Source organism: Pezoporus flaviventris, unplaced genomic scaffold, assembly GCF_033815535.1.
Source record: "Pezoporus flaviventris isolate CSIRO_AGI_PZ_B2104156 unplaced genomic scaffold, CSIRO_AGI_Pfla_v1 ptg000262l, whole genome shotgun sequence".
NCBI lineage: Eukaryota > Metazoa > Chordata > Aves > Psittaciformes > Psittacidae > Pezoporus > Pezoporus flaviventris.
This window is the reverse complement of record NW_026892809.1, coordinates 31-70,162: the sequence shown is the minus strand read 5'-3', so window position 1 is coordinate 70,162 and position 70,132 is coordinate 31. Positions and strand designations below refer to the sequence as shown.

The window sequence follows — 70,132 nt, the reverse complement described above, 5'->3', positions numbered from 1 at the left end:
ACACGCACACACCCCACTCACACAAATACATATACACACACTCCACATGCAAATGCACTACACACCCAAACACCCCCACACACCATACACTTGTACACACACCCCCGCTCAAATACACACAAAAATGCCAGACACAACCCCCTACACACACCCCCACCAACACCCCCCTACACACCATACGCACACAAACTCCACACACCCACGCCCCTGCCACACACACCTCGCCTACGCACCTTTCCCTCACACCCCTCCACACACAAGCACGCGCACACACACCCCTACAACCACCCTCAAATGCACAACCCCGACTAACATGCACCCACCCACAGAGATGCCCCCACACACTGCCCCACTCTCACAACACCCACAAACACCCCCCCGAAACAGATGCCTCCCCACTCACACAGCCCTCACAGAACCCCTACAAACACGCCCCCCTACCCCACATACAAACATGCACCCACACCCCACACGCACGCCCCCTGAACACACAGCCTCCACTGACACATGCTCCATACGCATGCACTCACGCATGCACCCGCATACAAACACACACCCCCACACACACACTTCCCACGCACACCCTGTAAACAGACACATCCCCTTACTCACACCCCTACACCCCTGCCACGCACACCCCCCAGGCAGAAACATGCACACTCAACTCAGACCACCCCCCAGACACAGCCCCATGCACACCCCCTTTTACCACAATACACACACGCCCCCCACTCACACAACCCCCACAAACACACACACTCACACGCACCCCCCACAAGCGTACACCCCACCCCATCTCTCCACACACGCACACCCCCCATGCACACACAAGCAGATGCACCCACCACAAACGCACACACACACCCCAATCACACAATCTCCAAAACCAGCCCCCTAACTCACACACCCCGAGAAACACCCCCACACACCAATCGCACACAAACTGCACACCCACACCCCTGCCACACATCTCACCCACGCACACCATTTTCTCACACCCCTCCACACACAAACGCACACACACCCCCTACAAACAACCCCCAAATGCGCAATCCCCACTCACAAACACGCGCACTGCCCCACTCTCACAACACCCACAAACACCCCCCAACTCACGACCCCACCTCCTACACAAACACCCCGCCAAGAAACACCCCACACACACACATGCACACACACCCCCTCCGAAACAGAGGCGCCCCCCCCACTCACACAGCCCTCAGACACACAACCCCTAGAAACACCCCCCAACCCCACATACACACAAACATGCACACGCGCCCCCACACACCCCACCCCCCAAACACGCACACCCCCTTAACACACAGCCCCCACTCACACATGCCCCATACACGCATGCACCCCCACACAAACACCCCCCACACACACACTTCCATGCACACAAGCGCACGCACCTCCCACCCACGCACACCCGACAGAAACATGCACAACCCAGACACCCCCCTTGCACAGCCCCACACACAACCCCCCTAGAGACATCCCCCACTCACACAAATGGACACATTCCCCCCCCACTCAACACACAACCACACCCCCCTCCCCACACAAGACTCCCCCTTCACGAAGATGCCCCGAGTCACACACACCCCCAAACACACACTAACATAGGCACATCCACTCCACACGAACGCCACCTGCCACTCACCACAAACACCCCCCCCGCACAGCTGCACATACACACAAACATGCTCACACATCCCCCACATGCACCCTCCCCAGACACCCCGTTCATCCCCACACACACGCACCCCCACTCACAATTCCCACAAACCCCCCCGCACTCACACCCTTACACGCACACCACCCCCTGCACATGCAAACACATCCCCAGACCATACATGCACACCGCCCACTCACGCAAATACACGCACACACCCTCCACGCACACACTGCCCCACACACATCCCTCTGCACACAAACACTCCCCCAAACATAGTCCCGCCCCCCCCACATACCATACAAACTCCACATGCAGACCCCTGCTACACACACCCCACCCATGCATACTCCCACATGCACATCCTCACATGCCATACACGCGAACAGCCACTCACATACACAAATATGCATTCAGACCCCACACACAAACACACCCCCTACTCACACGAACATGCACACACCCCCCCATCACATACACAATCCGCACAACCCCCCAGTCACACTCCACACAAACTGCACACGCACACAGCCCTGTCACACACCCCCCCATAAACAATTCCCACCCGCCCACCCCCCCACTCACTAACACCCCGCACCCACGCAGCCCCTCTTACACACTCCTCCCACCTGCCCCACCAACACACCCACACCCACCCGAAACACAGACGCCCCCACACACACTCTCCATACACAAGAACACGTACACACAACTCCCACTCACACATGCCCCATACATGCATGCACACACGCACTTCCACACACCCCTCACATGCATCCCGACACACACTCTTCCATGCCCACACACACCTCCCCCACAGACAACCCCCCCCAACACCCCCCCCACACCTAGACACACCCCATAGACACAAACATGCACAGCCCACTCCCCCCCTCCGCTCAACCCCCCCGGCACAGCCTCACACACAGCCCCCACTCACACCTCTCCACGCATGCACACCCCCGGACACAACCCCCTGAGGCATTCCCCGAACACACACACCACCCCACACACGCATTCACTCAAACACCACACACCCCCAAACGCGCACACACACACCCCACTCCCAACATGTCTCCCCAAACACACCCCCCCCATAGACAGAAACGTGAACACACCGCTCAGACACAACCTTCTGCACAACACCCCCAGACACAGCCCCACACACACACACCCCCCTCCACACACGAACACGCACACCACCCCCCAGACACACACCCCCACCCCTCACCCCTCTACACACATCCCCCAGTCAGACACACCCCGACACACACCCCATACTCACCCACAAGCAGACGCACCCCCTACAAACTAACACACCCCCCATAGACACAAACATGCACACCAGCCAGACACAACCTCCTCCACACCCCCCCCCCCAGACACAGCCCCAAGCACACAGCCTTCTACACCACACATGCAAAGAAACCCCCACACACACATCCCCTCAGACACACCACCTGACACACACCCCACACTCACCCCCCAAACACACAAACGCCCTTACATACACCCCCCTGTCACACACACCTCCCCACTCAGTCACCCCCCACACACACGCGTGCACACCACCACTCACATGTCCCATACAAACACCCACACAAACATCCCCACACACACACTTGCACCCCGACACACACATACCCTGCTCACACACCCCACTCACACGCCCCTCACTCACACACACAAACATGCACGCACACACATCCCCACTCAGCCCCCCCTATACACACACATGCACACCCCCACCCCCACTCAAATAAACTCACACACACCCCGACACCCCCCCTCCCATTCACCCTACTCTCTCCCTACCCACACCCCGTGGACACGTCACCAGCACAGCCCCCACCCGCTTTTTATGCAATTCATTAATTTTGCTGAAAGAATAAATTTTCTCAGTGAAAAAAACATTTCCTGCTCCTGTGTGTGTGTACGTTGGGAAAAAACGAAAACTTTTAAAGTTGGAAAACGCTTTTTAGGTAAGGGGCATCATCATTTTGCTGCATTCATTACTGAGGGTCAGTGACTACTGAGTGTTTTGTTCTCTTCAGTGATTATTTTAATTGAATTGTTTATGCAATCAGTGATTTGGGGGCAGGAGTTTGGGCTGCGTGGGCAGGGCCGGGCAGAGGGGGCTGGGGGAGGGGCTTGGGCTGGGGGCGTGACCAAGAAACAAAAGAATGTAGGTGAAAACAAAAGATTTTGGCTAATTAGCATAATCAGTAGCTCATTCATTGGCTTAATTAGGTGAACTGATAATGAGCTTTACTAATCAAGTTATTCATTTAATTTGTTTGCTTAACCAATTAAATAACAGAATTATTTTGAGCTAACAAGATTTTTCTCAAGAAAAAAAAAGATTTTCCTGGTCCTGCGGGCACACCAGCAAAAAACGGAAAAAAAAAAAAAAGAAATTAAAACTATTTTTTTACAATTATAATTATTTTGCTTAATATATTAATTAGGTTCATTGACATTGTACTATTTTGTTTCCTTAGTTGATTATTTTAAATAGATTTTTATTCTAATTAACCTTTTGGGGGGAGGGGGGTGAGCCGAAAAAACAAACAAAAAAAGCTAATTAGCATAATAAATAGGTCATTTAATGGATGGATGAGGTAAATTAATGAGCTTAATCATTTTATCAGTTTGCTTAACTGAGTAACAGAATTTTTGAGCTAATTAGTTTTTTTCAGGAAAAAAAAAATTATCCTGGTCTTGCAGGCATGGCAGGAAAAACCTAAAAAGTATTTTTTTTTTTAATAAAAAAATTTTAGGCAATTAGCATTATTTTGCTTAATTAATTAGGGTCATTGACTGCTCATCTGAAGTCATTATTTTGTTTACTTAGACCATTATTTTAAATATTTTTTTAATCTTTTTTTTTTTTTCTGGAGGAGGCCTTTATTAACCCCACACCTCCCACAGCTCCCCCACAGCACAGACAACACTTCCAGGCCTTTATTAACCCCACACCTCCCACAGCTCCCCCACAGCACAGACAACACCCCGAGGCCTTTATTAACCCCACACCTCCCACACCACAGACAACACCTCCAGGACTTGCATTCTCCCCCCCCCCGGCCCCATATCCAGCCCAGACCAATCATATCACTAAAAACAGAATAAAAAGGCAAGCAACCTGAATACAACTTGTATAAAAGTCAGCAAAAAGTGACTAAAAACTAAATACAAAGTGAATTAAACTGAAGAAATTCAAAGAAAAGTGAGTAAAAGTGATTACACCTTATGAAAAGGGGGGAAAAAAAGAACAAAAGAGAATAAAAAACTTTATGGGTCGTGAGTTGTGGGTCTATAGGACATCACGGGGAAGTGGAGGCTGCCCATGGGGTGCTACAGGCAGCCATGGGGCAGTGGGGGGGGTCACTCTGGGGTCTCTTTGTGTCACTGGGGGTTGTTTCAGGCATCCCTGGGTCACAAGGTCCATATGGGTCTCTGTGAAGGGTCCATGGATTGCTGTTGGGTGTCTATTGGTTGCCATACATGCCCATGGGATGCCTATAGGGTGTATGGGGCTCTATGCAGTGTCCATGGGTTTCTCTGTGGCGCTATGGGGCATCTAAAAAAAAAAAAACACCCAAAACCCAACACCGAGTTACTAAAAAGGACTACAAAGTAAATAAATCTGGAGAACAAAAATGAACACACAGCAAATAAAGCTGACTAAAACTGCATAAAGTCAGTAAAAAGCAAAGTGAATAAAGTGATTATAAAAAGTAAAGTAAACACAAAGGAATAGAAGTGAATAAGCCTGAATGAATGTCAAATAGAAGTGAATGAAATTTCATAAAAATGAATGCACATGAAAACCCTGGGGTACATATGGGGGGCACGTGGGGAGCGGGGGCCCTGTGGGGTGCCATGGGGGTTGATGATGATGTCATCCCAGTCCTAGTGACATCACGACACCGTAAGTCACAACGGCAGTCATGGGGCCATATGCGGGTGGCTATGGGCTCTGTAAGGGTTGCTCTGGGTGTCTACAGGTCACTATGTGGTGCCTGGGGGTCACTGTAGGGCACTGTGACATGTCCACGGTGTGCTAAGAGTTGCTGTGGCGTGTCTATGGGTCGCTCTGGGACCCTATGGGATGTCTGCAGGGAGTCTCTGAGGTCGCTATAGGGGATCTACTGGGGTCTACGGGATGTCCACGGGTTGCTCCGGGTTAACTGGAAAAAAAAGTTACTGAAAGTGACTAAATCAGAAGAAAACTGAATCAAAACTGAAAGAAAACTGAAGAAAAAAGTCAATAAAATGTCAATAAAGCGATTAAAAAGTAAAAAAAAAAAGAATAAAACTGAATAAACCTGAATGAAATGCAAATCAAATGAAATAAAAATGAAAGTGCATCAAAGAGTCAACTGGTGTTGGGGTACTTATGGGCTGTGGGGGCCCTAGGGGGTACTTCGGGGTCCCTACGTGGCTCGCTGTGTTGGGTGGGCCGCCTGTCCCCTGGGGAGTATGGGCTGCTGGGCATGGAGGGCCAGGAATACTGGGAATGTCGCTGGGATCAGCACCGGCAGCCGCTGCCTCAGGTGCTGCTGCAGCCTCTGGACCTCACTGGCACTGTGGGGCGGCTGCTGCTGGGCTGCACCCCAGGGTGCTACCGGCCATCACCCACTGAGAGATTTCCTGCGCCTCCGGGATGAATCCGGGATGATGGCAATGACGACAGGAACGCTGGAGGTTCGCTGCTGAGCACCACACACCTTGGGGCTGCCACTGCAGCGCAGGGAGCTGGTGCCCGCCTTCGATGCGCAGAGGTTTCGGCAGGGTGAAGGTTAATCTATCTTCATCCTGACCCACGGGCTCTTCCTCATCATCCTCCTCATCATCTCCACCCCCACAGAGGTGCAGCAGCAGAGGGATGGAGTCTGGGACGTGGCGACGGAGAACATGTCCTCACCCACCGTGTGCTGCACCACCCCATTCCTCATCTTGTCCCCCTATGCGCCGTCTGCTTTTCCCCACCGTCGACATTTTGTTTCACCCACCACCACCATTCCCCTCCCTTCTTCTATCCCGTATCCCACTACCCACCCCTTTCTCATCATCTATCCCATTTAACTGCCATTATCCCCCCCCCTTCACACCATCTCTCCCCCCTAACAGCCATTCTCCCCCCTTCTCCATCATCTCTCCCATTTAAACCACTTTCCTCCCTCATCACCCCCATCTTCCCGCCCACCAAAGCCGGAACAAACCTTCGCCCAGCAACTCCTGGACGTTCCCCCCGCCGACCTAAACCCCGCTAATCTTCATAACCGCGCATATACAGAAAATAAAACCGCGTTTCAGCCCTCGCTGCCTTCTCCTCCTTCCTTCCCGGCTCCCGCCATCGCTCCCTCACACGAAAGGACACCGCTGATTGGCCGCCGGTCTCTAGGCGGGAAAGCGGCCCCTCAGCAGCGGGCTGTAGCTAACGGAGAGGCGGACAGGAATTGGCCGACGCTGACCCTCCGACCCCTTCGGAAGGCTTCGGCTCCGTCCCCTTCGGAAGGCTTCGGCGGCTCCGCTCGGCTCCGCCCCCTTCGGGAAGCTTCGGCTCCGCTCGGCTCCGTCCCCTTCGGGAGGCTTCGTCTCCGCTCGCCTCCCTTCGGGCAGAAGCGGGTATTCCCTCACTTTTGCCTTAGGATGTGCTGGGAAAAAGGGAATTCCGTCACTTTTACCTCACGAAGCAATGGAAAAGAGGGAATTCCATCACTTTTACCGCATAAAGCATTTGGGGGGTGTGTAACGTTTGAACGGCCCACCGTGCCTCCGACGTCGCCATTTTTCGTCCCAAGATGGCGCTGGCGAGCGTGGTGCGGGCAGATGCTCTGCTCCGTCCCGTTCCCTTCTTCCGGGGCTCGCAGCGCCTCGGGACCCGGCCGGGCACCTCCCGCTCTGGCATCGCCGCCCCCCTCCTCCGGGAGCTGCTGCACAGACGCGGCATCTGCCTCCTGCCTCCACCACCCTGGCCTTCGAGGTACGGAGATGGGGGGGGGAGACGGACACTGGGGGGTGCTGCTGATGCGCGGATTGACTCCACAACTCGTTAAAAGTTGTAAAGTAGGTATGCTTTTTATTCAGCGCTGAGACGCACGGGGATAATTCCTCAAAGTCATGCGTACCTCAGTGTTGTTTCCCTCTACATTTATTCTCTAAAGTTATATATATTCATAAGGTTGCACAATACGCCTATACATATTCATGTCCTATCCCCGCTTCCTATTATAATGAGCCAGAAGGTCCTCTGCGCCTGTGCAGTGCCCCCTCTGGTCATGGGCAGGGGTCTCAAGATGAAGTAAATGAGTCTTCCTCCTCTGGGTAGGGGTCTTCAAGATGAAGTAAATGAGTCTTCCTCTTCTTGCACTTTTCATCTTTTTTAGTCTTTACGTGTGGCCTTAGAGTTTGGTCAGTGTCCCAGCCGTAAATCCTCTACTACTCCCCTTTATCAATAGAGTTTGATCAGTGTCCCAGCCGTAAATCCTCTGCTTCTCCCCTTTATCAGTAGATTCAGGCATCTGCTTATTAACAGGACCGGAGGTCTCTGTTCTGCTTAGCAGGCATTTACAACAGATAGTCCTTTTGTTTAAACAAATTCCTCTAACCCCCTTGTACAACCCCCCTGTACAACCCCCTTGTACAACCCCCCTGTACTACCCCCCTGTACAACCCCCCTGTACAATGGTCAACCCTCTGTATCACTGCGACCCATGGAGAGCCCATAGAAACAGGTTGCCAGGCCCTCCCACAGCTATTTGATGTTTTTTTTCTGTGTGCAGGATCTTTCTCCTCACACCCCAAAGCTTTTCCAGCAGTCAAACACATCGGTTTCCCTCTCTTCCCCCAACAAAGGGGAAGTTTGTGGCCGGTTGCAGTGATAGCACATGGAGAGGTGCTCCCCTGAAACAGGATGAAATGGCTGCATCCTCCCAGGAGGCTGTCTCCGAAAGGAGATGTCGTGGTTTAAACCCAGTCAGGTAATTCGTTCACTCACTTCCCCCCCTTTCGTGCCCTCCCCCTGCTCCCGGAGGGACGGAGAGGAGAATCAAAAAGAATGCAACTCCCACGGGTTGAGATAAGAACAGTTTAGTAACTAAGGTATAACACAGATCACTACTGCTACCATCAATGATAATAATGATAAAGGAAATAACAAGGGAAGAGAATACAACACCTCAGCACCAGCTGACCGATCACTCGCCCCCCAAGCCCGACCAAGCTCCGACCGATACCTCCTCCAACCCTGCAGTCCCCCAGCCCTTCTGGTTAACTCCCAGTTACCTCCTGGGCATGACGTGCTGTGGTATGGAATACCTCTTTGGTCAGTTTGGGCCAGGTGTCCTGTCTCTGCTTCCTCCTGGCTTCCCCTCCTCCCTGGCAGAGCATGAGGCTCACAAAGTCCTTGGCCAAACCAAAACATCCTTGTTATCAGCTCTGTTCCCGAGCTGAAAGTCAAAACACTGCACTGCACCAGCTACCAAGAAGGAGAAAAAATGACTGCTACTGCTGAACCCAGGACAGGAGAATTGCCCCGTGAGCTGGAGAGCTGCCCCTGCAGTGAGTGCCCACCCCCAGAGAGGGAGGGGGAGCTGGGGACTTAGCACCTTCCTGCCTATCACCGGGGATGGAAAAATGTCCTGATCTGAAATGGTTTGGGTTGGGAGGGGCCTTAAAGCTCATCCAGGTCCAACCCCCTGCCTCAGGCAGGGACACCTTTCAGTAGAGCAGCTTGCTCCAAGCCCCTGTGTCCAACCTGGCCTTGAGCACTGCCAGGGATGGGGCAGCCACAGCTTCTCTGGGCACCCTGTGCCAGCGCCTCAGCACCCTCACAGGGAAGAATTTCTTCTAATCTCAGTCTCTCCTCGGCTGGCTTAAAGCCATTCCCCTTGTTCTATCCCTACAGGCCCTTGTCCAAAGCCCCTCTCCAGGTTTCCTGGAGCCCCTTTAGGCACTGGAGCTGCTCTAAGGTCTCCCCTTCAGGAGCCTTCTCTTCTCCAGGCTGACCCAGCCCATCTCTCTCTCTGTCTGGCTCCAGAGCAGAGCTGCTCCAGCCCTCACACCACCACCATGTCTGTGAGAATTGTTCTTCTGAGCCCTCTGCAGCTGAATGGGAATTCCACTGAAAAAAAGACATTTCTTGTTTAAATAAGTCCCTGCTTCCTGTCCTGCTGCCACGGAAGTGACCAGAGTGCGAACATGAGTACTAGTTATTTCAGTGGAGCTGAAGGCATTTCAAAAGTACCAGAACTGACACTCATGCTTAGTTTGCCTCACTCCTGTTTCTTTCCTCCCTCCCTTTCATTTAACCCCAGTTTGTGTTTCCTTCCTCCTCCATCCCCCTTGTTTGGCTTCGAGTTGAGCTCAGGTCCGGTTTCACTCTAGTGCTTTGGCATGTTCTGTGCAGCCCTGAAGTGGAGCAGAGCTGGGGCCTTTTGAGGTTCCAGAGCAATCTCAACAGCAGGGGAAAATGCTCGGGCCTCTGTTTTGAGCCAGACTCAGATCCTGCAGCTAGGAGTTACGTGAGCTGTTACAACCAGGTGATAATGGAAAAGGGATGCCTAAACCCAGCTCTTATCCTTTCCCCTTATAGTGGTGCTCAGGAGAAGGCAGCCAGCATCCTTGCAGCTCAGAATGCTTTTGGAGATACGCCTCAAAAGGACACCTGTCCTCTTCTTCATTCCTGAGCTGTCTCCGCATCATTTCTCATGAGTGATCAGAGCGATCATTAGTACATCTCTTACTAGTTTCAGCTGCCACTGAATGATGCCCTTGGTGGTAGCATTTAGTGGTCTGCAGCAAGAACCAGAGTCAGGGGTCTGCATGTTGCCTTTCAAGGATTGAGAAAGCTGGTTTGTGTCTCAGCAGCGTTACAGCTTCTGCCACAGTTCCAGGCTCAGCGATGCCGTGGCAGGAAATGGGATCAGCAGCCATGTGAAATAAAGAGGAGAGCTGTGTCCAGTCTAGGGAGTGATTTGATCGCCCTGGCGCTAAGGTCAGTGTTGCTGTTTGCCCTCCTGTTTTGGAGGAGTTAATGCAGAAGTATATTCCAGGTGCAATTGTTCATGGACAGAAAAGACCTGGGAGGTTTGAGGTGTCTTGTTTTTTCCCTGCAAGGGGAGCATGGCTCCATGGGTGCAGGTTCCTGAGGCTCGAAAGCATCCTGAGCAAGCAAACCCTAGGACAGTGCTTGCAGCATCTGTGTGCATCTGCAGGTCTTGGCTAGCTTTGAAAACAATGCTGCTGCAGGAATCATGCCAGGAGACCTCTTCAGAGGTGAGGGAATGTGCTGCAGCTAATACCTGGGGCAGCTTTGTGATTTGGACACAAGGAGGAAGTTAAGAGCCCAGAAGATACAATAATCAACCACAACAGACAACAGGGAGAACTGGCAAAGGCTGGGACAAGCCTTAAGTGTACAAAACATGCCTAATGGGGCCAGTATGAAAATGAGCCTTTGAAAATACACCAGCTCCAGCCCTCTCTGTTTCTCCACCACAGCTGGGGAGAGGGAGTTTGTCTTGGGCAATCTTATTTCCCCTTCCCGCTTTCCAGGTTGTCTTAAAGTAGCTTCAGAAGTGATTCTGCATTGTCTGTCTGTGCGTTACAAACCAGCCTTTGAGATTAATTCCTTGTTATTAGAGTATACTCAGCATAGAGCTTGGTTTCAATGCTTCTCTTGCATTTCCAGGGACTGATTTTGCTTTTCTTAGGCTGCTTGTTGGTGGAAGCTCACTGGAAATAGGACAAGGTGCCCCACGTCAACAGGCAGAAACCAGGAACGTGACAGGGGTTGCAGAACAAGTAAGTCGTTTGCTTTCTGAGTTAACAGTAGGAGAGCAGGTTGATACGGCTCAACCTTCATCTCTCTACAAAGGAATGAACATTTTCGTGGTCATCTGTTTGGGACAGGCATTCATTGTAACCAATGAGATGCAGAAGCCCAGAAGGGGATCCTACAGGAAAGAGCATTTTTGAAGGCTCTCTGTGCTGTTTGTGAAAGCAGAAGATGCCTTCCTTGCTGACCACCTCTTGCCTGGACATGTAAGTGTTGCCTGTCGTGAGCATTGACAGCACACCATAAAGGAGAACGGGCTAAGAGGGACCCTAAGCCTTTTGCTTTCCAAGGGTAGTTAATAGCAGTGTGTTTGCTGACAGCTACGAGGGTGACAACACTCACGCACCGCCTTAAGCAATGGATGATTTTTAAGTTCAGGCCCAATTTGTGTCTGGTTTCTTTCGCTCTCTTTGAAAAGAGACTTTAAAAGGCAGAATGAGGACCAAGCAGTGTGTGCTGTGATTAAGTTGGTGACGTGTGCTCTGCTTGCAGTGAAAGACCATTAATGTCAGAGCGTTGGATAACCCGTCGAAGAAAACTGGGACAGAAATGATCAACCGAGTGACCTGAATGGTTTCATCCGTTTCTCTGCTGAGCTTCCATCATACTGGGTCCTGTGCCAAGGTATTGACACAAAGCAGTCAGATCTAATGTTCGGGTGAGGAGTGTTTTCTGTGATGGGAGTGGTTGTTTCCTATGTTGTTTGGCTGGTGTCTTCAGCCAGTGTCTTCAGCGTGTGACCTGCAGACACTAGAAGGTGACAGGACACTTTTAGGGGAACTGTTTGTAAGCTGTCACCAAGAAACTTAGTTGTCTGTAGGTTTAAATGAGCACAATATGGATTTGCATTCCCTGGAAGAATGTTTTAGGTGTTGACAAGTCAGAAGAGGCTCAGAGTCAAGGCCCATGAAGCCAAAGGAGATACAGCTATCACATGCATTTCAACAACTCTCTAATGTTTCCCATCTGACTCTGGGGGGCACTTCCTTCTAGTGCCCAAGATTTCCATTTGTGGATTAACTGTTTTGAGCTGCTCTGTTGTCACTTCCCTGTGGGGTTGGAGGATATGTGGTGCATAGTCAGCAAGCACAGGTATTAGAGGGGAGATTTGTAGTCGGAAAGCCAGCTGTGTACATCGATGCGTGGTCCAGGATCCATCTGCAGGAATATCGGATCTGCCCAGATTTATGTCTGATAGGCAGAACGAAAAATTCTGTTCTGGGGTCTACAGTGCTTTGCCGGGCTCTGTTTTTCCATGCAGTAATGGCTTTATTTATACCCACAATGGTTTTAGTCTCACAAATGCCAGGGTGTTGCCACAAGCTGGTACAAATGTTAATGGGCAGGAATGGGGCAATAATCTCAGGCCACTGTCTTTACTCCATGCACAGCAATAGCTGTGTCCTGGTAATAGCTGCAGGCTTTGAAATGATACAGGCTGGCAGGAAGCTCCCAGTGTATAGTTTGGTGTGAGCAGCACAGATGTATTAGGTTTGGCATTGTAGTACATGTTTTTTTTTCTTGGTTTTAAGTGACCCTCTGTATAGCAGCACCAGAAGTGGATTTGTGTACTGCTGTGTGGGTGCTCAGTTTCCTGTGTTTAATTGCATGTTATGTACCAGTAAGTGCATGGTGGAAACAGTGGCCTTAGCATCTGTTTTCCATCCCACATGGCTCTTCCTCTCGAAACTGTGATACAATGATCTAAGACCATAGTCAAAGCTGGAGTCAAGTCACTGAGGACAGAAGGACAAAATTCAAGTTAATATCAGACCCTTTGGAGAGGGTTGCCCCTTTTTAGCAGGTATGCCTGCACCTACGATCATTGCAAGTACTGTAGAAGGTTCCATTTCCTCTGCCTCAAAACTTCAGCAGCGCTGGTGGCTCTTAACACCTACACTGTGCAACACCTTGTTTATGTTGTGACTTGATCTGGTGGCTGGGATGGGGGGCTAGATGATCTTTGTAGGCCCTTTCCAACCCAGGCTATTCTCTGACTGTGTGGTCTCTCCAGAGAGAAAGAGCGACAGTTAGCCCAGTAACACTGAAGATGTCTTATCCTGATGTTGCAGAGATGTTTTTTTTGCGGGGGTTGCTGTTTTTCATCCCTCTTGCCTCCCTCCTTCCACCCCACTCTTTCCTTTAGCAAGTGTGTGTCTGCAAGGGATGGAGTTGATCTGTTTTTTCACTGCTGGTTTTGGAGGGTAGAAGGGCTTCATGGAACTCCTTGGTCACAAAGTAGTGGCAGACACTATCCAGGCAGCAGTTAGATGTGGCAACACACCTTGTCATGGGGGAGATGTTCTTCATAACATGGAGCATGAAACAGGTAGCTCCAATGCTATCCGTTACGAACCTGGCAAGTAACCCAAAGAAGACTGGCAGAAAACAGACTAGAAATACAATCAGGTTTGCATAAAGAATGTGAACAGCTTTCTGGGTTGGTTTCTCCTCTGGTGAATTGGTGTTCAGGCATCTCTTAAGGCTCCTGATCGCTTCTGTGGAGCAAAAAGTCAAGGTTGCTAATGGAAGAATAAAAATGAAGAACATGGAAAGCAGGCTCAGAGCAGCAGGCACGGTGGTATCCTTCTGGAAGCACAGGGTGGACTGGCTCTGCCGAATCTGTGCAGTGGCACCGATTATCCCAGAAACCCACAGAAGCCCACAGAGAAGGGCTGCCTTTGATGGAGACCCGAAGGCCCTGGCTTTCAAGGGGTGTTTTATGGCAATGTATCGGTCAGTGGAGATAAATGTAATTATGTAGGTACTCACTGACATGTTGATGAAATACGTTGTCTCTGTAAACTGGCAGAGTACATCCCGGGCTGACTTATTCCAGAGCAAATAAGCCCTGAAAGGCAAGGTGCAGATGGCAAAGCAGTCTGCAAAGACTAAGTTGATTACATACACCCTCGTTTCTGTCCACTCCTTTATCTTGCAAAATAACACCCAGAGGGCAAGGACATTAAATAGAGCTCCAATAAAGAAAAGGACCTTATACAGAGCAAGTTCAAAGAGACAGACACGGTGATAAAGTTCTGGACTTCTGATACTGCAGTTGCTGGACACATTCATTGTCCTGTTGTGCAGAAGTTGTGTGATGTTCTGAGACCTGAAATAGGAAAAGACACAGTAAGACTTTCCTCCTACCTCTTGATAGATGCATATCCCGTAGAAAATAAGGTATTTAAGTACCTATTTACTTTGCCCATCACAAATGTGCATTTGAGTCTACAAAGCTGGCCGCCTCAGCCTCTAACTGGATGCATCCTCTGTCAAGCTTTGTGTACATTTACTCAGTTTAGGAGTAAATATCTCCAAGTACACTTCCAATAGGACACGGCAGGCAGTCTGTATTAAATAGTGGCATCTCGAATGGAGGGGTGGAATAGCAGTGAGAAGAGCCCCCATAGACAGTGAGGGCATCCTGTGACAATGGGATTCCTTAGGCCAGACTGTGCAAATGAGGTAAGGTTACCCTTAGCTTGGTTATGAGCTAGGCAGGGATTGCAGCAACCAAACCTAAAGCCCAGCACAACCCATGAGCAAAAGCTCTTCTAGCAGGTCTGCTGGCTTGGGAGACAGAGGAGCGGTGTGAAGGCCTGGAGGGGCATAGCAGATGTCACTTGGTGGACATGCTCGTGCTCTGGCTCTAACTGGGCAGGTTTCTGAGCCTTCGGGCTGCCTTGCAAACCTGGAGCTCCTGCTCAAAGCTGAGGAAGAGAGATGAATCCGAGTTCCTGCATCCCAAAGGCATGCTTGAAACCCTAAGTGAGTGAGTGAGGCATGTAGCCGTCCACTCCTTGTGAGGGCAATGAGGGGGTGCAAGGATTAACCTGATTGTAAGCCCGTGCATTCCAGGAGAGAGTTCCATTCTGTGGATGTAAAGCAGACACTCATGCCTGAAAGAGGGAACACCAGTGCAAAACAAGGAACTTGCCATTAAGGGCTGCGTGAGATGGCTCCTGCTCAAGGCAGGCATTCTGTCACCCTGCCAAGTCTGTCAGATGTAAGTAGTAGCTACTGAGTCTGTGTCACACTGGCTGCAGGATGTTCTGCAAGAAAACTGGTTATGTGAAGAGTGTGAGTTCATGGGCTGATGGAAATCAGCTTTTGTCAGAGCCCATCCTGTGCACAGTGGCTCTATGTGGCCTGCAGAAGGAACAGTTCTCTGAACTGGTGATTCTGTGTGTACGTCACTGAATTTCTGCTTGCACCTAAATGCACTTTGGAAGGAATTTAACTTCTGAATTTGAAGTATGTGTTTTTTTGCCATTCCTACAGGAAACTGCAATGGTGAAACCCTACAGCTTTCAGAGATATAGGGAGGAACACCATGACTGAACAGGCTTGGTTAAGCAGTTGTTTGCCTCTCCAAGCAACTCGGACCTCCTTGTGGTCATTTGCTGAGAGCACTTGCTGCAAAATCAGACTTCAGTGACTGATAAACACACAAATAACTCAACTGCTGGGCGATATGTAAGTGTCTTAGGCACTCACAGGCACTAACGTGGGTCGTGCACAGAGCTCTCTCCAGTTCTTGTGTGCTCAGCCCTGGGTTTCCCAACAGGGGCTTGCTGCTCGCTGCCTGCACCCTGGAAGGAAGCTGTTTGCTGTCACCTGAGGAAAACCTCTCTGCACTACAGTAAGTAGCAGTAGGGAAATAGCTTACATCAAAGGCTGAAGCTGCCGCATTGTTATGCTCATTAACTGCATCAGGCAGACGTCTTTGCTGGCATGGCTGATGCCCAGATGGCTTTCATCAGCTCTGGTCTGCAATGCCAGCAGCAGCCTCTGTGCTGGAGTACAAGGCAGGCAAACCGGGCTGGTGTGCTCTGCTGCATGAAAGGGCTGTGGCTGACACCACCCTTAGAGCTGGAGATGTGGCCCGAATGCAGTTCCCAGCATTGGGGCTCAGAAGTGCTCCAGGCAGATCAGAGACTGGTGGGAGGAGGGAGGAAATGAGCAGAGAGTTTAAAGCAGGCCATGTAGCACAGATGGGGTATGGCTGAGCACAAAATATCTTTAAAAAGATGCAGTCTGACAAGCTAGCATATCCTGTGGCTGCTGGAAATGCTTTACGGTGGGGTAGATAAGGTGGCTGCAGCATCAGAGGAGCTAGGCAGCAGCGTGCAGCTGTGAGAAAAGGATGGAGATGGCTGTATAACAGCATCTTGCTGCTGCTGGAGGACCAGGAACAGTCTGGGCCTCAACGTATGAGGTCAGCAGTACTGTGTCCTGTGTCCTGCTTTCCCCCATCATAGACTGGGGAGAACTGGGCAGTTGCCATCCCCCTCCATGGAAGGCCAATTTTTGCCCATTTCTATCCCATTTTAAGTCTTTTTTGGCTATTTCTAAAATATTTATGGCCCTTTCTATTCTATTTTTGCCAAGTTCTTACCAGTTTTAAGCCTTTGTTGTCTATTTCTAATCCATTCTTGCCCATTTGTACCCCATTTTAAGCATTTTTTACTCTTTCTAAACAATTTATGACCATTTCTATCTTATTTTTGTCCATTTCTTACAAGTTTTAAGCCATTTTTGGCTATTTCTGAACTATTTGTGGCCATTTCTAGCTTGTTTAAAGCTTTTCTTAGCTATTTCTAAACTGGTTTGAGCTATTTCTAACCCTTTTTTGCCCAATTCTAACAGTTTTTAAGCCATTTTGGCTGACTCCGAACCACTTTTGTCCAGTTCTTACCAATTTCTTGCCATTTCTAACTCATCTTTGCCCTTTCCAACTCATGTTTGCCCTTTCCTACCTTGGTTTAACTCATTTTTGCCCATTGATAACGTATTTTCTGCTGTTGCTAACCCTTTGCAAGTCTTTTTTGGCTATTTCTAAACAATTTATGGCCGATTCTGTCTTATTTTTGCCCATTTCTTACCTGTTTTAAGCCTTTTTTGCCATCTTTGCCCTTTGGTAACCCATTTTAACTCCTGTGTGCCTCTTGCTAAAAAAATTTATGGCCGTTTCTAGCCTGTTTCATGTTTTTCTTAGCTGTTTCTAAATTGGTTTGGGCTATTTCTAACCCTTTTTTGCCCAGTTCTAATTATTTTAAAACCATTTTGGCCATTTCCAAACCCTTTTTGTCCAGTTCTTCCCAATTTCTTGCCATTTCTAACCCATTTTTGCCTTTTCCTGTCTTGGTTGCTGTTTTTCATCCCTCTTGCCTACCTCCTTCCACCCCGCTCTTTTCCTTTAGCAAGTTTGGGTCTGCAAGGGATGGATTTATCCACCCTCTGCTTTCACCAGCTGGTCTGTAATTTGTCTGTAGTTATCCTCCCCATTTCTGCATTTTATAGAATCATGGAACGGTTCATGTTGGAAGGGACCTTAAAGCTCATCCACGTCCAACCCCTGCCACGGGCGGGCGGAGACAACATCACACTAGAGCAGCTTGCTCCAAGCCCCTGTGTCCCACCTGGCCTTGAACACTGCCAGGGATGGGGCAGCCACAGCATCTCTGGGCACCCTGTGCCAGCGCCTCAGCATCCTCGCAGGGAAGAGCTTCCGACTGAGAGCTCGTCTCAGTCCCCCCTCTGTCAGGTTAAAGCCATTCCCCCTTGGCCTGTCCCTACAGGCCCTTGTCCAAAGAGCCCCTCTCCAGGTTTCTTGTAGCCCCTTTAGGCACTGGAGCTGCTCTAAGGTCTCCCCTTAAGGAGCCTTCTCTTCTCCAGGCTGAACAAGCCCACCTCTCTCTGCCTGGCTCCACATCCACATCCCTCTTGAGTTGGGGCTCAAGATCTGGATGCAGGACTTTGTTTCCTCTTACGCTGGCATGCATGCGGAGTGACACTTTAACAGCTGGACAGATCTAGATCCTCCCGTAGAAATACCCGGGGCCAGTAAATCAGAGCAGAAGCACATCCTCTGCTTGATCAAGGAAGAGGTTGTTTTGTTCAACTTGTTTACGTGCTTAATTCAAGAAGTTTTTTCCCTTCCAGTCAATTACATTCGTGGGATCGAAAACGTTGTCACAGGAAATCTCAGCTTGATTTGCCTTCCTGGGTTGAGATCATTGCGTTGCTTTTTCCTAAACAGCAATTGCTTTGCTTGCAGGCTGTTTTGCAGCAGCTCTAGGGGGAATTCCCACTATTTTTCTAATCGTGCTGTTGGATGTTGTAACGATGCAGGTCCCCGGTTTCCTCTTGACATTTGGGTACTACCAGCAGAGTTTACGGCTCTTGGTGTTGTCTTTGTTGAATTAGTACCCATGCAGTCTCTCCAACCCAATGGGAGTCCACCACAGAACTCACAGTGTGTTGTCCTTGTTTACGATGCCTTCTGTCTAGGCGATGTAGGCGACTTGACAAAGCTTTGCCGTCATCACCTGCACACACAGAGCTCCTGCCCTCGCTTGGCTGCCTAGAACTCCGTCTGTGCACAGCCTCTCTGGTGCCCGCTCCCCAGCATCAGTAAGTGTTTCTGTAAGGCTTTCTTTTCGGAGGTGTTATATTTATAGGAATGGTTTAGGTTCCCTAAGGTTCCTTCTTGGTCCGGTTTGCCATTTTTGTCATTGGGTTCTGAACGTTTCCTTTCCTGGAAGCAGAGTTTTGAGGTTGCTTTTTACCTCTTGTGTGCTGTGTTGGGTTGTCAGTTGAAATCTTCACTGCTGGGAGACCCAAAGCAGAGCAGTGAGGAGGAGGGGGAAGCAGGAGTCGTGTTTTAAATGTCAGTAGCTCGGTGAAGGGAGCAGCATGCCTGGTGGTTGTTGCCCATCACCTCCAGCTGGGGATCTCGTGAGCGGTTCCACCAACACAGCATTCCGGCCACGCTTTCCCTTCTGGCTTTTTTCAGTGCCCTTGTGAGAAGACATCCTCAGGCACTTTGCTGTTTCAGAACGAAAAACTTACAGGTCCAAATAGGATCACATTGCACAGAGCCCCCCCCCATCCCCTCCCTCCCTCTCCCTCCTCTCACCCCCCCCACCCCCCCCGCCCCTCCCTCCCGCCCAAGAGAGAAAAGGGCCCTTCCCTAGAGCAGACCCGAGGGTGCTTTCTGCAGGAGCACGTCCCCAGCCCTGGATGCTGGCGAGCGGGCACCGGAGCGGCCGCGGGCAGACGGAGTTTTAGGCGGCCAAGCTGGGGCAGGAGCTCCGTGTGTGCAGGTGGTGCCTGCGGGGGAAACGCTGTTGGGTTTGCGCATTCAGGAAGAGGCTCTGCAGTACTGGGGCTGGGCTAAGTTGCAAAGGGAACTCTTATTGGAGGTTCTTCCAGGCTTGTTCGCTTTTCTCGCTTTGCGTTTGCTTTGTAGCAGTTTATAATCACATCCTGCTCTTGCGCTTTTTATTCTCTTTACGCATTTTTATTTATCTGCGATGATTCCGCAGAGGAGCAGGTGAGTAGAGGACTGAGGGGGTCCTCTGAAGAAAGGGGGTCACAGCTGGATTTGGGGCTGAATCCCTCACAAAGACCTTTCCATGACACGCCCGAAACTCGGTGCAGCGGGGAAGGGGGGAGTGGGGGGGCGGTGTGGCGCCGGCGCTCTCGCTGCTGCCATCCTGTGTCCAGAGCTGGGTACTGCAGCCCGGGCTCCGCGCATGAGCCGTGCTGCTCTCTTTGTCCCCGCAGCTGTCCCCGGAAGTGGCCGGTGTCACGTGGTGGCTGCTGGCTTCCGGTGAGCAATGGCCGGCGGGGCCGCGCGTTGGGGTGCTCGTGGCCGCAGCCCGGTGTTCGCGCGCCAGCTTCGGTCCCCCCGGCGCCGTGTCGGTGCCGCATGCGCAGCGCGCGGGAGCAGCATGGCGGCGGGCAGGGTCCGGGTCCCGGCAGCGGCGGCAGCGGGTGAGATCCGAGCCCACCGGGGGTCCGGGGCGAGCGGGGAGGCCTTGGGCGGGCGCAGAGGGACGTCTCCTGCCCGCTGGGAGCCCGGCGCGGGAAGCCTCACAGCGCCCGGTGCGGTCCGGTTGCGGTCTGCCGGGGACGAGCCGGCTCAGCAGCCCCCAGTGCGCTTCATTCTGCCTTCATCTCCCTTGGTGAATCTCAGGCGCCTCGGAGGCTCCTGGCCCGGCATCCTGCGCCTTGCCACTGCTTATTTGAGGGTGAACTGAAAATGTCTCGGGGCTTGTTTCTGGGGAAGTCTCCCGTTTCTCGACTGTCCTGGTGCTCTGTGGACAGGCTCCTGGCTGTGTGCTGTCTGTGCAGGTGTCCAGCAGGAGCCTTCCTCTTCTTTACTTACATCCTTTTAGGGTTCAATTTCAGAACTTTCTGGCAGGCACATGGTACCCCAACTTACTGTTTAACTATGGCGGCTTAGTTTTATAGGTTGTACAAAGGTAGCATTCTTTTTAACCACAGAGCGTGTCTGTCTGCCCTGGGTTCAGCAGTAGCAGTCATTTTTCTCCTTCTTGGTAGTGGTGCAGTGCTGACTTTCTGACTTTCAGCTTGGGAACAGCACTGATAACACCGATGGTTTTAGTTACTGCTCAAATGTTTGGTCTGACCAAGGACTTTGTGAGCCTCATGCTCTGCCAGGGAGGAGGGGAAGCCGGGAGGAAGCAGAGACAGGACACCTGACCCAAACTGACCAAAGAGGTATTCCATACCACAGCACGTCATGCCCAGCGTGCAGCTGAGAGTTACCTGGAAGGGCTAGTTCACTGCGGGGTTGGACTGGGTATTGGTTGGTGCTAGGGCGGGCAGGGTGGGGTGAGTCAGTGGGTGGTGAGGTGTTGTATTCTCTTCCTTATTTCCTTTATCATTGTTATAGGTGGTAGCAGCAGTGGTTTGTGTTATACCTTAGTTAATAAACTGTTATCTCAACCCATGAGAGTTACATGCTTTCTATTCTTCTTCCCATCCCTCTGGGAGCAGGGGGAACAAAAGGGGGGCAGTGAGAGAGAGTCTGCATGGCTGATTTATGTCTGACTGGGTCTAAACCACAACACTGTCACCCAAAGATGACATTGTCTTTAAGCACAGAGTGTGCTTGTTGAAGTGAGGGTATTTCAAACCCTTCTTTTCTTGCAGCTTTCTGTCTCAAAAAGCCCGGGCAGATTTGTGACCTACACTGATGTTCAGGCTTCCTACAGATAGAGAGCAAATCAGTGGAATTACTTCAAACAGTTGTGCAAGCCTGGTGTTAACAGTCCTCGCAAGGTCTGTATGTATCAGGAGGTGATGGAATGCTTCCATGTGGTTGTGGTATTGTGGCAAGTATCCTTTAGGACTTAAGTACTCCACAGCAGTAGAGGGGAGTGTCTCAAACCAGTTCTTAAGGCTCCTGAGTTACGTGCTTAATGAGTTACGTGCTGAGTTAGGTACTGCTTAATTTGGGGCACGGAAAGTAAGTGATTACATGAGTTAGATGCTGTAGCTGGGAGAACTAGTGCCTGGGTTTAGACCCAGTTAAGGGAGAAGGACTTAAATGGCAGCGAAATTTAGTAAGAATCCAGCTGTGCTGAAACTTGGCACCACATGTAGCACCCTGAACTATCCAATCAGGGTGTGCTTAGTCCGCATGCACTTGTACCGATCTTGCTTTTCTATAGATGTGATGTTGTAGCTGCCTAGTCTGGCAGTAATGCGTGTTTGGGTTTCGCTTACCTGAGGTGCTGAGGGCAAAACGCTTCACTCGTCAAGGTTTCAAACAACCCCAGCATGGTCTTTGCACTCTTCAGAAGCACTCATTGGAGCTTGACTGTTTCTTAACAGGCGTGTGGCGTTGTTACGAGCATCTCGAAGGAATACCTTGGGTCTGACCTCACTGTTTCTGATGCTGGATTCCAGAGAGACTTCAGAGTGTACCTGCAGCCGAGGCAAACGTGGGTCGCAGTGAGTAAGTGCCCTTTCAACTTGGTATCTGTTAATAGATATTCAGGAGGTTCAGTCGCTGTCTTGCTCCAGTTTCTGCCTTGGTAAATCTCCTCCTCTGCATATGCTGCTCACAGAAGGAAGCACAATTCTCTTTATGCTTTTTCTGCAAGGCTACCAGTGTCTGTGTAAGGGGCCATAATGCGGTCGCAGTAGTGATGAGAGTGAAAAAGGCTGGTGTTACTAGCAATCTGCTTGCTCTGTAGCAATTTCTTGCTATTTCTAACCCATTTTTGCCTTTTCCTAACTTGGTTTAATCCGTTTTTGGCCATTTCTAACCCTTTTTTGCCAATTTCTAACCCATTTTAAGGGTTTTTTTTTGGCTATTTCTAAACAATTGATGGCCACTCCCCCCCCCCCCGCTTCTTACCCTTTTTAAGTCTTTTTTGGCTTTTCCTGAACATTTCCTTGCCATTTCTAGCCTGTTTTAAGATTTTCTTAGCTATTTCCAAACTGGCGTAGCCTGTTTCTAACCCTTTTTTGCCCAATTCTAAGTCTTCTTAAGCCCTTTTGGCCATTTTCAAACCGTTTTTTTTTTCCCTGTTCCTATCAATCTCTTGCCGTTTCTAACCTCTTTTTGGCCTTTCCCAATTTGTTTTAAACCATTTTTGGCCCTTTCTAATCTATTTGAAGTCTTTTGGCTATTTCTGAACAGTTGCTGGTCGTTCCTACCTTCTTTTTCCCCATTTCTTACCAGTTTTAAGACTCTTGGCTGTTTCTAACCCATTTTTCCCATTGATAACTCATTTTATATATTTTTGGCTATTTCTAAGCAATGGCCACTTCTGTCTTATTTTTGCCCACTTGTTACGCTTTTAAGTCTTTTTTGGCTATTTCTGAACAAGTGATGGCCATTTCTAGCCTGTTTTAAGCTTTTCTTAACTCTTTCTAAACTGGCTTGAGCTGTTTTTAACCCTTTTCTGCCCAATTCTAACTTTTTTTTAAGCCCTTTTGGCCGTTTCCAAACCATTTTTGTCCTGTTCTTACCAATCTCTTGCCATTTCTAACCCGTTTTTGCCCTTGCCTCTGTGGACAGCTATTTCTAAACTGGCTTGGCCTATTTCTAACCCTTTTTTAGCAAGTTTTAAGTCTTTTTAAGCCACTTTGGCCATTCCCAAACCGTTTCTCTGCTGTTCTTGCCACTTCTAACCCATTTTTGCCCTATCCTGACTACCTTTGAAACATTTTTATCCATTTCTAACCCCTTTTATCTCCTTTGTTCTATTTCTAAAAAAATTGCCTGTCATTCCTATCTTATTTTGGCCCGTTTCTAGCCTGTTTTAAGCTTTTCTTAGCTCTTTCTAAAGTGGCTTGGCCGACTTCTAAGCCTTTTTTACCAAGTTCTAAGTCTTTTTAAGCCCTTTTGGCCGTTTCCAAACTGGTTTTGTCCTGTTCTTACCAATTTTTTGCCATTTCTAACCCCTTTTTTTTCCCTTTCCCAACTTGGTTTAAACCATTTTGGGCCCTTTCTAACCCATTTCAAGTCTTTTTTGGCTATTTCTGAACAATTGCTGCTCATTCCTATCTTATTTTTTCTTACCAGTTTTAAGACTATTTGGCTGTTTTGAACCCATTTTTCCCATTGATAACCCATTTCAAGTCTTTTTTGGCTGCTTCTAAACAATTGATGGCCACTTCTATCTTATTTTTGCCCACTTCTTACCCTTTTTAGGTCTTTTTTGGCTATTTCTGAACAATTGATGGCCATTTCTAGCCTGTTTTAAGTTTTTCTTAGCTATTTCTAAACTGGCTTGAGCTATTTCTAACCCTTTTTAGGCGTGTTCTATTTCTTTTTAAGCCATTTTGGCCATTCCCAAACCATTTTGGCTAGTTCTTGCCCCTTCTAACCCAACCCATTTTTGCCCTATCTTGACTACCTTTGAAACATTGTTATTCATTTCTAACCCAGTTTAACTCCTTTGTGCTATTTCTATACAGTTTACAGTCATCTCTATCTTATTTTTGCCCATTTATTAGCTAATGGGCTACTTTTTTTTTTGCTACTTCTGAACAGTTTTTTGCTACTTCTGAACAGTTCCTTGCCATTTCTAGCCTGTTTTAAGCTTTTCTTAGCTCTTTCTAAACTGGCTTGGCCTATTTCTAACCCTTTTTTGCCAAGTTCTAAGTCTTTTTAAGCCCTTTTGGCCATTTTCAAACCCTTTTTGTCCTGCTCCTACCAACTTCTTGCCATTTCTAACCTGGTTTTGCCCTTTCCCATCTTCATTTAAACCATTTTTATCCCTTTCTAACCCATTTTAAGTCTTTTTTTTTTTTTTTGCTATTTCTGAACAATTGCTGGTCAGTCCTATCTTATTTTCTCCCATTTTTTACCAGTTTTAAGACTGTTTTGGCTATTTCTAACCCATTTTTCCCATTGCTAACCCTTTTTAAGTCTTTTTTGGCTGCTTCTAAACAATTGATGATCCTTTCTATCTTCTTTTGCCTGTTTCTTATTAGTTTTAAGCCATTTTGCTGTATTTCTGCACAGTTCCTTGCCATTTCTAGCCCGTTTTAAGCTTTTCTTAGCTCTTTCTAAACTGGCTTGGCCTATTTCTAACACTTTTCTGCCCAGTTCTAACTCTTTTTAAGCCCTTTTGTCCGATTCCAAAGTGGTTTTGTCCTGTTCTGACCAATCGCTTGTTGTTTCTAACCCCTTTTTGCCCTTTCCCTACTTGGTTTAAACCATTTTTGGCCCTTTCTAACCCATTTCAAGTCTTTTTTGGCTATTTCTGAACAATTGCTGCTCATTCCCATCTTATTTTCTCCCATTTCTTACCAGTTTTAAGACTCTTTTGGCTGTTTTTAACCCATTTTTCCCATTGATAACCCATTTCAAGTCTTTTTTGGCTGCTTCTAAACAATTGATGGCCACTTCTGTCTTATTTTTGCCCGCTTGTTACGCTTTTTAAGTCTTTTTTGGCTATTTCTGAACAATTGATGGCCATTTCTATCCTGTTTTAAGCTTTAAGCTGTGTTCAGCCTTCACAGTGGGGAAGCAGAAGGCAATAACTAAGTCCTGATGAAGATAAGGAGGGGCATTTTTCTCTCTCAGTCTGTGTATGCCCCCTCCTTGAGGGCCCCAGAACTGAGATGAAAAACTCTGTGCATCTTTTGTAGACGTGTTTACATTCAGGTCACTGAATTTTCTTGGATGCTGACCTGAGGCTGTGGAACGAACCGTCACAAATGTCATCACTTGTGGTTTTCACAAGTGCTTCACTGCTTTCTCTTACAAGGGCAGCGTGTTTAAAACAATCCGACTGGCACAAGGCAGCGTAAGCGTCATCCCTGACGATCTGGGTCTGGATTCTGAGGCTGTGTCAGATCTGTGGGACCTGAAGCCAGTTCCCCTGTCCCTGTGCAAACCTCCCAACACCCCACGGCTGAGGGAAACCTCTGCCTCTGCTTCTGCCTCTGCACAGCTTCTTGGTTTCAGATGGAGGAGACAGGGCCTGCTGCGTGTAACCGTGCACCACTGTTGGGCTGGTTTAAATGTTGTCTAACCCTCTGAGGCACCCGCAACGAAGGGATGTGTCTCGGGGTCAGAGGAGGTGTGCTTCAGGCGTTTAAGAGTCTGTCTTCTGGAGGTGGAGTCCAGAGAATTCTTTTACTTCCATTGCAGCGGTAGGATTTGAAGTGACACCGATAGAAATCAGACAGAAGCCTGGGTTATGAATTAAACACTGCTCACAGCTAAGAGAGGAAATGTTCCGGGATACGGTGCTCTCATCTCTCTAACCTTGGAGCAAGTTTATGTGATTCCAGCAGCACAAGTGGAAGGTGAAAACGGATTGAGAAACTTCAGTCAGCTTCAGTTTAATCATCAGCTCATTTCTGAACTGTTTTACTTAATACTATAGCACATACAGTTACTAGGCTAGGATTTGTAGGTGGAAAAGTGCTCATTTTCTGCCTTTGAGCACTTGGTTTATTCATTTCTGTAGTTTCCCCTCATTTCCTTCTGCTGATTGTGTTGGTTTTTTGTACAAGAAAAATACTTTCAAATATACTGTGTTCATTTAATGGGGGCGGGGGTGGTGGCCGTGGCGGTGAAAAAGCAGATTACTCCCTGCCTAATTGAGCCCAGGTTTGTTCCCTGATCTCAGCAGTGGCTACAGCTGGTTGAAAGTCAGGAGTCCTCCCATAAATCATTGCTCTCTATAAAAAGAAACCCAGCAACAGAAAGTAGCAAGAACATGTGGCTGGGGAGAAAAATAGAGTAAAGTTTTTGAAAAATAATGTTATTTTCTTCAGATGTTTTTTTTTTCCTCTCTGTTTTCTGTAGGCAAGAGTAAGCTTCCCTGAAGCAGTCCCTTCTGGGTTATTGTCTGGAAGTTGAGGTAAGGGAGGTTGTATCTTATTTTATGTTACATATTTCAGGGCCTGGCTAAAGAGCGTTCTGAATTTCACTGCTAATTCTGATGTTACAAAATAGCCATTACCCTGGAGCTTTGTCTAGCACAAGAAGGTAGGTCATTGTATGTAATGTTGTATCATAGAATCATAGAGGAGCATTTGGCTAAACAATGTCTAAAATACATAATTCCGCCAAAATCAGGAGTGCTGCATAAAGAAAAGGGTAGAGATATGATCCAGCTGCAGTTGGCGTAGGTGACAGACCTGGAGCTTACTGCTCATTGTTGACTGTTCCAGTTGGTTATTTTATCTAGCATGGAAAATACTCAAGTAAACCTGTACAAGCAGGATACCTGCTTAACAGTAAAAGTAATGATGTATTTTTACTGCTAAAGAGAATCACTTATGACAAACACTCTGAGATTCTGCTCTGTCACACTGAAATTTAACGAGGAGAGCTTGCCGCGGTGTGCTCATTGGTGCATTCCAAGAAAGTTAACGGTGGTCAGAGCACTAGTTTTAAGTATTACTTAAAGAGCATTCCTTGTAAGTGTTGTCCCTTCATCTGGTGTTTCTAGCATTTGAGCAGCATCTTCAGTGCACCCTCGGACCTAGACAACGTGAGGGAGTGTTGAGAGGCACGAGAGCTCCTAGGCTGATGTGGGTGGGAGCCAGGTTTAGAGCTGGGGTGAGTGTTTGTGCAGAGAAAGGTGCAGCAGCAGAGGCTGCATTGGTGGTGGCAGCATGTGAATCCATGCATTAACCCAGCTTGCTGCAATGGTTTTGGCTGAGGAGAGCAGCCAGGATAAAATACTACCTTCACAGTCTTTATCTGCAGTAACTGCAGTGTTCCGGGTATGTCAGCCTGTATAGCCCAAATGACTGACAGTAACAGCAAAGTGCAGTTTCTGCGAAGCTCTCACACCGCAAAGCTTTTCCAGCAGTCAAACACATCGGTTTCCCTCTCTTCCCCCAACAGAGGGGAAGTTTGTGGCCGGTTGCAGTGACAGCACATGGAGAGGTGTTGCCCTGAAACAGGATGAAACGGCTGCATCCTTCCAGGAGGCTGTCTCCGAAAGGAGAATTGCCCCCTGAGCTGGAGAGCTGCCCCTGCAGTGAGTGCCCACCCCCAGAGAGGGAGGGGGAGCTGGGGACTTAGCACCTTCCTGCCTATCACCGGGGATGGAAAAATGTCCTGATCTGAAATGGTTTGGGTTGGGAGGGGCCTTAAAGCTCATCCAGGTCCAACCCCCTGCCTCAGGCAGGGACACCTTTCAGTAGAGCAGCTTGCTCCAAGCCCCTGTGTCCAACCTGGCCTTGAGCACTGCCAGGGATGGGGCAGCCACAGCTTCTCTGGGCACCCTGTGCCAGCGCCTCAGCACCCTCACAGGGAAGAGCTTCTGCCTGAGAGCTCCTCTCAGTCTCCCCTCTGTCAGGTTAAAGCCATTCCCCTTGGCCTGTCCCTACAGGCCCTTGTCCAAAGCCCCTCTCCAGGTTTCCTGGAGCCCCTTTAGGCACTGGAGCTGCTCTAAGGTCTCCCCTTCAGGAGCCTTCTCTTCTCCAGGCTGACCCAGCCCATCTCTCTCTGCCTGGCTCCACAGCAGAGGTGCTCCAGCCCTCGCAGCATCTCCATGGTTTCCTCTGGCTCACTCGAGCAGCTCCACGTCCCTCTTGAGTTGGGGCTCAAGAGCTGTCAGCAAAGATGTCATATGTATGCTGCACAGGTATGAGACTAGACTTGGGCAGGGCAGCACTTCACAGGGGTGTTAATGCAACCGTGGGCACTGCTGGGCAGGCCCTGGGCAGCCAGCTGACCTGGGAGGGAAGCACAGCCAGAAAGAATGAGGGGACACACTCACTGCTTCTGGGGCAGAAGAGCTCTAGGTGAGGGCCACAGCGCTTAGGTGAGGGGCTTTTCCTCCCCGTTTCCAGACAGCATAAAGAAATCTGGAAACTGCCTGCTCTGACCTTGCTGCTGTTGCTCACAGCTCTCAAATACAATGCCCTAAGGCACGACGCTTTGTTCTTTTCTTGAAACTTGTGTTCTTTCAGGCTCATCTGTCCCTGCATCCCTTGAAAGCAGTCGTGTCATCAGCCTAAGCACGGAGCTGCTTCAAGAGACCCTGGGAGTGGATGCAAGGGTTCATTGGATCAAAAGGGAAGTTTTTTGAATCGCTTGTTTCCCGTGTTAGAATGGATTTAGCTTCCGATCCCCAGCTCCTGTTAGGAAATAATGTGCTGTGATCTTCCAGGTAAAGTGCCTAGGGAATACCCTGGAGTAAGAACAGAAACGGAAAGAGCTGACGACCTGCTGCGTGGAGGTCTGCATCGCAGGGGCTGCGCTGCCGCATAGAAACCAGGTACTTGATGCTCCTCTGCCTCCCTCCAGCCCCGGCAGGACCCTGAGCAGCAGCCCGCAGAGAGCAAGAGAGAATGAGCCCCAAGTGGGATTCCCTGTAGGTTTAGGGCCACAGAATCAGCAGCGGGTGTCAGCAGAGGCAGGACACGGGGGGGCTGTGCAGCCACGCATCCTGGCCAGGAGGAGCAGGGCCAGCCTGTGGGGCTGCAGGATGGGCACAGGCTACACGTACAGGGCTGGTGCCCAGCACCAACAGCTCGCTGTACTTAAGGGTTTCTCTGGCACCTCCTCCTCCTGCATAGGGGATGTTATCCCCGTTTGGCCTTCGGTGTCGATCTTCTGGCTAAATAAACGGTGGCAGAACTTTCCACTGAGGTCTAGCATCTCATCACTCAGCGCTTCCTCGGCCAGTGTGTTTGGTGGCTAGCAGCGGTGCTCAGCAGCTGTGCCGAAACCTAAGCTAAGCAAGGTGGCAGATGTGGTATCTGTGTTAGACACACCAGCGTATCAGCCTCATCAGTGCTGATGCTGCGGACTCGCATCAGTGGTTTCTTGAGCTGAAGAAAAACCCGGTTCTTGTTCTTAGGTAAATATAAGAACCCTTCTGTTTCAGAGCAGCGTGCGCTCGTGTGGACATGGTGTGTGCCAGAACAGACCCTTTCGAGAGCTCCACAAGATTTTTTAACCTCTTTCTTTCAGCTGCAAGACCAAAAAGAAAAGAAAGGTTTCTGCTAATGGGAAGCAACAGAGGAGAGCAGAGGTATATCTGGGAATTGTAGCACATGCTGCTCTGACCTTGCCAGGAGAGGAAATGCATTTACCCTCTGCTTTCACCAGCTGGTCTGTAATTTGCCTGTAGTTATCCTCCCCATTTCTGCATTTTATAGAATCATGTTGGAAGGGACCTTAAAGCTCATCCACGTCCAACCCCTGCCACGGGCGGGCGGAGACAACATCACGCTAGAGCAGCTTGCTCCAAGCCCCTGTGTCCCACCTGGCCTTGAACACTGCCAGGGATGGGGCAGCCACAGCCTCTCTGGGCACCCTGTGCCAGCGCCTCAGCATCCTCGCAGGGAAGAGCTTCCGACTGAGAGCTCGTCTCAGTCCCCCCTCTGTCAGGTTAAAGCCATTCCCCTTTGGCCTATCCCTACAGGCCCTTGTCCAAAGAGCCCCTCTCCAGGTTTCTTGTAGCCCCTTTAGGCACTGGAGCTGCTCTAAGGTCTCCCCTTAAGGAGTCTTCTCTTCTCCAGGCTGAACAAGCCCATCTCTCTCTGCCTGGCTCCACATCCACATCCCTCTTGAGTTGGGACTCAAGATCTGGATGCAGGACTTTGTTTCCTCTTACGCTGGCATGCATGCGGAGTGACACTTTAACAGCTGGACAGATCTAGATCCTCCCGTAGAAATACCCGGGGCCAGTAAATCAGAGCAGAAGCACATCCTCTGCTTGATCAAGGAAGAGGTTGTTTTGTTCAACTTGTTTACGTGCTTAATTCAAGAAGTTTTTTCCCTTCCAGTCAATTACATTCGTGGGATCGAAAACGTTGTCACAGGAAATCTCAGCTTGATTTGCCTTCCTGGGTTGAGATCATTGCGTTGCTTTTTCCTAAACAGCAATTGCTTTGCTTGCAGGCTGTTTTGCAGCAGCTCTAGGGGGAATTCCCACTATTTTTCTAATCGTGCTGTTGGATGTAGTAACGATGCAGGTCCCCGGTTTCCTCTTGACATTTGGGTACTACCAGCAGAGTTTAAGGCTCTTGGTGTTGTCTTTGTTGAATTAGTACCCATGCAGTCTCTCCAACCCAATGGGGGTCCACCACAGAACTCACAGTGTGTTGTCCTTGTTTACGATGCCTTCTGTCTAGGCGACGTAGGCGACTTGACAAAGCTTTGCCGTCCTGATCTGCTGGTGTGGGCAGAGACTCGTGGGGCAGTTTCAGGGCTAAGAGCTGATTTTCCTGAGAGGGATCCCAGCTCTGCAGCAGAAGAGCTGCACTGCTGAGGAGAAGGCGAGGGCTGGAGGGAGGACCAGGAACTGCAGGTCAGCCCCGTTATTTTTCTGTAATGAGGGGGGTAAAGGACTGGCACAGGTTGCCCGGAGAGGTGGTGGGTGCACCATCCCTGGAGACACTCAAGGCCAGGCTGGATGTGGTTCTGAGCACCCTGATCTAGTTGAAGATGTCCCTGCTCATTGCAGGGGAGGCTGGACTGGAAGACCTTTAAAGGTTCCTTCCAACCAAAACCGTTCTGTGATCCTATGGTTAGAACCCCAGGGAATGCAGGCCTTTCCCTACAGCTGCTGGGGGTCTCTTCAAAACCCCAAAGCCACAGTTATCCTTCTTTCTTACGGAAGGGCTGCTCGTCCTCGCACTCTTTGGTGTGTCCGGTGGGACTGTGCCCTTGCTGAAGCTCCTCTTTGGTACCTTGAGCTAAAGTGCTTTGCTGCCACGAGGTTAAATTCATCTGGGGGAACATATTTTAATGCAGCCAGGGAGGGGGAAACTGGCTTATTTGAAATGCTGAGCATGTCTGTTCAGCATGTGGTTCACAGTAAACGTTTGCTACCGCCAGTACCAGTACCAACGCGAGTAACACCAAGCTCTGGGCATATTCACTGTTATTTCAGCGTGTTTGACCTGGTCACTTACCAGCGTAGCAAGTATCGCATCTTGAAAGCAAAGCTCCTCTGGTGCAGCTGATGGACCCCTGAGCCCAGCAGGAGGCCTGAGGCTGCTTTTCCCTTTACCGACAAGAACAGTGGCACTTGAACCACAGCAGGATGTAGAGCTTTCGTGTGCATAACCCCAAATGTATCTACCTTTCCTAGCCTGCCAGGCATGCGGCGTTAGTGCAAGTTTCTAGTTCACTAAGGGGTATTACCTGGTAAACGTTTGACAGTGACAAGACATCAGCTGTACCATAGCGATGGGGGGGCTTACAGACGAGAACGCACACAGCCTGTTCCACGGATGGGCTTTCCCGGCAGCCCCGGGCCCCACTCTCAGGGACAGAGATGTGTATTTAGCCCCTGATCTCAAGAGGATGCCATGACGGGGCGGTGCCTGCAGGCAGACAGCACATTTCCGAGGGACCCCTCTCTACCGCTGCCTTTGCGGCAGCCTGGTGATCACAGAGCCGTGCAGGTGATGCATGCTGCCCAGCACGCAGAGTGCTGCTGAGCCCAGCCGTGCAGCGGCAAGGTCCTTGGATGCTGCAGTGAAGCACGGCAAAGTGGCACGGGAGGAAGAGGTAAGGCCACCGGGGACGTGAATGGAAAACTCTGTAATCGCTACTTGGCGCGCACCCAGCAAGCGCGTCGGGAACGTGCCTCTGCCTTCCGTGCACAGGGCAGCGTCCCCTCCTGTTCGGTGCCTGCTGCCAGAGCTTATCTGCTCTGTTGGTGGCATTCGTGTGGCTGCACAGGTGACACCGATGGGTGGCTGTAACGGATCTCTGCTCGGCTGCTTGCGCTGGAGAAAGGATTCCCTCTGTGCAGCTGCCTCTCACAGCTTGATGACTGCTGCAGGGGCTCAGAACTCCGTGATAGACAAGACTCTGTATATTTAAAGATTCCTGCTTTTAATGAAACTAAATAGTTGTCCTGAAAAAATAAAGATGTTACCAGGCCAGGAGCACGTTTCTTCTGTCTTGTCTTCCCTAATACTCTCTTACAGTCTCTTCCCTTCCTGTCTCTTGTACTCTTTTCTCCTATATTCCCTTAGTCTCTTCCATTTTCTTCCAGTCTCTTCCCTTCCCTTCTCGTTCTGTTTTCTTAGATTCCTTTATATTCTCTTTCCATATATTCTCTTAGTCTTTTCTAATCTCTGTTCTCTTCTACTCCCTTCTCTTCTGTCCCTTTGCATGTTCTTATATTCCCTTCTCTTTACTCTCTTCTATTGTCCTATATTCTCTTAGTCTCTTCTAGTCCCTTCCCTTATGTTCTCTAATATTCTCTTCTGTTCCCTTCTCTTTTCTCTTCCCTTACGCTCTCTTCCCTTATCTTAGACTCTCTTGCAGTCTCTCATCATACGTTCCTTTCTCTTATATTCCCTTCCCTTCTGCTCTCTGAGAGTCTCTTCCCTCTTTTATATTCTCTTCCCTTTTTTTATAGTCCTACATTTTCTTATTTTCTCTTCTATTGTCTTACCCTGTATAGTGTTTTCGCTTACTCCCGTCTCTCTTCTATATTTGCTTACATATTCTTCGCTTAGATTCCCTTCTACTTTATTTGCTTGTATACTCTTACAGTCTCTTCCGTTTCTTAGATTCTCTAAATTTCTCTTCCCTTTTCCTGTATGCTCTTCAGTTTTTCTCTCTTGGCTTCTCTTAGGTTCTCTTCTCTACTCTTCTAGTCTTAGATTCTCTTCTATTCCGTGATATTCTCTCCCCTGTATTGTCTTCTTAGATGCTCTTCAATTCTCTAATCTTACGATGTTAGATTCTGTTAGATCTCTTATGTTCCCTGTTATTCTTTTCCCCTAGATGCTCTTCTCTAGTAATCTCTTAGATTCTCTTCCCTTCTGTTCTCTTCCCCGCATTCAATTGTCCCCTTACCTTCTCTTGCATTAGATCGCCTCAGAACCTCTGCTCTTGTGTTCACTCTCCTGGAGGAAGGGAGGGAAAGAAAGGAGGAAGGGAAGGAAAAAGGAAGGATTGAAGGAAGGAGGGAAAGAAGGAGCCATTTATGGCCATTTCTGTCCCATTTTTGCCCATTTCTTACCAGTTTGAGCTATTTTTTGGCTATTTCTAACCCATTTAAAAGCTTTTTTTCCCATTTCTAATTTGGCCCATTTGGCCAATTTCTAACCCAATTTTGGCCATTTCTAACCATTTTTTGACCATTTCTAACCTAGTTTAAGCCATTTTTGGTAATTTCTAACCCATTTTAAGCCATTTTGGCTTTTTGTTTTTTTTTTTTTTTTTTTACACATTTTTCCCTTTTTTAGCCTATTTTAATGTGTTTTTGGGTTTCGGTTTTTTTTTTTTTTTTGTATTTCTAAACTGCTTTTGGCCATTTCCAACCCATTTTTTGCCAAATTGTAAGCCATTTTTTACCCGTCTTTGGCTATTTCTAGCGCATTTATGCCCACTTCTAAACCGTTGTAAGCTTTTATTTGCTATTTCTAAACTCTTTTTGCCGCTTCTGACCTGATTTTGTCCACTTCTATCCCATTTAAAGCCTTTTTTTCTAATTTCCACCTCTTTTTGGCCCATTTCTAACTCAGTTTAACCCACTTTTTTCTTTTTCTAACCCATTTTTGCCCATTTGTTCCCAGTTTTAAGCCATTTTTGACCATTTCTAACCCATTTTTGGCCACTTGCAACCCGATTCATGCTAATTTTAGCCGTTTGTAACCCCTTTATGTCCAGTTCTAATCTGTTTTAAGCCATTTTGGCCATTTCTAAACTTTTTTTTCTTCATTTCTAACCCAATTTTTGGCACTTGAAGCACATTTTTGCCCATTTCTTATCCGTTTGAAGCCATTTTTTTTTTCTGTTTCTAAGCCATTTCCCCCATTTCTAACCTATTTTAAGCCATTTTCGTCTATTTCTGAACAATTTATGGCCAATTCTATCCCATTTTTGGCCCATTTATTACCAGTTTTAAGCCATTTTTGGATATTTCTAACCCATCTTTCCCATTTGTAACCCGTTTGAAGCTTTTTTTTTTTTGGCTGTTTCTGAACAATTTATGGCCATTTCTGTCCCTTATTTGCCCACTTCTAACCCGTTTTAAGCCATTTTTTCCCATTTCTAAACGGTTTTTACCCACTTCTTAATTGTTTTAATCCATTTTGGGCCATTTCCATACCTTCTTTGGACATTTGTAACGTGTTTTAAACCGTTTTGTTTTCCTTTTCTAACCCATTTTTGCCCGTTTAGGTACGGGACGCCTAGAAGAAAGAAAGTGACTTTGGTACCGAAAAGTCCGCGTGTGCTGCCACCACGTGTCCAAACCTCGGTACTGCGGGGGGGGGAATGGCGTGGCGCAGGACACGGCTCGCTGCTGCCATCACGTGCCCAAGAGGAGGTACTGCAGTTAATGGACCGTGGGGGGGGGGCAAAGAGGTGGCTCAGTGCAACGCTAGCTGCTGCCATCCTGTGGTCGAAACTCGGTACTGCAGGAGAGGAGCCGCAGAGCGGCAAGGAGACCCGATTTCAGGCAACCCGCGGGCGCCATTGGCCAAGGAACCAATCACAGTGAGCGCTGTGGGGGGGCGGTGGGCGATGGGCGGCTAGGCGGGACTAAGAGTGACTGACGGGCGCTCTAGCCAATGAGCGCTGTGGGGGGGCGGCGGGAAAAATACCCGGATGAAGGCGGGACTAAGAGTGACTGACGGGCGCTCTAGCCAATGAGCGCTGTGGGGGGGCGGTGGGAAAATAAAGCGGAAGCTAGGCGGGTCTAAGAGTGACTGACGGGCGCTCTAGCCAATCAGCGCTGTGGGGGGGCGGCGGGAAAAATACCCGGATAAAGGCGGGACTAAGAGTGACTGACGGGCGCTTTAGCCAATCAGCGCTGTGGGGGGGCGGCTTGAAAAATACCCGGATGAAGGCGGGACTAAGAGTGACTGACGGGCGCTCTAGCCAATGAGCGCAGTGGGGGGGGCGGTGTGAAAAATACCCGGATAAAGGCGGGACTAAGAATGACTGACGGGCGCTTTAGCCAATCAGCGCTGTGGGGGGGCGGCATGAAAAATACCCGGATGAAGGCGGGACTAAGAATGACTGACGGGCGCTCTAGCCAATCAGCGCAGTGGGGGGGCGGCTTGAAAAATACCCGGATGAAGGCGGGACTAAGAGTGACTGACGGGCGCTCTAGCCAATGAGCGCAGTGGGGGGGCGGCATGAAAAATACCCGGATGAAGGCGGGACTAAGAATGACTGACGGGCGCTTTAGCCAATCAGCGCTGTGGGGGGGGCGGCTTGAAAAATACCCGGATGAAGGCGGGACTTAGAGTGACTGACGGGCGCTCTAGCCAATCAGCGCTGTGGGGGGGCGGCGTGAAAAATACCCGGATGAAGGCGGGACTAAGAGTGACTGACGGGCGCTCTAGCCAATCAGCGCTGTGGGGGGGCGGTGGGAAAATAAAGCGGAAGCTAGGCGGGTCTAAGAGTGACTGACGGGCGCCCTAGCCAATGGGCGTTGTGGGGGGGCGGCGGGAAAAGAACCCGGATGAAGGCGGGACTAAGAGTGACTGACGGGCGCCTTAGCCAATCAGCGCAGTGGGGGGGCGGCGTGAAAAATACCCGGATGAAGGCGGGACTAAGAGTGACTGACGGGCGCTCTAGCCAATCAGCGCTGTGGGGGGGCGGTGGGAAAATAAAGCGGAAGCTAGGCGGGTCTAAGAGTGACTGACGGGCGCTCTAGCCAATGGGCGTTGTGGGGGGGCGGCGGGAAAAGAACCCGGATGAAGGCGGGACTAAGAGTGACTGACGGGCGCCTTAGCCAATCAGCGCAGTGGGGGGGCAGCGTGAAAAATACCCGGATGAAGGCGGGACTAAGAGTGACTGACGGGCGCTCTAGCCAATGAGAGCTGTGGGGGGGCGGCTTGAAAAATACCCGGATGAAGGCGGGACTAAGAGTGACTGACGGGCACTTTAGCCAATCAGCGCTGTGGGGGGGCGGCGGGAAAAATACCCGGATGAAGGCGGGTCTAAGAGTGACTGACGGGCGCTCTAGCCAATGAGCGCTGTGGGGGGGCGGTGGGAAAATAAAGCGGAAGCTAGGCGGGTCTAAGAGTGACTGACGGGCGCTCTAGCCAATGAGAGCTGTGGGGGGGCGGTGGGAAAATAAAGCGGAAGCTAGGCGGGTCTAAGAGTGACTGACGGGCGCTCTAGCCAATCAGCGCTGTGGGGGGGCGGTGGGAAAATAAAGCGGAAGCTAGGCGGGTCTAAGAGTGACTGACGGGCGCTCTAGCCAATCAGCGCTGTGGGGGGGCGGCGGGAAAAATACCCGGATGAAGGCGGGACTAAGAGTGACTGACGGGCGCTCTAGCCAATCAGCGCAGTGGGGGGGCGGCGTGAAAAATACCCGGATGAAGGCGGGACTAAGAGTGACTGACGGGCGCTCTAGCCAATCAGCGCTGTGGGGGGGCGGTGGGAAAATAAAGCGGAAGCTAGGCGGGTCTAAGAGTGACTGACGGGCGCTCTAGCCAATGGGCGTTGTGGGGGGGCGGCGGGAAAAGAACCCGGATGAAGGCGGGACTAAGAGTGACTGACGGGCGCCTTAGCCAATCAGCGCAGTGGGGGGGCGGCATGAAAAATACCCGGATGAAGGCGGGACTAAGAATGACTGACGGGCGCTTTAGCCAATCAGCGCTGTGGGGGGGCGGCTTGAAAAATACCCGGATGAAGGCGGGACTAAGAGTGACTGACGGGCGCTCTAGCCAATCAGCGCTGTCGGGGGGCGGCGGGAAAAATACCCGGATGAAGGCGGGACTAAGAGTGACTGACGGGCGCTTTAGCCAATCAGCGCTGTGGGGGGGCGGCGTGAAAAATACCCGGATGAAGGCGGGACTAAGAGTGACTGACGGGCGCTCTAGCCAATCAGCGCTGTGGGGGGGCGGCGGGAAAAATACCCGGATGAAGGCGGGACTAAGAGTGACTGACGGGCGCTCTAGCCAATCAGCGCTGTGGGGGGGCGGTGGGAAAATAAAGCGGAAGCTAGGCGGGTCTAAGAGTGACTGACGGGCGCTCTAGCCAATGGGCGTTGTGGGGGGGCGGCGGGAAAAGAAACCGGATGAAGGCGGGACTAAGAGTGACTGACGGGCGCTCTAGCCAATGAGCGGTGTGGGGGGGCGGTTTCAAAAATACCCGGATGAAGGCGGGACTAAGAGTGACTGACGGGCGCTCTAGCCAATGAGAGCTGTGGGGGGGCGGTGGGAAAATAAAGCGGAAGCTAGGCGGGTCTAAGAGTGACTGACGGGCGCTCTAGCCAATGAGAGCTGTGGGGGGGCGGTGGGAAAATAAAGCGGAAGCTAGGCGGGTCTAAGAGTGACTGACGGGCGCTCTAGCCAATCAGCGCTGTGGGGGGGCGGCGTGAAAAATACCCGGATGAAGGCGGGACTAAGAGTGACTGACGGGCGCTCTAGCCAATCAGCGCTGTGGGGGGGCGGTGGGAAAATAAAGCGGAAGCTAGGCGGGTCTAAGAGTGACTGACGGGCGCTTTAGCCAATGGGCGTTGTGGGGGGGCGGCGGGAAAAGAACCCGGATGAAGGCGGGACTAAGAGTGACTGACGGGCGCCTTAGCCAATCAGCGCAGTGGGGGGGCGGCGTGAAAAATACCCGGATGAAGGCGGGACTAAGAGTGACTGACGGGCGCTCTAGCCAATGAGCGGTGTGGGGGGGCGGTTTCAAAAATACCCGGATGAAGGCGGGACTAAGAGTGACTGACGGGCGCTCTAGCCAATGAGCGCTGTGGGGGGGCGGTGGGAAAATAAAGCGGAAGCTAGGCGGGTCTAAGAGTGACTGACGGGCGCTCTAGCCAATCAGCGCTGTGGGGGGGCGGCGGGAAAAATACCCGGATGAAGGCGGGACTAAGAGTGACTGACGGGCGCTCTAGCCAATGGGCGTTGTGGGGGGGCGGCGGGAAAAGAAACCGGATGAAGGCGGGACTAAGAGTGACTGACGGGCGCTCTAGCCAATGAGAGCTGTGGGGGGGCGGCTTGAAAAATACCCGGATGAAGGCGGGACTAAGAGTGACTGACGGGCGCTTTAGCCAATGAGCGCAGTGGGGGGGCGGCGTGATAAATACCCGGATGAAGGCGGGGACTAAGAATGACTGACGGGCGCTTTAGCCAATCAGCGCTGTGGGGGGGCGGCATGAAAAATACCCGGATGAAGGCGGGACTAAGAGTGACTGACGGGCGCTTTAGCCAATCAGCGCAGTGGGGGGGCGGCTTGAAAAATACCCGGATGAAGGCGGGACTAAGAGTGACTGACGGGCGCTCTAGCCAATGAGAGCTGTGGGGGGGCGGCATGAAAAATACCCGGATGAAGGCGGGACTAAGAGTGACTGACGGGCGCTTTAGCCAATCAGCGCTGTGGGGGGGCGGCTTGAAAAATACCCGGATGAAGGCGGGACTAAGAGTGACTGACGGGCGCTCTAGCCAATGAGCGCAGTGGGGGGGCGGCATGAAAAATACCCGGATGAAGGCGGGACTAAGAATGACTGACGGGCGCTTTAGCCAATCAGCGCTGTGGGGGGGGCGGCTTGAAAAATACCCGGATGAAGGCGGGACTAAGAGTGACTGACGGGCGCTCTAGCCAATCAGCGCTGTGGGGGGGCGGTTTGAAAAGAACCCGGATGAAGACGGGACTAAGAGTGACTGACGGGAGCTCTAGCCAATAAGCGCTGTGGGGGGGCGGCGGGAAAAGAACCCGGATGAAGGCGGGACTAAGAGTGACTGACGGGCGCTCTAGCCAATGAGCGCTGTGGGGGGGCGGTGGGAAAATAAAGCGGAAGCTAGGCGGGACTAAGAGTGACTGACGGGCGCACTAGCCAATGAGCGCTGTGGGGGGGCGGCGGGAAAAATACCCGGATGAAGGCGGGACTAAGAGTGACTGACGGGCGCTCTAGCCAATCAGCGCTGTGGGGGGGCGGTGGGAAAATAAAGCGGAAGCTAGGCGGGTCTAAGAGTGACTGACGGGCGCTCTAGCCAATGGGCGCTGTGGGGGGGCGGCGGGAAAAGAACCCGGATGAAGGCGGGACTAAGAGTGACTGACGGGCGCCTTAGCCAATCAGCGCAGTGGGGGGGCGGCGTGAAAAATACCCGGATGAAGGCGGGACTAAGAGTGACTGACGGGCGCCTTAGCCAATCAGCGCAGTGGGGGGGCGGCATGAAAAATACCCGGATGAAGGCGGGACTAAGAATGACTGACGGGCGCTTTAGCCAATCAGCGCTGTGGGGGGGCGGCTTGAAAAATACCCGGATGAAGGCGGGACTAAGAGTGACTGACGGGCGCTCTAGCCAATCAGCGCTGTCGGGGGGCGGCGGGAAAAATACCCGGATGAAGGCGGGACTAAGAGTGACTGACGGGCGCTTTAGCCAATCAGCGCTGTGGGGGGGCGGCGTGAAAAATACCCGGATGAAGGCGGGACTAAGAGTGACTGACGGGCGCTCTAGCCAATCAGCGCTGTGGGGGGGCGGCGGGAAAAATACCCGGATGAAGGCGGGACTAAGAGTGACTGACGGGCGCTCTAGCCAATCAGCGCTGTGGGGGGGCGGTGGGAAAATAAAGCGGAAGCTAGGCGGGTCTAAGAGTGACTGACGGGCGCTCTAGCCAATGGGCGTTGTGGGGGGGCGGCGGGAAAAGAAACCGGATGAAGGCGGGACTAAGAGTGACTGACGGGCGCTCTAGCCAATGAGCGGTGTGGGGGGGCGGTTTCAAAAATACCCGGATGAAGGCGGGACTAAGAGTGACTGACGGGCGCTCTAGCCAATGAGCGCTGTGGGGGGCGGTGGGAAAATAAAGCGGAAGCTAGGCGGGTCTAAGAGTGACTGACGGGCGCTCTAGCCAATGAGAGCTGTGGGGGGGCGGTGGGAAAATAAAGCGGAAGCTAGGCGGGTCTAAGAGTGACTGACGGGCGCTCTAGCCAATCAGCGCTGTGGGGGGCGGCGTGAAAAATACCCGGATGAAGGCGGGACTAAGAGTGACTGACGGGCGCTCTAGCCAATCAGCGCTGTGGGGGGGCGGTGGGAAAATAAAGCGGAAGCTAGGCGGGTCTAAGAGTGACTGACGGGCGCTTTAGCCAATGGGCGTTGTGGGGGGGCGGCGGGAAAAGAACCCGGATGAAGGCGGGACTAAGAGTGACTGACGGGCGCCTTAGCCAATCAGCGCAGTGGGGGGGCGGCGTGAAAAATACCCGGATGAAGGCGGGACTAAGAGTGACTGACGGGCGCTCTAGCCAATGAGCGGTGTGGGGGGGCGGTTTCAAAAATACCCGGATGAAGGCGGGACTAAGAGTGACTGACGGGCGCTCTAGCCAATGAGCGCTGTGGGGGGGCGGTGGGAAAATAAAGCGGAAGCTAGGCGGGTCTAAGAGTGACTGACGGGCGCTCTAGCCAATCAGCGCTGTGGGGGGGCGGCGGGAAAAATACCCGGATGAAGGCGGGACTAAGAGTGACTGACGGGCGCTCTAGCCAATGGGCGTTGTGGGGGGGCGGCGGGAAAAGAAACCGGATGAAGGCGGGACTAAGAGTGACTGACGGGCGCTCTAGCCAATGAGAGCTGTGGGGGGGCGGCTTGAAAAATACCCGGATGAAGGCGGGACTAAGAGTGACTGACGGGCGCTTTAGCCAATGAGCGCAGTGGGGGGGCGGCGTGATAAATACCCGGATGAAGGCGGGACTAAGAATGACTGACGGGCGCTTTAGCCAATCAGCGCTGTGGGGGGGCGGCATGAAAAATACCCGGATGAAGGCGGGACTAAGAGTGACTGACGGGCGCTTTAGCCAATCAGCGCAGTGGGGGGCGGCTTGAAAAATACCCGGATGAAGGCGGGACTAAGAGTGACTGACGGGCGCTCTAGCCAATGAGCGCTGTGGGGGGGCGGTGGGAAAATAAAGCGGAAGCTAGGCGGGTCTAAGAGTGACTGACGGGCGCTCTAGCCAATGGGCGTTGTGGGGGGGCGGCGGGAAAAGAACCCGGATGAAGGCGGGACTAAGAGTGACTGACGGGCGCCTTAGCCAATCAGCGCAGTGGGGGGGCGGCGTGAAAAATACCCGGATGAAGGCGGGACTAAGAGTGACTGACGGGCGCTCTAGCCAATGAGAGCTGTGGGGGGGCGGCTTGAAAAATACCCGGATGAAGGCGGGACTAAGAGTGACTGACGGGCACTTTAGCCAATCAGCGCTGTGGGGGGGCGGCGGGAAAAATACCCGGATGAAGGCGGGACTAAGAGTGACTGACGGGCGCTCTAGCCAATGAGCGCAGTGGGGGGGCGGCGGGAAAAATACCCGGATAAAGGCGGGACTAAGAGTGACTGACGGGCGCTCTAGCCAATGAGCGCTGTGGGGGGGCGGTGGGAAAATAAAGCGGAAGCTAGGCGGGTCTAAGAGTGACTGACGGGCGCTCTAGCCAATGAGAGCTGTGGGGGGGCGGTGGGAAAATAAAGCGGAAGCTAGGCGGGTCTAAGAGTGACTGACGGGCGCTCTAGCCAATGAGAGCTGTGGGGGGGCGGTGGGAAAATAAAGCGGAAGCTAGGCGGGTCTAAGAGTGACTGACGGGCGCTCTAGCCAATCAGCGCTGTGGGGGGGCGGCGTGAAAAATACCCGGATAAAGGCGGGACTAAGAGTGACTGACGGGCGCCTTAGCCAATCAGCGCAGTGGGGGGGCGGCGTGAAAAATACCCGGATGAAGGCGGGACTAAGAGTGACTGACGGGCGCTCTAGCCAATGAGCGCTGTGGGGGGGCGGTGGGAAAATAAAGCGGAAGCTAGGCGGGACTAAGAGTGACTGACGGGCGCTCTAGCCAATCAGCGCTGTGGGGGGGCGGCGGGAAAAATACCCGGATGAAGGCGGGACTGAGAGTGACTGACGGGCGCTTTAGCCAATCAGCGCTGTGGGGGGGCGGCTTGAAAAATACCCGGATGAAGGCGGGACTAAGAGTGACTGACGGGCGCTCTAGCCAATGAGCGCTGTGGGGGGGCGGTGGGAAAATAAAGAGGAAGCTAGGCGGGACTAAGAGTGACTGACGGGCGCTTTAGCCAATCAGCGCTGTGGGGGGGCGGCTTGAAAAATACCCGGATGAAGGCGGGACTAAGAGTGACTGACGGGAGCTCTAGCCAATGAGCGCAGTGGGGGGGCGGCATGAAAAATACCCGGATGAAGGCGGGACTAAGAATGACTGACGGGCGCTCTAGCCAATGAGCGCAGTGGGGGGGCGGCGTGAAAAATACCCGGATAAAGGCGGGACTAAGAATGACTGACGGGCGCTTTAGCCAATCAGCGCTGTGGGGGGGCGGCATGAAAAATACCCGGATGAAGGCGGGATTAAGAATGACTGACGGGCGCTTTAGCCAATCAGCGGAGTGGGGGGCGGCTTGAAAAATACCCGGATGAAGGCGGGACTAAGAGTGACTGACGGGCGCTCTAGCCAATGAGAGCTGTGGGGGGCGGCTTGAAAAATACCCGGATGAAGGCGGGACTAAGAGTGACTGACGGGCGCTTTAGCCAATGAGCGCAGTGGGGGGGCGGCGTGAAAAATACCCGGATGAAGGCGGGACTAAGAATGACTGACGGGCGCTTTAGCCAATCAGCGCTGTGGGGGGGCGGCATGAAAAATACCCGGATGAAGGCGGGACTAAGAGTGACTGACGGGCGCTTTAGCCAATCAGCGCAGTGGGGGGGCGGCTTGAAAAATACACGGATGAAGGCGGGACTAAGAGTGACTGACGAGCGCTCGTCAGTCACTCTTAGACCCGCCTAGTTTCCGCTTTATTTTCCCACCGCCCCCCCACAGCGCTGATTGGCTAGAGCGCCCGTCAGTCACTCTTAGACCCGCCTAGCTTCCGCTTTATTTTCCCACCGCCCCCCCCACAGCTCTCATTGGCTAGAGCGCCCGTCAGTCACTCTTAGACCCGCCTAGCTTCCGCTTTATTTTCCCACCTCCCCCCCACAGCGCTCATTGGCTAGTGCGCCCGTCAGTCACTCTTAGTCCCGCCTTCATCCGGGTATTTTTCATGCCGCCACCCCACAGCGCTCATTGGCTAGAGCGCCCGTCAGTCACTCTTAGACCCGCCTAGCTTCCGCTTTATTTTCCCACCGCCCCCCCACAGCTCTCATTGGCTAGAGCGCCCGTCAGTCACTCTTAGACCCGCCTAGCTTCCGCTTTATTTTCCCACCGCCCCCCCACAGCGCTCATTGGCTAGTGCGCCCGTCAGTCACTCTTAGTCCCGCCTTCATCCGGGTATTTTTCCCGCCGCCCCCCCCACAGCGCTGATTGGCTAAAGCGCCCGTCAGTCACTCTTAGTCCCGCCTTCATCCGGGTATTTTTCCCGCCGCCCCCCCACAGCGCTGATTGGCTAGAGCGCCCGTCAGTCACTCTTAGTCCCGCCTTCATCCGGGTATTTTTCATGCCGCCCCCCCACAGCGCTGATTGGCTAAGGCGCCCGTCAGTCATTCTTAGTCCCGCCTTCATCCGGGTATTTTTCCCGCCGCCCCCCCACAGCGCTCATTGGCTAGAGCGCCCGTCAGTCACTCTTAGTCCCGCCTTCATCCGGGTATTTTTTAAGCCGCCCCCCCACTGCGCTCATTGGCTAAGGCGCCCGTCAGTCACTCTTAGTCCCGCCTTCATCCGGGTATTTTTCCCGCCGCCCCCCCACAGCGCTGATTGGCTAGAGCGCCCGTCAGTCACTCTTAGTCCCGCCTTCATCCGGGTATTTTTCACACCGCCCCCCCACAGCGCTGATTGGCTAGAGCGCCCGTCAGTCACTCTTAGACCCGCCTAGCTTCCGCTTTATTTACCCACCGCCCCCCCACAGCTCTCATTGGCTAGAGCGCCCGTCAGTCACTCTTAGACCCGCCTAGCTTCCGCTTTATTTTCCCACCGCCCCCCCACAGCGCTCATTGGCTAGAGCGCCCGTCAGTCACTCTTAGTCCCGCCTTCATCCGGGTATTTTTCCCGCCGCCCCCCCACAGCGCTCATTGGCTAGAGCGCCCGTCAGTCACTCTTAGTCCCGCCTTCATCCGGGTATTTTTTATGCCGCCCCCCACAGCGCTGATTGGCTAAGGCGCCCGTCAGTCACTCTTAGACCCGCCTAGCTTCCGCTTTATTTTCCCACCGCCCCCCCACAGCTCTCATTGGCTAGAGCGCCCGTCAGTCACTCTTAGTCCCGCCTTCATCCGGGTATTTTTCACGCCGCCCCCCACAGCGCTCATTGGCTAAAGCGCCCGTCAGTCATTCTTAGTCCCGCCTTCATCCGGGTATTTATCACGCCGCCCCCCCACTGCGCTCATTGGCTAAAGCGCCCGTCAGTCACTCTTAGTCCCGCCTTCATCCGGGTATTTTTCAAGCCGCCCCCCACAGCTCTCATTGGCTAGAGCGCCCGTCAGTCACTCTTAGTCCCGCCTTCATCCGGTTTCTTTTCCCGCCGCCCCCCCACAACGCCCATTGGCTAGAGCGCCCGTCAGTCACTCTTAGTCCCGCCTTCATCCGGGTATTTTTCCCGCCGCCCCCCCACAGCGCTGATTGGCTAGAGCGCCCGTCAGTCACTCTTAGACCCGCCTAGCTTCCGCTTTATTTTCCCACCGCCCCCCCACAGCGCTCATTGGCTAGAGCGCCCGTCAGTCACTCTTAGTCCCGCCTTCATCCGGGTATTTTTGAAACCGCCCCCCACACCGCTCATTGGCTAGAGCGCCCGTCAGTCACTCTTAGTCCCGCCTTCATCCGGGTATTTTTCACGCCGCCCCCCCACTGCGCTGATTGGCTAAGGCGCCCGTCAGTCACTCTTAGTCCCGCCTTCATCCGGGTTCTTTTCCCGCCGCCCCCCCACAACGCCCATTGGCTAGAGCGCCCGTCAGTCACTCTTAGACCCGCCTAGCTTCCGCTTTATTTTCCCACCGCCCCCCCACAGCTCTCATTGGCTAGAGCGCCCGTCAGTCACTCTTAGACCCGCCTAGCTTCCGCTTTATTTTCCCACCGCCCCCCCACAGCGCTCATTGGCTAGAGCGCCCGTCAGTCACTCTTAGACCCGCCTTCATCCGGGTATTTTTCCCGCCGCCCCCCACAGCGCTGATTGGCTAAAGTGCCCGTCAGTCACTCTTAGTCCCGCCTTCATCCGGGTATTTTTCAAGCCGCCCCCCACAGCTCTCATTGGCTAGAGCGCCCGTCAGTCACTCTTAGTCCCGCCTTCATCCGGGTATTTTTCACGCTGCCCCCCCACTGCGCTGATTGGCTAAGGCGCCCCGTCAGTCACTCTTAGTCCCGCCTTCATCCGGGTTCTTTTCCCGCCGCCCCCCCACAACGCCCATTGGCTAGAGCGCCCGTCAGTCACTCTTAGACCCGCCTAGCTTCCGCTTTATTTTCCCACCGCCCCCCCACAGCGCTGATTGGCTAGAGCGCCCGTCAGTCACTCTTAGTCCCGCCTTCATCCGGGTATTTTTCACGCCGCCCCCCACTGCGCTGATTGGCTAAGGCGCCCGTCAGTCACTCTTAGTCCCGCCTTCATCCGGGTTCTTTTCCCGCCGCCCCCCCACAACGCCCATTGGCTAGGGCGCCCGTCAGTCACTCTTAGACCCGCCTAGCTTCCGCTTTATTTTCCCACCGCCCCCCACAGCGCTGATTGGCTAGAGCGCCCGTCAGTCACTCTTAGTCCCGCCTTCATCCGGGTATTTTTCACGCCGCCCCCCCACAGCGCTGATTGGCTAGAGCGCCCGTCAGTCACTCTTAGTCCCGCTTCATCCGGGTATTTTTCAAGCCGCCCCCCCACAGCGCTGATTGGCTAAAAGCGCCCGTCAGTCATTCTTAGTCCCGCCTTCATCCGGGTATTTTCATGCCGCCCCCCCACTGCGCTCATTGGCTAGAGCGCCCGTCAGTCACTCTTAGTCCCGCCTTCATCCGGGTATTTTTCAAGCCGCCCCCCACAGCGCTGATTGGCTAAAGCGCCCGTCAGTCACTCTTAGTCCCGCCTTCATCCGGGTCTTTTTCATGCCGCCCCCCCACAGCTCTCATTGGCTAGAGCGCCCGTCAGTCACTCTTAGTCCCGCCTTCATCCGGGTATTTTTCAAGCCGCCCCCCCACTGCGCTGATTGGCTAAAGCGCCCGTCAGTCACTCTTAGTCCCGCCTTCATCCGGGTATTTTTCATGCCGCCCCCCACAGCGCTGATTGGCTAAAGCGCCCGTCAGTCATTCTTAGTCCCGCCTTCATCCGGGTATTTATCACGCGCCCCCCCACTGCGCTCATTGGCTAAAGCGCCCGTCAGTCACTCTTAGTCCCGCCTTCATCCGGGTATTTTTCAAGCCGCCCCCCCACAGCTCTCATTGGCTAGAGCGCCCGTCAGTCACTCTTAGTCCCGCCTTCATCCGGTTTCTTTTCCCGCCGCCCCCCCACAACGCCCATTGGCTAGAGCGCCCGTCAGTCACTCTTAGTCCCGCCTTCATCCGGGTATTTTTCCCGCCGCCCCCCCACAGCGCTGATTGGCTAGAGCGCCCGTCAGTCACTCTTAGACCCGCCTAGCTTCCGCTTTATTTTCCCACCGCCCCCCCACAGCGCTCATTGGCTAGAGCGCCCGTCAGTCACTCTTAGTCCCGCCTTCATCCGGGTATTTTTGAAACCGCCCCCCCACACCGCTCATTGGCTAGAGCGCCCGTCAGTCACTCTTAGTCCCGCCTTCATCCGGGTATTTTTCACGCCGCCCCCCCACTGCGCTGATTGGCTAAGGCGCCCGTCAGTCACTCTTAGTCCCGCCTTCATCCGGGTTCTTTTCCCGCCGCCCCCCCACAACGCCCATTGGCTAGAGCGCCCGTCAGTCACTCTTAGACCCGCCTAGCTTCCGCTTTATTTTCCCACCGCCCCCCCACAGCGCTGATTGGCTAGAGCGCCCGTCAGTCACTCTTAGTCCCGCCTTCATCCGGGTATTTTTCACGCCGCCCCCCCACTGCGCTGATTGGCTAGAGCGCCCGTCAGTCACTCTTAGTCCCGCCTTCATCCGGGTATTTTTCCCGCCGCCCCCCCACAGCGCTGATTGGCTAGAGCGCCCGTCAGTCACTCTTAGACCCGCATAGCTTCCGCTTTATTTTCCCACCGCCCCCCCACAGCGCTGATTGGCTAGAGCGCCCGTCAGTCACTCTTAGTCCCGCCTTCATCCGGGTATTTTTCCCGCCGCCCCCCCACAGCGCTCATTGGCTAGAGCGCCCGTCAGTCACTCTTAGTCCCGCCTTCATCCGGTTTCTTTTCCCGCCGCCCCCCCACAACGCCCATTGGCTAGAGCGCCCGTCAGTCACTCTTAGTCCCGCCTTCATCCGGGTATTTTTCCCGCCGCCCCCCCACAGCGCTGATTGGCTAGAGCGCCCGTCAGTCACTCTTAGACCCGCCTAGCTTCCGCTTTATTTTCCCACCGCCCCCCCACAGCGCTCATTGGCTAGAGCGCCCGTCAGTCACTCTTAGTCCCGCCTTCATCCGGGTATTTTTGAAACCGCCCCCCCACACCGCTCATTGGCTAGAGCGCCCGTCAGTCACTCTTAGTCCCGCCTTCATCCGGGTATTTTTCACGCCGCCCCCCCACTGCGCTGATTGGCTAAGGCGCCCGTCAGTCACTCTTAGTCCCGCCTTCATCCGGGTTCTTTTCCCGCCGCCCCCCCACAACGCCCATTGGCTAGAGCGCCCGTCAGTCACTCTTAGACCCGCCTAGCTTCCGCTTTATTTTCCCACCGCCCCCCCACAGCGCTGATTGGCTAGAGCGCCCGTCAGTCACTCTTAGTCCCGCCTTCATCCGGGTATTTTTCACGCCGCCCCCCCACTGCGCTGATTGGCTAGAGCGCCCGTCAGTCACTCTTAGTCCCGCCTTCATCCGGGTATTTTTCCCGCCGCCCCCCCACAGCGCTGATTGGCTAGAGCGCCCGTCAGTCACTCTTAGACCCGCATAGCTTCCGCTTTATTTTCCCACCGCCCCCCCACAGCGCTGATTGGCTAGAGCGCCCGTCAGTCACTCTTAGTCCCGCCTTCATCCGGGTATTTTTCACGCCGCCCCCCCACAGCGCTGATTGGCTAAAGCGCCCGTCAGTCACTCTTAGTCCCGCCTTCATCCGGGTATTTTTCCCGCCGCCCCCCCACAGCGCTGATTGGCTAGAGCGCCCGTCAGTCACTCTTAGTCCCGCCTTCATCCGGGTATTTTTCATGCCGCCCCCCCACAGCGCTGATTGGCTAAGGCGCCCGTCAGTCATTCTTAGTCCCGCCTTCATCCGGGTATTTTTGAAACCGCCCCCCCACACCGCTCATTGGCTAGAGCGCCCGTCAGTCACTCTTAGTCCCGCCTTCATCCGGGTTCTTTTCCCGCCGCCCCCCCACAGCGCCCATTGGCTAGAGCTCCCGTCAGTCACTCTTAGACCCGCCTAGCTTCCGCTTTATTTTCCCACCGCCCCCCCACAGCGCTGATTGGCTAGAGCGCCCGTCAGTCACTCTTAGTCCCGCCTTCATCCGGGTATTTTTCCCGCCGCCCCCCCACAGCGCTCATTGGCTAGTGCGCCCGTCAGTCACTCTTAGTCCCGCCTAGCTTCCGCTTTATTTTCCCACCGCCCCCCCACAGCGCTCATTGGCTAGAGCGCCCGTCAGTCACTCTTAGTCCCGCCTTCATCCGGGTTCTTTTCCCGCCGCCCCCCCACAGCGCTTATTGGCTAGAGCTCCCGTCAGTCACTCTTAGTCCCGTCTTCATCCGGGTTCTTTTCAAACCGCCCCCCCACAGCGCTGATTGGCTAGTGCGCCCGTCAGTCACTCTTAGTCCCGCCTTCATCCGGGTTCTTTTCAAACCGCCCCCCCACAGCGCTGATTGGCTAGAGCGCCCGTCAGTCACTCTTAGACCCGCCTTCATCCGGTTTCTTTTCCCACCGCCCCCCCACAGCGCTGATTGGCTACAGCGCCCGTCAGTCACTCTTAGTCCCGCCTTCATCCGCGTTCTTTTCACACCGCCGCCCCACAGCGCTCATTGGCTAGATCGCCCGTCAGTCACTCTTAGTCCCGCCTAGCTTCGGCTTTATTTTCTCACCGCCCCCCCACAGCTCTCATTGGCTAGAGCGCCCGTCAGTCACTTTTATTCCCGCCTTTATCCGGGTATTTTTCACGCCCCCCCCCCCACAGCGCTCATTGGCTAGTGCTCCCGTCAGTCACTCTTAGTCCCGCCTAGCTTCCGCTTTATTTTCCCGCCCCCCCCCCCCCCCTTTCCCGTCTCCCTTAATTAAGCTTGAGCTCTGAATTCTCATCTAGCGCTTCGTATAGCATTTCCTGAGTGTGAAGTGTCTTCGGGATGCTTCAGTTGGGTGTCTGCCAGTTAGGCTTGAGCAAAGCTTAGTCTGGAGTGAGGTGGAGGCAGCGTCTGGTACATTTTGTTTTTAATCTTGGTCTGCTTGTGGAATTAATTTACCCTGATGTGTTTATTGCCTAACACTCTTCATTAGATCTCAGTGCAAATGGAATCATTTGTAATTTCAGGGAAAGAGCCCGTAAGGGGGTTGAGATTTTTCCAAAGTTAAGGTTAAAGCTTGTGATATTCTTCCTCATGTGTCTCTGTGTGGTCTTCCGTTGGTTCTGAGGAAGACCGAGGGTAAGTAGATGCTCAGTGTGTTATTGTGGACTGCTGCTAAGAAAACCCTGGTTGTGAAACAGTAAACTTCTCATGTGCTGGACTCAAAACTTCCTTTATGCTCTTTCCTTTGTGTAATGTTTCTTTACTGATTGCAAATGCAACTTTGATAGTGTTGGGTTTGTTTGGGGTGTCTTTTAAGGACATTATTTTTATTGTAAATTGCTCAGATATTGTTGCTTTAGCTCTTCAATGTCTTTGTTCTTTTTTAGCAAGATGAATATCATATGGTTCATCTGGTATGTACTTCCCGGACACCCCCAAGTTCTCCAAAACCCACCACCAGTAGAGAAGGTCATGGGACTTCAGCCTCCAGCAGTAGCTCAGTGAGTTGGGTTATTTTTTCCTACACAGGACATGTATTTCTTCTACACTGTAAAAGGATATGGTGAAAGTAGACCATGCTCTGTGAAGTTGTACAGTTGGATTATTTAAGGGTGTCACTTTAGTTAAACAAAGGTCACCTTTTTTCAAACTCTAACACAATTATGTTCATTAGATGACAAAGCGCTACTTTTGTAAGCTGTTCTTTGTTTCTAACGCTTCTTTATTGCAAACTACATTTTTCTTTCTCTCCATATCCTCATATCTTTGGCAGAAATTGAGCAGTGTGTTGAGATACAAGAAAAATAAAAGATCCGATTTATTTTGTGAAAATTTGTAGTGCTGAAGAGACATCAGTCAAATTAGTGCCCTTGTTGTGAAATAGGCAGGTGGAGCTTGGCCAGAATTCATTCTGCTTGACAGGGATTGGCTTCAAGGCAGTAATAAGTATCTGTAAGACAGTGAGAAGTGGGAAGTGTTCTTAACATTTTATTAGTTAAGCTATTCACAAAACACTCTGGTTTAGGATGTTTTGAGTCTTCCCCTCTTCACGCTCTCCTCAAATGATGCTTATCTTTGGATGTACTCTGTTTTAACAGAAATGAAGTTAGTATTTCTGTTGATGACTTGTTCATCATTACTGTAATTCTCTTGGCTTTTCCCCGTGATGTGAGGAATAGCAATGGACTAAGGAAAGGGTTAAGTACCATTGTAGGTGCTTTCATCTGCACTGTGTCAGTTACCCAGTTACCAGTGTATGGGAGATACCCTTCTAGTAATAAGCCGTTTGTCTTTGTTCTGTTTATAGGGTACTGTATGGACTGCAGTGAGACAGTCATAAACATGAACAGTTGAAGGAACAGTAGAGAGTGGACAGTGGTTACATTGTCTTTTCAAAGGCTGTATTTATATCTTCAGACAGGACACGGGAGGCCTGCTTTGTCATCATTTTATTGCTGTGTAGTTCAGTTGTAAATGCTGTATTTAAATGACTGTATTAATGACTGCTTAAAGCAGTCTGTATGCACAGTGTTAAGTTCATAGAATCATCATAGAATCATAGAATCGTTAGGGTTGGAAAGGACCTTAAGATCATCCAGTTCCAACCCCCCTGCCATGGGCAGGGACACCTTACGCTAAATCATATCACCCAAGCCCTCATCCAACCTGGTCTTGAACGCTGCCGGGGATGGAGCCTTCACAGCCTCCCTGGGCAACCTCTTCCAGTGCCTCACCACCCTAACAGGAAAGAATTTCCTTCTTATATCCAACCTAAGCTTCCCCTGTTTAAGTTTGAACCCATTACCCCTTGTCCTGTCACTACAGTCCCTAATGAAGAGTCCCTCCCCAGCATCCCTATAGGCCCCCTTCAGACACTGGAAGGCTGCTCTGAGGTCTCCATGCAGCCTTCTCTTCTCCAGGCTGAACAGCCCCAACTTCCTCAGCCTGTCTTCATATGGGAGGTGCTCCAGTCCCCTGCTCATCCTCGTGGCCCTTCTCTGGACTTGTTCCAACAGTTCCATGTCCTTTTTATGCTGAGGACACCAGAACTGCACACAATACTCCAGGTGAAGAAACAACCTAAACCCAAAGCTTGAATGGCCTTTGTTCTTCCATTTGTTTCTTATTTCCCCTGCTGTCTAGTGGTAAATTTTTTATGTTTTCCTTTGCAGGGTAGATGTGATCTAGATGCGTTAAGTAATTGCACCTCCTCACTTCCAGAGTTGTCAAAGTTGAAGATGATTTTCTACTGAGTAAACATTACAGTAATGCTTAGCAACAGGATTTGGGGATTTATTAAAACTAAAACAGTGCATCTCAATAGCCAAATTGCAGTCTTGTTATGGTGACACATAATCTAGAAAAGCCAGCTACTGGCCTGCTTCCAGGATTGAGTATTGATCTAGGAAAGCATTGAAGGTCTGACACACCAGTTTTAGGTGTTTCTGGGAGCTTAAGTAGGTCCTTGCTGCTTCCCTATTTCCACCTCCCGGCAGTTTGGACTGGGCAGCTGTAACAGTGAAGATGCTGAGCAGAAGGAGAAACTGAAGGCAAGGATAGAGGAATGGTATTTTAAGCCACTGCAGGCACTGTTGTCTCTGAATATAAAGTCGTATCTGGAGGTTATAGCTATTTTTGTCAATGACAGCCACTAGAATTTTATTGCTGCTAAATATTCCATAAAACTAGTGATGAAATATTAAAGCAAAGAGGTTTTTAAGACACAGCTGGAAATCTTGTAACTGTGGCAGAAAGATCCCTAACCTCAATTTTATTTATTTTTAAGAATTTAGACCGTTCTGGATCAACTGCTGCCTCACCCACAAACCAAGAAGCGTCATCTACATCTTTGAACACTAATGCAGATGGAGTGAGGCATCGTAATCTTGCACAAGCACAAAGCAATCCCATACTAAGCCACCAGTTCCCTTATGTAATGCAAGGGTAAGTGAGATTGAAGCAATCCTCAGTTCTTTGATACTCTTTCAAGTATTATAAATGTTCAGTCACAATTACGTTTCTTTTACAGTATGCAGAATGATTTGACTAGTTCATATGGAAGCATAAGTCGCGTTAGAAACGTTTTTGTATGAACATTAATACTTTTAGCCAGGAGTCAATCAGAATTGAGTGTTCTTGGTGCTCCCCTTCAGGCTGCTTTCTGCCCTCAGCTTTCTCTTGATAAGTGCAGCTGTAATACTTATCTTGTGGACGTGTAGTTAGTAATGTAACTGATAAAATTACTGCTTCCGGTTGCCTTTTCGAGTACTTTATTGTAATCATCAACACTAAATTATTATCAAAATACAATGGTTCTTACTTTTTGACACAGAAGAGGTGTAACTCTTCACTTCTCCATAGTGGATTCAACTGTAGAAATGAACACGCAGGTGTTTTGAGTACATGTAAGTACTCGTATACATAAAACAGATTTGTAATGTATTTTCATATATACCACTGTAATGTTAACGAGTGTACATTTCCAGATCAGATCTTTTGTGTAACTTCAAAATCCTGGCTATTTTACTTACAAAGCAGCTTCAGGAACTTTTAATACCAGGCATTCTCCTAGTATTATATAGGTTCTAGAGTTCTTCTTTGGAGAACGTTGAAATAAACCAAACCTGTGAACCTGCTAACAGTGACGGTTCCTTCTGTTCCTTGAAGGAAAACAGATGTCAAGAACTGGTGAAAATCCACGTGCTTTCAGCTCAAGTTACACGCTCTCTTTTTAGAGTTAATCTAGACTTTACTGCTCTCACTCATTTTCGTCCTGAATTCTTTCGTTTTTATTTTTTATCTGAAAGATAAAAAGCTGGGCAGAAATTGGAGTAGTTACATTATTCTGACCGCATGCATCTGTCCAGAAGATACTTGCCTTTAGGACAAAGCTAGGTGACGCTAGGTTGGCTGTCAAGATTTCCGCTTGGTGTAATGTAAATCAATCCAGTTACTTCCAGAAGCACTTCATTGTGTAACCTGTAAGAAGTTTTAATGTTTTTCTAATTGGCTTCTCAGGTAAACATACTTTGAGAGTTGAGTGTTTTGTCAGTATGCAGTGAACTCGGTGGGCTACGGACTTTCAGTGAGGGATCAGAACCGTCATTGAGTCTTTTAGCTGAAATAATTCGGTTAAAAGAGTGGGAAGCATCAGTTTGGAAGACACAGCTGTGTTTGAGAGTAACTTTGCATTTTTCTATGCTTTTATGTCTGCATTAGCAAGTATGTGGATTGAGAGGAGTGGATCTGTAGACTGAAAGAGGTGCTGAGAACCAGCTGTCAACACGGCACATACGTCAGTGTTTTCTGTCTTACTTGGACTATTTCTAGTTTGGTCACCTGGAGTAGGCGCCTGTTTGTGGCTAAGGTGCATTAGCAGTGTACCTAAACTGCATCTTTCAGTTTAGTGTAATCCAAAAGGAATCCACTTGGTGATCCAAGAACGTTCTGTGGTGCAAACACAACTATAGTAAGAGGAAATGATTTGCTTCGGAAGTGTATTCCTGGGCAATGAAATGTAGCCTTGGTGTGATTTATACAGAGGCTGAGACTTGTTAGAAATAATGAATATTTGTAGCCAGAATTTTCATTGATTTGTGGATTTTTCTGACTGTTTTATGACCAAACCCTTTTATTCTAGCCATGTGATGAGCTACAGGCTCTACTGTAGGGAAAGGTCTCTAGACGTTTAAAAATGTGTGTGAGGGTCAGTTTTCTTGAGCATTTTGCAACATTTTCATTAGTCAGGTAATTTGTGCAAATAAGTAACGTATTAAATGATGTTGTTAATGGTTATTTCTGTTCCTGGCACAAAGCTTCATTGTGCTTGTTGAATATTCCTTGGGAAAATAGCTAATTCATGTTATTAAAATAGGAAGAAGAAGGCAATTTGAAACTTCTTGCTTTTGAGCTTTTGTAAGTGCTGTTTTCTAAAAGTCTAGATTTGAGGGCACTGGGCAAAAGTAGTTTATTTATCTGCCAAGTTAGTCTTTTGCTGTGGAGAGCAAGCGCAGCATTCTCTGCTCCCATGGGCTTAGTAGCTGTGCTGCACAGGTACAAACAGAACAGATAGGCTCGGTCCTGAGATGGCTTGCATTTCAGAGTGGAGAGTACTCGGAAGCAGTGAACAACACAAGAACCATCAAGACAGTGAAATTTTTTGTCACATGTTAGCAGTCCATTTGGTTTTTATACTGCTGCGTACGTCGTAATATGTGAAAGTGAACAGCAAAATGACACGCTGCCAGCATGTAGGATGTTCTAGCACAGAAATGCCTTGCTTCATTATCAGCCTTTGCTTGCTGTATTTTTTTCAAGTAGCAAATAACATAGTGGGGAATATTGAGATCGCACTTAAGTTGATATCCCAGGCTCGCATCAGATGTCTTTGTGGGTCAAGGTCATGAAACAAGTGCAGATGACAGAGATGGAGCTTCTAAGTCTGAATAGAAAGTCTTGTTTTTCCACTAATGGTGAGCAGTATCTTCATGATGACGCTAGCGAACTAGTCTGACCTTACCCTTAAATCAAATCCCAGTTAGCTCATTTTAGGTGTCTTCTAAAGACCAGAAGAAGTAATTGTGAGCTTTCTAGCTATTTAAGGAGTAGCACACCTCTTTCTTTTAAGAATATTCTGAAGCTGCCTCTACCACTGGAGCCTTGATTGTTTTCTGACCTAACTGTTCTTCTGCTCTCTGCTCTGCTCTGTTTGGAATGTTTGTGTCTATTCCATTTGCTTCCCTGCTCCGGTCCCTGTCTTTCGAAATACACTGCTTCCTGCCTCTTTCTCCTCCTTTGTAAAGAGATGAAAACATGTGCTAGCTACTTTACTTTTTTTCCTACCAGCAAGCCAGGTTGCTTTGCTGAGAGGGGCCTCTTCCTTTAGAGAGGTTGTTCTCACTGAAGTACATCACACTGTTTAGAGTTGTTCCCGTATTTCATAAGTAAACTTAATACCCTGGCAGCTGTAATAGCTGTATAATTGACAACATTTGCCTCATTCTGAATTTCTATGAGCAAACAAAATACTGCTGTGCTAGTTGGCATTCCAAGCCTGAAGCCAGTTCCTGGATATTGATGTTTACTTTTTCCTCACTGATAGAGTCAGACTTTGAAAAGTTTAGTCTTGCTTCTCAAAAAGTCCCATCTCCTGCAAAAACTATTGGGGAAAAAAAAAGAAAAGAGAAGAATTGTAATGGGAAAGGCAAGAACATGACATAACTGAAATCTTTTGTGGTTTGTCTTTCCTGACTGGTTTCTTAATCTACTGGTCAGCTTTAAGACATCAAGAAAGTGACTTTTGCAAAAGTTTGGAAGAAAGTAGAGGTTCAAGTCCTGTAAAAGACGTATCTGTGAGGGAGAGCTGTTAGCCCAAAGGCCTGTCATCGTCTGTTGAGCAGTATTAAACAACAGCCACTCTGAAATCCGTAACTGCTGAGAAAGAGTTGGTGAACACCTGCAGACCTCAGGCAAGTCGGGTAGCACTGCTGCTTGGTGACTGAGCTGGAGGAGTAAGTGTGCTGGAACACCTGAGTGGTCCTGCCTGTTTGCATCCCCACATTGAGGGATTGAAGTTGAGACCTTGCTCAGTGATTTGTTACAACATGGCATTTAATGACACGCATGTAGAACAGCTGAATCAACTGTACATTTTGAAGGTCAAATGTTTTATGAGGGATAGGGTTCTGTGGATTTTGGAGGAGCCTCATTTATCAGCGTTGGCCAGTTCAGGGTATAGAAAAACGCATTCTTATGTGCCATAAAGATAAAAGCATGATTGATGTTTTTCAGTGCCAGCTTGATAGCTTCGTTGTTCCATCACGTTAACCATGCATAAATAAGTAGCATCAGCAAGGCTGCAAGTTCACCCTTTCAGGTTTTGGAAGAAACCTAGAGTATTGCCTGTGACTGTCTCAGTTTGAATGCAGTATCAGGAGAGTAGCTTTTGCTTTTGGTGTTTTGTTTTTTTGTTGTTTTTTTTTTTTTCCCAGACCGTTGTCAAAACAGGTTATGACTAAACACAAACATACCAAACAGTTCTAGGGAGACTTGTCCGGAATCAGAGTGAAATACTTACTCATGTGTAACATGGAAAAGATTTTAATGTCTACCTCCCATCTTTCTTTCTGGGCATGTCTTGTATATCTGAGTGCCTGGTAGACTAACGAAATCTCTTGGTGATATCTTTGCAGGGAGTGCTTTACTTAGGGAAAGGTGTAGTCTGCAGTGCTATTACAGCAGTCTCAGCTTTTGCTGCCTGCAGTGTGAATAAGGTTTTCTTCATGCTTTATACTCTCATGCTGTCCTGAAAGATGTCCTGGTTTGCTACAGTTCCCTACATCCAAATCTTTGGGGAAAGAGTTGGAAATCTTGCCAAAACATGCTATATGCTCTAGGAGGTAAGAGAGGCTATGAAGTTTAAAAGCAGACGTAAACAAGCCTAAAACTTAAGTATAGGAGCTTTGCATTTCTTGCATGTGAAAGAGTTAAAAGCCCGTAGAGAGGAGAATCACTTAAAATATTGAAAAGGGGGGAGAAGGGGAAGTAAATAATTTATGGTGTTAGTTGTAATCTTCAGAAGCTGTGTCTGAAAGATTAGTTTTTCTTTGCTCATGCTGATTTCTTGGTGTCTTTGTTCACAGTGATATGCTGCTTGAATTGTGTTTTAGTATCGGTGCATTTTATAATGTTCCAAGTTAGAAATTAATGTTTTTCTTTAAATCCTTTCCTAGCAATATAGGTAACCAATTTCCAGGCCAAAGTGTTCCTGCTGGATTTTCTGTATATCCTGCATTCAGTCCCTTACAGATGATCTGGTGGCAACAAATGTATGCACGTCAGTACTACATGCAATAGTAAGTCAGCCTTATCTTAGGTAGCACCGAGTCACACTAGTGAAATAAAGGTATTAAAAACCTCAGTGTTCTTTGCAGAATCAAAATGTCTGTTTATTTGGTTTGGGTGTGCTACTTTACACTAAGTTTTGTCCAGCAAATCATGAAATCCAGTTTTGGACTGGAATTAATGTGTTGACAAGTAAAGATTTAAGGGAAAGCACAGTTTGTTTTTACATATATTACATCTGAAATGTTTTTATTGGTGTAGAAAAGAAGACAAAAATAGGCTTAACAGTTTTGATGCATGTTTTTTGACAGACCAGTTTTATGTTTCAATTCATAGCCAAGCTGCTGTTTCAGCCCAAGTGACTTCCAGCACTGAGCCAGTGAGATCTGCAGTTGCCCAGGCTGTAAATTCAGAACGTGCTCCTGCAAATGAGCCTGCAGCAGTGCCAAATATAGCCGTCCAGGACAACAGGCCTGTAAACCCAAATGTTCAGATGAATGCACAGGGTGGCCCAGTAGTGAATGAGGAGGATTTCAACCGGGACTGGCTGGACTGGATGTACACGTTCTCCAGAGCAGCAATTCTTCTGAGCATTGTATACTTCTATTCTTCCTTCAGTCGATTTGTCACGGTAATGGGAGCCATGCTGCTGGTTTATTTGTGAGTACAACAGTTGAGTCTAGCTGCAGATCTGAACGTGGAGTATGGTGTGCTAGTGTGTAAGTCATTTAAACTGAAAAGAAAATACTATTCAGATGCAGAAGTTTAGGCAGTGCTCCTTCACAGTATGGTGGGTGTGTGTATTCAAACAAGTAGAGAAGCTCATCTGAAAAAAGAAGTAATTCTCAAAACTTTTACAGTAAGTTGGATACCATTTATATCTGAAACACAGTGTTCTTAAATGTTGGTGATATTAAGGGATCAGTGCTGTAGAAATACAGAATTTGGGGAGGGAAGCTTAGAAAGTGGGGGTGAGAGGCAAGAAGTTCATATAGGTCAAGCATGTGCTTGCATAGACTTAAAACTTGTATTTGTGCTTGGATATGAAGGAAGCTTGCAGAGCAAAGCTCATTTATGTTTAAAACATAACATGGGTTATGTGTAGTAAATTGTGTTTGGAAGAGTTAAGGTAGTGCTGCTGTAACAGTGGGTACTAGACCTCATAGAATTGCAGGGACATTTCTTTACAATGCATAATAAAGACCTAAGGACACTCTTTGTTTTACTAAGAAATAGCAGTACTGTTGTCATTTCCCTTTATGTAGGGAAATACCTTGGTGATGTAAATAGAAGTGGAAAACAGCAGTAATATTTGATATTTCAGACCGATCTCATTCACTAAGAGTTTCTTTATATTGTAGTCTGTTAGTCCTCATAAGGACTGTTCTGTATCTCATGCATATAGAATAGTTGAGATCAGAATATGGACACTTGAAAATGTAGGGAGAGGCCTATTTAATTTACAGTGGTAATGTGGTTCAAGCCTTAGATGAAGCTTACATTTTTTTTTCCGCAGAAACACAACTTTAAAGATCAATTTTCAAAGGTAGCCTTAATTTTCATAGTAACATTAAGTGCTTATAAATGGGGAGGAGACCCAGTAAGAATATTCTACATATTTAATCACTTATTCATAGTGAATTATTCATCTTCCAGAACAGAGATGCATCTTCTGTGAACAGCACTTCTGAAACGTAAAAGCTAGCTCTTGGCAAGACCCTTCTTAATCCGGATATCAAAGAATAACCATTCAGTGTCTGAAATAAGAGTTGCAAAAAAACCCATAGAATCACAGACTGGTTTGGGTTGGAAGGGACCTGTTAAAGTTCCAGCTTTAGTTCCAACACCCTGCAGTGGGCAGGCGCAACTTCCACTATAGCAGGTTGTTCAAAGGCCTGTCCGACCTGCCCTTGAGCACTTGAACACATGTAGCCTCATTCATTTGAAAGTACTTGAAGAATGTACTGCAGTAGTTATCTGTAGCAAAAAAAAAAACCCACCTTTTTGTTCCTTTCAAAAGAGACCTTTTCAGCTGTTCTGTTTTCTTACATAGACACCAAGCTGGATGGTTCCCCTTTAGGCAAGAGGGAGGCCAGCACCAGGCAGCCAATAACATGGATGTGAATCATGATGGGCAACATGCAAATAATCCTGATCTTGAAGAGATGGTAAGAGCAGACATGTCTTCTGAGACTCCTATGTATTATATTGTAAAGTATGCTGTAATGCTTGGACAGAAGGTCAACTTATATGAAATGTAGTCAGTTTAACCGGAGAGGTTTCAGCTTGGTCCTCAGTGTTGTGTCTGCAGCTTAAATTCTGTATTTTTCTAGTTTGGCAATTACTGGTGATTTCTACTTCAATCACAAACTTTTCATGCTAGTTATTCTTCAGGAGGTTGTTCTGACAGAAGCTACTTAATGTGTGAAGATACTGTTGATGACCTTATGTCAGAGCTGCGAAAAGAAGCAAATGAATTGCTTCCATTTCCGTTTTTAAAGGAGCGACTTATGGATGATGGGATTGATGAAGACAGTGGAGAAGATGCAGGTGAAGATGCCAATACAGAGCAGCAGCCCGGATTCATGGCTTCTGCTTGGTCCTTTATCACAACCTTCTTCACTTCACTCATCCCTGAAGGGCCTCCACAAGTTGGCAATTAAAGAGGAAAAGGAACTTTGTCAGGCAGCCTCAGTAGCCACACATAGAAGTGGAGCAGATTCTAGAGAGCATTCTAAATACAGCGCAATTCCTGAACATTTACAATGTTACTTTTCTGATCCCAGTGTACAAAAATGTGTATGTGTTGTTTCCTTTCAGCTTTCTGATGCATCGATTATTTTAAGCACAAGTAGACTACTAAATGCTTTCTTTTAAGATTCTTCTTTTTCTGAAGAATAAAATGTAAAGATACTGGTCTTCCATGTTTTATTTAAATTTCAAATGTGTATTATACTGAGGCAAAAAGCTTGTACTTAATCTGCACCATTACCTCTTTAAAGAGCTGTTAAAAACATGAATGTCGATGGAACTTCCAAGTGCTCCCTATTCACCAGAATCATGTATCTTGTGACCTTGGGTTCATTTTATGCAGGGTGTGAATTCTCACCTGGGATTTTGAGTTGATATAATTCCTGGCAGAATGCTGTAAACACAGGGATTACTTGTTAATGATGTGTTGTCTTCATGTTGCAAAATACTAAGCCTCTTCTCTTACATTTAGAAAACTAAAAGCTTTCTCCTGAGGTTCTTCCGAAGTTCATTAAAGTTGGAGATGTCTGACAGCTCTTCAAAGACAATTGATAGTGATGGGATAAACCTTAAATGTTTGATACATACAGTACTTTTTAAGAAAAATATAGCTGCACAGGGGAAAAGAACATGTACATTAGGGTTTTTTAATAAAAACTGTCATGGTAATTCTTTTGGGCGTTTCTGTACATATTTGAATGCAAACGACTAAGTAGTGCATCATTAAGGATGAGCATATGATTGGTTTGAGAGGGGAATAAAGATATGGTGGCAATCCAATTTATGCCATTTTTAGCCATTTGTAACCCTTTCATGTCCAATTCTAACTGTTTTAAGCCATTTTTGGTCCATTTCAAAACCATTTTTCTTCATTTCTAACCAAATTTCTGCCACTTGAAGCACTTTTTGCCCAGCTATTTTTTCTGTTTCTAAGCCATTTTCCCCCATTTCTAACCTATTTTAAGCCGGTTTTGTCCATTTCTAAACAATTTATGGCCTTTCTATCCCATTTTTGCCCATTTTTTACCAGTTTAAGCCATTCTTGGTTTATCCCGGCCCCTCTCCCGGTCTGTTTCACCACCGATTGGAGAATCGCCTTTTCCATTGACTGGAGCGCCCGTCAATCACTCTTAGACCAGTCTCTTTTCCGTTCTGTTATGCCACCGCCCCCCACAGCCGCCATTGGCTTAAGCACTCGTCAATCACCCTCATCCCCGCCCCTTTACCGGTGTGCTTTGCCACCGCCCCCCACGGTCGCCATTGGCGAGAGAGCCAGTCCGTCACTCTTAGTCCCGCCCTTTTTCCGGCCTGTTATGGCACCACCCCCCCGTTGCCGCCATTGGCTGGGGCGCCCGTCAATCACTCGTAGCCCGGCCCTCCCGCAGCTCTGATTGGTTCGTCGCCACAAGCGCAGCCTCTTTTCTCCACCCCGTGCCGTACCGAACACTGGTCACGTGATCGCAGCACCGAGCGTCTGCCGGCGCCGTTCCTCCGCTTCCCCACGCGCAGTGCCGCGGTTTGCACACACGGTAGCACCGGAACGCGGCCCCCAGCCGCTTTCCTCCCATCACCGCTCGCTTCGGTGCTCAATTTTCGACAGGGAAGGGGAGCAGCGGGCGGTGCCCGGGGCCGCAGCGCGGCCCCCCCCTCCCATCAGTACCGGGATTTCGACACTAGATGGCAGCAGCGAGCAGCGCCCGGAGCCGCTGCCTCCCCCCCACGCTCTACACCTGCAGTACCGCGGTTTGGACACACGGTGGCAGCACACGCTCACCGTTTCGCTGCCGCAGAGGCAGCGGGCTCCGAAACCGCTGCTCCCCGCCCGGTTTCCCTCCTCCGGGGAGCGGTTTCGTGGTCCTGCGAACCCAGCAGCGTTTCTCCCGCAGGCATCACCTGCGCACACGGAGCTCCTGCCCTCGCTTGGCCGCCTAGAACTCCGTCCGCGCACGGCCTCTCCGGTGCCCGCTCCCCAGCACCCGGGGCTGGGGATGCGCTCCTGGAGAGAGCGCACTGGGGACTGCCCTATTGAAGAGCCCTTTTCTCCCAGGGATGCCTTCCGCACCACAGACATGAGCCCAAAAGCAACGCCCGGCTCATCCCACCTCTTTTATCCCAGGTGCCGCTTTGCCCCGCCCCTGCCCCAGGGCATTGAGGGAGGGGCTGTGGGTGCTGCCTGGGGTATAAAGGCGCAGTGCGGCAGGGAGGACCTCATTCAGGTCGTGGGCTTCAGCGGGGTGAGTTCTCTGCGGTTTCCTTTGTGTTTTGTGGCGTCTGGGGTCTTGTGGTGCTTTGTGCTGCTGTGTTTTGGGTAACGCTGCAATGGGATCAGGTGTGTGAAGAGCTTCAGGAGGTGTCAAGGTTTCTCTGTGTGTGCATTAACGAGCATCTCTACAAGGCTTTTTTTTTGGAGGCGTTATATTTGTAGGAGGGGTTTAGGTTCCCTAAGGTCGGTTATTGGTCCGGTTTGCCATTTTTGTTATTGGGCTCTGAACGTTTCCTCTCCTGGAAGCAGAGTTTTGAGGTTGCTTTTTACCACTTGTGTGCTGCGTTGGGCTGTCAGCTGGAGTCGTTACTGTTAGGAGACCCAAAGCAGAGCAGTGGCAAGGAGGGGGAAGCAGGAATCATCCTGGCTGCTCGGCTATGGGAGCAGGGGCTGGACGCTGACGCGCTGGGCACCAAATGGTCCTTCTCAGCCTCGGGTTTGAGGCAGCTGCACAGGCATCGGCCGTTCTGTGTCGCAGCCAAAAGAGCGTGCTGGCTACCCCAGTGCTGCACGGGCAGTAAGCAAAGGGTTTGGAGGAAAATAGGGGGAAACAGAAAAGTCTAAAGCCATTTTTCAGCGTTTTGATGGGCTGACATTGTCAATTCCTGTTTGTTTTTCTTCAGCCTCGTCGCCGCTCTTGTCTGCGTGCGATCGTCCAGAGCCAGACCAGGGGAAATCCAGGGAGGACTGCTGGGATGCCTTCCGTCTTCTCCCTGCGAGCCAGGAACTCGATCGTCCGACGGTAAGCGATCTTTGTGTGCTTTTGCGCGTCGTACGCAACCTGTGAAATGGCTTTATTTCCGAGTTACCGTCCTGCATTACCCAGAAGCAACTGAGAAATTCGGGGTTAGCTCTGTATGTAGGTACAGATGAGGAATGTGAAGCGTGTCTCTCTGTGGAAAATATCTATGTTTAGATCAGAGTGAGATCTGTCTGGAGAAGATGTTGTGCCTTATGCTCCTGCTGAAGTCAGTTTGGAAGAGATGCCAAGCAAGGATGGCTCTGTCTAAGTAACAAGCAGTATTTGTTTGGGCCCTTCTTGTTGTCTGGAAAGGCTTCTGAAGAAGCACACCGGCGTACTGGGAATCTGATGGGAGGTGTAAAGGGCTTTGCTTATGTTTACCGGGGCTTGAATGCTCGTGATGGAAGGAAAAGGAGGAAGAAATAGTCGTGTGGCTGCGTGAGCTGAAGCGAGCGAGATCGGTGCTTAGTACCTTTGAGTTCTTCCAGTCTGTTCTGAAGGCAGCGTGGTTGCTCCCCTTGGTTAAAAGGCGCTGGCCTGGGAAAAGCGTTTCTAAGTATTGGCTGGCAAGGCGGTGATTTGAAGCGTGGCCCCCATCTCCCTTCCCTTCCCTAGCAGTTAGATTAACCGTTTGCTTTGCCCAGCTTTGTCCTGGGTGATGTCCAGAGCGACGTCCAGGTTGTGACGGCAGATTGTCGCGTCGCTCTGGGTTTGATGCTGTACTTGTCTGGGGCTTCCTCTGGCCTAGTTCTAGCCGTTTGCGTCGCGCTGTTTCCACAGCACCCGCAGCGTAGTGAAAGGTGGAGGATTATGCTCTTTCCTAAACTGTTAAATGACTGACTTAGCGTTGGATTTTGGTGAGCGTGTCAGGATCGGAGACGCATCGTGAGGGAGGACTGGAATGTAATGGGAAGGTCTGTACCTCTGTGCTGTAGTCAAACTGCGGGATGAAAACGGGTGCGGTTTAGAACATAGGAATGAAGGGTTGCCCTGGGGAAGGAAATGAGCGCTTTCTTGTTCTCCCAACACCCTTCAAAAAGAGAAAAGAACTTAAAACCCCTTCAGATTCCTCCCAGAGCTTGAAATTTGACAACAATATCCAAACGCCGTAGTCAGTTTTGCTAAGATGCAAAGGAATAACCCAGTGGCGGGTGATGGAAATGAGTGATGTGCTGCGGTGTGGAGAGGGAGAATCAGCTGGGCTGGAGGCGTCTGTAACCCTGACGTGCGTCGGTGGAATGCGTGACTGTATCCCGTGGGCTGTGGGAGCCCCCAAGAGCGTTTCCCTTGAAATGGGAGCAATTTGATCTTTATGAGGAAAGAGCAAACTGTAAATGAGCCTTCCTGGCAGAGCGAGGGGGCCGCCGTCCCGGGGGGAGACGCGTGGCGACTGAGGTCGTTGAAGCAAAGGGTGTAAGTTGAGTTTTCTCAGTGGGTGGGAGCCCCTCTTGTGGTGGAAAGCGTTAATATGGGAAGGCAAAAAGGGGGTGGCAGAACTTGGGGGTGAGGAGCTGACCCGGGGCGGAGGAGCAGGGTCGTTTCGTAGCCGTTGCAGCTGTCTGCTTTGTTGGAAGGCAATGACCCCCTTTAGGTGAGCAGAGACTTCAGCGGGGCGTGGTTTAGAAGGGTATGAAAGACGATCGAGTGCCACCGCAGTAGCTAGCGTCCGGGATGCTGCCCGCCTTCAATCTGAGCTGGTCTTTACTCACTCAGTTCGCTCTGGGGCTTTGCATTTGCAGCACAGTGGTGTTCTGCATGAGGATCCTCCTTGTTTTGGCAAGAGTCTCTTATTAGGGGTGTTTAAAATCTCAGCACTCGATTTCCTCTCCCTAGTCTTTCAGCGTGGGAAGCGTAGAAGAGATTTCAAAGGCTCCCACTGGCTGACGATTTAGGGGGCTCCGGACCCCCCGAGTGCCCTGGGCAGAGGGGAGGTACGCAGGTGGGGTTTTAGGTGGCAGGGCGAGGGCGGATTGCCACGTAGTGCCTTAGCAGGGTTACATCCTCCCCTGGGTCTAACGCCGCATTTTGGCTTTAATTGCGGGCTCCTTCCACCTCACGGGACGTTTGCTTTTGCAGTCACTGCGAGTTATTTCCTCCTGTTAATGGCAGTTTCCATTGCTGTGCCATTTTTGTAGATGTGCGAGGCTGCGTGACCGCTCGAAGCAGACCGGTGTGCTGGAATAGCCCGGAGGACGGGCTCTCTCTCGTGCTCTAGCACAGGAAGAGCCGTGGGAAGCCTGAAGAAATTTGGGATTAGAGCTCGGAGGAAAGGTTCCTTCCCGGCAGCTCTTCCGCAGCAGAAAAAAGGCCACTTTTGTCAAGAGACCCCGAGGCGTGACCCATCCGTGCAGCCCTAAGGAAAAGGGGGGAAGGCGCACGGGAGCAAAAGCTTCAGAATTATCCCCCCCGCCCTCCCTCTGCCCGTTAACCAGCAACGTGGAAACCTATGGAATGTGAGCATCTGGGGTGCAAAGTAATAAAAAGGTGAATAAAGTGAAATGATTTTCTGGCTGGCAGCTGGTTTCTTGGCATCGGTTTCATTTGCGGGTGTCGGAACTGGGATGGGGGGGGAATAACGTATAATTATGGATATTATACTGGTACTGGTATAACGGACTGGTATAATGACAGTAAGGCAGGCAAAGGTGGAGCAGTTAGATGGAATTGATTGCAGCAGCGTAGGCTGGATGTGGAAGCAACACCGTGATCAAGAGAGTGCCTGAGAGAGTGGGGTGACTGCCTGAGGTGCCAGGTCCGTGCAACCCCAAATGGACCCCTTTGCGTTAAGCGAGCCCCAAATTACTCCTCACTCGCCGTACCCCGTGTGCGAACCCGTCGCAATCCCCTCGAAGCGGAGCAGCTCTGGTTGGGGTGGTGGCAGGGCACAGAGCAACCCCCCGTTAGAGCAATCTCCTAGCACAGCAATGAGCACCGGGCACGGAGGGCTCTTAGCCGATGCCACGGCTGAACTTGGTGCTTCCCTTGACGTTGGCGCTTGAGGAGCTGGTTCGTTGGTCACGGCAGGGCGCTGCCCGGTGAGGCTTTACACAGGTGGAGTTTTAGGTGGATAAGCAAGGGTGGATTGCCACGTGGATGGCGCTGTTCCGGAGGGCACCCTGTGTAGGATGCGCCCAGATACTTGTTCCTGTCCTTACGCGTTAGGTTTAGGTACCGGGTTTGGACCTTCACACTCAGGGAGCCGGTTGATGGGGCATCTGCCCCGCAAGGTCATACGGAGATGGAGTTTTAGGTGGGTCAACGAGGGTGGATTGCCGTGTGGGTGGCAGTGTTGCGGAGGGCACCGCGTGTAGCTGATGGGCAGCCCCAGCTTTCTGAACCTGAAGCCTTAGGCTTAGCCGTGAGGGCTTGGACGTTTGCATTTAGGGAGCTGGTTGGTGGGTCGGCGGAGAGGGCTGTCCAGGGAGGCTTTACACGGAGGTCGTTTCAGGTGCGTCAGTAAGTGAGGACACCCGTATCGGTGGGAATGTTCCAGAGGGTAATTTGTCGGAAACACGCAGCTCCCGTTTCTGTCCTAACGCATTAGGCTTAGGAGGAGAGTCGGGACATTGACAGAATCATAGAATAGTTTGGGTTGGAAGGGACCTTAAGACCATCCGCTTCCAGCCCTCCTGCCATAGGCAGGGACACCTCCCACTAAACCGTGCCACCCGAGGCTACGTCCAGCCCGGCCTTGAACGCCGCCAGGGATGGAGCACTCGCAGCCTCCCTGGGCCACCCATTCCAGTGCCTCTGCACCCTCACAGGAAAGAATTTCCTCCCTATACCCAATCTAAACTTCCCCTGTTTCAGTTTTAACGCGTTACCCCTTGTCCTGTGGTTACAGTCCCTAAACGAAGAGTCCCTCCCCAGCATCCCTACAGGGCCCCTTCACACACTGCAAGGCTGTTCTGAGGTGTCCCCGCAGCCTTCTCTTCTCCAGGCTGAGCGGCCCAACTTTCTCAGCCCGTCTCCATGCGGGAGGTGCTCCAGTCCCCTGAGCATCCTCTTGGCCTCCTCTGGACTTGTTCCAAATCTGCGTTTAGGGAGCTGGATTGTGAATCAGCGGCGGGTGCTTTCCAGTGAGGCTTTACCCAGAGGTAGTTTTAGGTGTTTAAGTGAGGATATCCCTGTCGGTGGCACCGTTCTGGAGGGCGCCCTGTGCATAACCTGACCAGCTATTGGCTTTTGTCCTAACACGCTAGGTTTAGGCACAGTGTCCGGACATTCACCCTTAAGGAGCTGGTTCATGGGGTGTCTGAGAGCGCTGCTCTGCAGGGTCATGCACAGATAGGAGTTTTACGTGGCTAAGCAAGGGTGGATTGCCGTGTCGGTGGCGCTGTCGCAGCGAGCACCGTGTGTAGCTGATGGCCAGCGCCGGGTTTCTGTCCTAACGCCACAGGCCTAGCGTCGGGGTTTGGACGTTTGCATTTAGGGAGCTGGTTTGCGGGTCAGCGGGGAGGGCTGTCCAGGGAGGCTTTACAGAGGTGGAGCTTGAGGTGTGTAAGCAAGTGAGGATATCCCTGTTGTTGGCATCATTCCGGAGGGCACCCTGTGCTGAACCTGACCAGCTCCATGTGTTTGTCCTAACACATTAGGTTTAGGCACAGGGGCTTAGGTGTGTCAGTAAGCGAGGATATCCGCATCGGTGGCACCGTTCCGGAGGGCACCCTGTGTGGAACCTGACCAGCACCGTGTGTTTGTGCACACGCATTATGTTAAAGTGGAGATTCTGGAGCTTCTCACTTACGGTTCTGGTTTATGGAGCATCTGTGAGTGCTAGCTTGCGAGGTCATACACAGACAGGAGTTTTACGTGGCTAAGCAAGGGTGGATTGCCGTGTCGGTGGCACTGTCGCAGCGAGCAGCACGTGTAGCTGATGGCCAGCGCCAGGTTTCTGTCCTAACGCCTCAGGCTTAGGAGCAGGATTTGGACGTTTGCATTTAGGGAGCTGGTTTGTGGGTCAGCGGGGAGGGCTGTCCAGGGAGGCTTTACAGAGGTGGAGCTTGAGGTGTGTAAGCAAGTGAGGATATCCCTGTTGTTGGCATCATTCCGGAGGGCACCCTGTGCTGAACCTGACCAGCTCCATGTGTTTGTCCTAACACATTAGGTTTAGGCACAGGGGCTTAGGTGTGTCAGTAAGCGAGGATATCCGCATCGGTGGCACCGTTCCGGAGGGCACCCTGTGTGGAACCTGACCAGCACCGTGTGTTTGTGCACACGCATTATGTTAAAGTGGAGATTCTGGAGCTTCTCACTTACGGTTCTGGTTTATGGAGCATCTGTGAGTGCTAGCTTGCGAGGTCATACACAGACAGGAGTTTTACGTGGCTAAGCAAGGGTGGATTGCCGTGTCGGTGGCACTGTCGCAGCGAGCAGCACGTGTAGCTGATGGCCAGCGCCAGGTTTCTGTCCTAACGCCTCAGGCTTAGGAGCAGGATTTGGGCGTTTGCATTTAGGGAGCTGGTTTGCGGGTCAGCGGGGAGGGCTGTCCAGGGAGGCTTTACAGAGGTGGAGGTTTAGGTGTGTAAGCAAGTGAGGATATCCGTATCGGTGGGACTGTCGTGGAGGGGAGCATGTGTAGGAAATGCCCAGCTATTCGTTCTGGGCTTTACACTTTAGGCTTGGGAGCGGCTACTGGACATACCCACTTAGGGAGCTGGTTTGTGTTTCACCAGAGACTGCTGTCCAGTGAGGCTTTACACAGGTGGTGCTTTAGGTGTGTAAGCAAGTGAGGATATCCCTATCGGTGGCAGTGTTCTGGAGGGCGCCCCGTGTAGAACCTGACCAGCACCGTGTGTTTGTGCGCACACATTATGTTTCAGTAGGGAGTCTGGAGCTTCTCACTTACGGTTCTGGTTTATGGAGCATCTGTGAGTGCTAGCTTGCGAGGTCATACACAGATAGGAGTTTTACGTGGCTAAGCAAGGGTGGATTGCTGTGTCGGTGGCGCTGTCGCAGCGAGCACCGTGTGTAGCTGATGGCCAGCGCCGGGTTTCTGTCCTAACGCCACAGGCCTAGCGTCGGGGTTTGGACGTTTGCATTTAGGGAGCTGGTTTGTGGGTCAGCGGGGAGGGCTGTCCAGGGAGGCTTTACAGAGGTGGAGCTTGAGGTGTGTAAGTAAGTGAGGATATCCGTACCGGTGGGACTGTTCCGGAGGGCACCCTGTGTGGGAAATGCCCGGCTCCTGATTTCTGTCCTGTCCCTTGAGGCTGAGGAGCAAGGTCCCGATGTTTGCATTTAGGGGGCTGCTTTGGGGGTCAGCGGAGAGTGCTGGGGAGTGGTTGGACTTGCTGAGGTTAAAGGTCTTTTCCAACCTGGTTGGTGCTATGGTTCTGTGCTTGTGCAGTAGTTATTACAGTG

General features: G+C 50.7%; 2 protein-coding genes and 1 long non-coding RNA gene across 4 annotated transcripts; 2 read left to right on the top strand and 1 right to left on the bottom strand.

The window, feature by feature from the left end:
• Window positions 1-13,629: 13,629 nt before the first annotated feature.
• Window positions 13,630-14,600, bottom strand: LOC133263261 (G-protein coupled receptor 35-like). The gene has a single exon (XM_061442976.1). It carries the CDS (start codon window positions 14,598-14,600, stop codon window positions 13,668-13,670), a length of 933 nt encoding a protein of 310 aa, XP_061298960.1. The 3' UTR covers window positions 13,630-13,667.
• A 5,659-nt stretch (window positions 14,601-20,259) lies between these two features.
• On the top strand, window positions 20,260-66,093 carry LOC133263262 (uncharacterized). The gene is made up of 3 exons (XR_009741458.1): window positions 20,260-20,309; window positions 63,654-63,772; window positions 65,908-66,093. It is a non-coding gene; the product is annotated as an uncharacterized LOC133263262 (long non-coding RNA).
• On the top strand, window positions 50,415-61,436 carry LOC133263260 (homocysteine-responsive endoplasmic reticulum-resident ubiquitin-like domain member 2 protein). 2 transcript variants are annotated; one of them, XM_061442973.1, is made up of 6 exons: window positions 50,415-50,674; window positions 52,960-53,117; window positions 57,905-58,027; window positions 58,353-58,676; window positions 60,070-60,184; window positions 60,518-61,436. In XM_061442973.1, the coding sequence occupies exons 1-6, from the start codon at window positions 50,576-50,578 to the stop codon at window positions 60,677-60,679; spliced, it is 981 nt and encodes a 326-aa protein (XP_061298957.1). In that variant the 5' UTR covers window positions 50,415-50,575; the 3' UTR covers window positions 60,680-61,436. The 2 variants fall into 2 exon arrangements, with proteins under 2 accessions (XP_061298957.1, XP_061298958.1); XM_061442974.1 differs by lacking the exon at window positions 50,415-50,674 and adding an exon at window positions 56,448-57,571 and having other exon boundaries at window positions 52,979-53,117.
• Window positions 66,094-70,132: the final 4,039 nt, after the last annotated feature.

Bases quoted from the DNA above. Each gene is read 5' to 3' on its own strand.
- LOC133263261 (XM_061442976.1), bottom strand. From the start codon at position 14,600: ATGAATGTGTCCAGCAACTGCAGTATCAGAAGTCCAGAACTTTATCAC.
- LOC133263260 (XM_061442973.1), top strand. From the start codon at position 50,576: ATGGTTCATCTGGTATGTACTTCCCGGACACCCCCAAGTTCTCCAAAA. The intron at 50,675-52,959 runs GTGAGTTGGGTT...TTTATTTTTAAG, and splicing joins CAGCCTCCAGCAGTAGCTCA to AATTTAGACCGTTCTGGATC. The intron at 53,118-57,904 runs GTAAGTGAGATT...ATCCTTTCCTAG, and splicing joins TTCCCTTATGTAATGCAAGG to CAATATAGGTAACCAATTTC.